The sequence below is a fragment of the Panthera leo genome, chromosome A1 (genome assembly GCF_018350215.1).
Source record: "Panthera leo isolate Ple1 chromosome A1, P.leo_Ple1_pat1.1, whole genome shotgun sequence".
NCBI classification, from domain to species: Eukaryota; Metazoa; Chordata; class Mammalia; order Carnivora; family Felidae; genus Panthera; species Panthera leo.
The window spans coordinates 40,249,520-40,321,608 of record NC_056679.1 but is presented as its reverse complement, the minus strand read 5'-3'; the positions used below and the strand labels follow the sequence as shown (position 1 = coordinate 40,321,608).

The 72,089-nt window shown below is 33.4% G+C and overlaps 1 pseudogene; it reads left to right on the top strand.

Moving 5' to 3' along the window:
- The first annotated feature begins 16,397 nt into the window (after positions 1 to 16,397).
- Positions 16,398 to 69,879, top strand: LOC122229218 (annotated as a pseudogene).
- The last annotated feature ends 2,210 nt before the right edge of the window (positions 69,880 to 72,089 follow it).

Below are 72,089 nucleotides of genomic sequence, written 5' to 3'. Positions count from 1 at the left end.
AGAAAATGTTCTCAATTAACATCCCTATACATATATATGCAAAGTTGTATTCTGTACGTTCCTAATACAGGATCTGGAGCAAGTTTGCCCATATTCAAAATTTGACATTATTGAGCTAGAACAGACACTGTGTCCAGGACCAAACCCCCTCCCTAATCACAAAGCCCACTGCTCTGTGCTTACCACCTTTAAAGGAAAGACTGAGCTATGTTTTTGAGCAGTGTATCTCATTGGAATATGGAAGTAGAATGTCAACCAGAAAGAAGTACTCTGCAGAAGAAGCTGGACTAACCCAGCCTTTGCCAAGATGGATCCCAGAATTAACCATTCACCTACTTTTTCCCCCATTGTAATGCTAAAAATCACATTCAGGCCTGGAGGTTTAATATACAAATAAGACACATGGTGCATGTACAAAGATGCTTTGTGCATGCGCCTTTCCTCCCAACTTCCTGTCTCTCCCCTCCCTTACTTGCTTAGATATCATTCCTTTCACCCCTCAGCCTCTTTAAAAACTTTCCCCCCTCTTTGTTCAGATAGTCAGTGGGGACATTTTCTCTCCTTACTTCCTTCTTCGTGCTGGAACCTAAGACTCCAATAAACAGCTGCCTGAATCTTTTCTTGGCCTCTTGTCAATTTCTATTTTCACTGAGAGCCAATGAACCCTGAGGGTAGTGACATAACCACTTATCATTAGTAGTTGTGTCCTTGGGCAAAAACACTAACAGTGTGCCTTATTCTTCTTTTAATAATATGGAAATAACAATAGTGCTTTCAACATAGGGTTGCCATGAGATTACATGTATAAAAATATTTAAAAATTTCAGCGCAGTGTCCAGCATAGGGTAAGCAACATAGAGTTATTAGCTATTTATGTAATGCATTTATTTGCCTTATTAAATGACCTTATGTATGTTCTTTCTATAAATTTATTAATACTAAAATTAATTAAACATAGTTTTGAATATAAAAACAATTTAATTATGCAACAAATTATGATGGTAAAAATCATAGTTTAGTAATGGTAAAAAGAGCCCTTGCAGACTAACAAGGGAAAGACAAGCAATTCACTGGAAGGTATTAAAGCCATATGAATTAGAAAAAATACAGAAGAGCAAATCAAAATATCAGACCTACATATGAAAAAAATATTTAATGATTATGAAACAAAAAAATATGAATTAAAGTTGCAAACACATCTCACTTTATGCTTCATATATAACTAAAAACCCAAAGAATTCTATAACATCCTTTCTTCTTAGGGATTTAGGAAGAATACTCCTAAATATTATTGATGGACATGTAGTCTTAGAAATTCTCTGGAAATCAAAGGAAATTATATGTACAAATAAAAATGCAAATACTTATCAGAGTCTTCCTGTTTCTAATAATTGCTGTGTAGATTTTATCAGACAAATCCTCTTGCCAATCACAATTAATTTTTCAAAGGCACTCTAAAAGTGTACAAATCAAACTGAAACTAAGGGATATATGACCCTAAAGAAAAGGAAATCCACTGGGTGATATCTTGGTCTGACTTTTCCATAAAGGCACTCCCTTAGTCTGCGTAAGACCCAGAGCATTTTGCTAAGTATAAGTTACCAGTCTTCCTGGGTGGAAATATCACAGGTGGGAGTTCAAAACTACAGAATAGCTTGAAATTGACAGAAAAGAGGAAAGATAGGAGGCAAGCCCCCACTTCTAAAAACCAACTCTCCAATCTTCACTGGCTCATAATTTGGGCATACTTGGGGCAAGCCCATAGGATTTTAAGGCAAAGGAACAGCTGAAAGACTGAATGACCTGAGTTGAAATTTCAGCAGCTGGTTGCTGTAGAGATGAGTCAAGTCCTGTCAATTCAGAACAATTTAGTAAACAACTTGAGCTTTTCATAGAAACCCAGAAAGGTCATACCATAGAAGAAGAGCACCTAAGACCAAGGTGTAAGTCCTTCCCTGGACCCAAGGCCAACTTAACTAAACCTGTACCACTAGCCCACACAGGATCCAGGTCATCTGCTAGTAACTTACCCCTCTGCCTTAATGAAATCATTAATGAAATCCATTTCATTAAAGAACATAAAAGTCCAGATCTATACAACACAACAGTGACAATGGCCACCGTGAATACAAATTATGAGACATGTAATGAAGGAGGAAAAATGTGACCTATAACCTAGAAAAAAAATTAAACACGTTTCTCTGATGTTAAAAATAGTAGACAGTGAAAACAAGAAAAAGAAAGAAAATAGTAGACAGTGATTTAAAGAAAACCACAAGTAAGCACACCGGATTTAAATGACTGATTAAAAAAACAGTGTAAGGACAGGAGGGGATAAATGGAATGATATGGCCAAAAATTTCTTACAATATGTGTTAAATGGAAATATCAATTTCTAAAACAACAGTTTTTTAATAGACAAAGAAGAAATACAAGTAGCAGAGACATAGGGGAAAAACAATAGGAAGGATTACTACTTTTCAGAAAAAACTTGCTGCAACAGCAATCATGCACGTGCAACACTGGATTCAAGGAGTCATGTGGAAAACAGTAACTAGAAGCCTTAATGAACTGAATAGAGGCTTTTGCTGCTGCCTACCACAGAAGAGACAAGGGAGTCTTAATACCGACAAGTTAAAGTGGCTTCATAAACACTTTGGGGCTTCAATATATCCTGCCCTAACAAAGCAATAAATAACTGCACAAATTCAAGGTCATTAGACAGCCATTAAACTGTGTGATAGGATAAAATACGTTTCACATATGCTTAAAGGTAAATTTATAACTTTAAATAATTATACTGGAAGAGAAGGAAACTTTGATCAGCTATCTATTTAAATATTTTTAAATGATTAAGCATACCACATTTTATTCATGTAATTTAATATTTATATTAAATTACTTTCTGTTGGGTTTAATGACCTAGGAATATATGTGTATGTGTGTATGTGTAATAATTTACAGAATTGTATTACAGCATACATACAATTTAGTGAATATAAATATGTCACATACTCACTGTAAGCATAATCAAGTATGAAAAAATTAATAGAAATTATATTGGGAGACAATTGCAGAAATATAATTTGTGCCTAGTGAGTTATGCTATTTTGTTGTTATTTCAAACATTTTTTTTTACTTCCAAATGTTCCACAGCTTTGATTTGTAACTTCAAAATGTAATTGGGTAATAAATCTAAGTCTTCAAACATTTTTTTTTTTTACCCATTTCTCAGCAATACAGCCCCTTCTTTAAATACAGCGTATCTATGTGCTAGTCTTGTGGTTAGGTGCATATTCTCCCATTTCTGACACATGTACAGATGAGCATACCACTCTGGGTAACTGTCTGAAACACAGCTTAAAGTTTATTTTTAAATTTTACTTTGAATGTCTGACTATTGCATAACTGATTTAATAAAATGTGTAAAATTTTAAGGTCATGTAGGAAAGTTGGCATAAGTGTCCCATAATGTCTCTACTGAAATATCCAAAGACAGAGAACTCCAAAGTGACTGTAATGCCATGTTCTTCATATAAAACATTTTAGAATAAGACTTCATAAGAAAGTGGAGCAATATAATGCAAAAAAAAAACACAGCATTTTTGAGTGTAGAAATAAATATACTGAATTTGTTACTGAATATTACCTGTTTGCAAAATGTTAATTTTGAGCAATTAAAGAGAGGTTTCATACATTACAAATGGTCACTTTAGCACAAATACTTAAAAAATGCATTATACATGTTTTCAAAAATCATCCTATTTTGGAGTTGTCCAAAGTTTCATGCAAAAGAAATGTTTTTGATTCATCACATATTTCATTTTAGCCTGAGACTGTAATCTTTGACAGACTTCAGTTTCATAGGCAATATGATTCTATTCTGCAGCTTTTTAATACTACATTTAAGTAATCCTTTGAAAGAATAAATAGCTGCATTTTATGTTGACAATTCTATTAAATGACATTTTTAGGTTTCACTATTCATTTACTAAAATCAGTAGTGACATTTGCTGCAACTTATTTATTTTTCTCTTTAGTTTTCCTGGTTATAGCCAAAAATTACATCTTGATACATAATGTCTTTTAGTCATTTCCTGGGGCATTTTTTTCAAGCTAAATGGGAGAGGAAACCAGATAGAAAAATTTAAAACACCCACACAAATATATGAGAATGTCCTTCATAATTATGTCAGTGTATTTACTTTCTAACATAAGCTATAATTCTGATGTAAAAAGAAAATGATTCATATTGACTAGTAAAAAACGGATGAAATTTATTGTCAAAGTAATTTTAACCAGATACTCATTTTCTTTTTTCTTTCCAAATTTTTATTTAAATTCTAGTTAGTTAACATACATACAGTATAACATTACTTTCATGTGTAGAATTTAGTGATTCATCACTTACATACAATACCCAGTGCTTATCATAACAAGTGCCTTCTGTAATCTCCATCACCAATTTAACCAATAACCCCGCCCACTTCCCATCCAGAAACCCTGTTTGTTCTCTATAGTTGAGAGTCTGTCTCCAGGTTTGCTTTCTCTTTTTTCCTCCTATGTTTATTTGTTTTGTTTCTTAAATTCCACATATGAGTAAAATCATAGAGCATTTGTCTTTCTCTCACTGACTTATTTCGCTTAACCTAACACCCTCCAGTTCCATCCATGTCATTGAAAATGGCAAGATGTCATTCTTTTTTATGGCCAAGTATTATTCCTTTATATATATATATATATATATATATATATATATATATATATACACATATATATATATACACACACACACACACACACATATATATATATACACACAATATATATATACACACAATATATATATACACTCTATATATATACACCATATATATATATATATATATATATATGTATACACACACGCCACCTCTTCTTTATCCATTCATTAGTTGATGGATACTTGTGCTCTTTCCATAATTTGGCTATTGTTGATAATGCTGCTATAAACACTGGGGTGCATGTACCCCTTTGAATCTCTATTTTTGTAACCTTTGGATAAATACCTAGTAGTGCAATTGCTGGGTCATAGGGCATATTTTTAACCTCCTAAGGAACCACTATACTGTTTTCCAGAGTGGCTGCACCTGTTTGCATTCCCACCAAGCGTGTGAGAAGGTTCCCCTTTCCCTGCATCCTCACCAACACTTGTTGTTTCCTATGTTGTTAATTTTAGCCATTCTCTCTGGTGTGAGATGATACCTCATTGTAGTTTTTGTTTGTATGTCCCTGATGATGAGTAATGTTGAGCACCTTTTCATGTGTCTATTAGCCAAACAAATAGTCATTTTCAACTGTGTGGGCTAAACACATCCTACCTTCTTTCTGTCCTCACATCAATTACAGAAGACAGTATAAAATATTATCAAAAATTAAAATTACAAGAATATTTAAATCTAAAACTAAGATAGGCAATTCTTATAGCTCTGAAGGGACTAAGGATTCTAAGTCTAAGTCTGAGAAAGTATCAACACCTACAGAGATTTAGCAAAAAAGATTAAAGATTAATATTCTGGACCTACAGTTGGTGGAAGTTAGGAACAAGAGGAAGAACATCAACAGCAAGCAGGATGATTATTTTGGGCACCACCATAGAAGCAGCAGGTGCTTCAAAGTCTTGTCCTCCTCAGAGAAGCAAAAGCAATCTTGGATTCCACCTCCAGGTGGACCGTGGTAGTTTGAGGATTTGACATGAAGATACATGTCATGGTTGCCATTATGTACTAGGAATGGGAAAGACCCAAACAAGATGGTTATATAAAGGACATACATTAAGAAATTGTAGATTAAAAAATACAGTTATTGATATCAATATTTGGATTGAACAATATCATGAAAAGAAGAGAACAGTAAATTAATAAATGGAAGTTGAAGTACAAATTCTTCCAGAATGCAGCCTAAAAGAAAATTTAAAGAATTGATATAGTTTCATAAATTACAAAACCATCTAACATGTAGCAGAGAGAAAAAAAAAGTGAGCAAAACACAAAGACCCAATAAAGAAATGAGAAGATAGGCAATGTTTGAAGGAAAAGTAATCCAATATTTCCCATAACAAACATTTAAAAAGCATTCTTAGAGTAAAACACTAACAATTGCCAAATAAAATTTTTTAAACATGATACCTAAACAAACAATAGTGAATACTTCAGCATTTTGTTTAAAGACCAGATCTGAAAGATCATAAAAATAATGTCAAATTTACCACAAAGATATAAAAATCAGATTGACACAAGACATTTCCTAGCACTGACAATTTCAGAAAGAAAATTGAGAAATGGTTTTAAAGACAAATATTTCACTGAGACATCTATAGAGCATTACATTCAGAAATTTTCAGACATACAAGAAATCAGAAGTTTTATCAGCTACACATCCTCTTTAAAAGAATAACCAAAGAATGTAGTACAGTGAGGAGAAAATCTTAAAAGATGTAATACAATAATTAAAATAATAGATAATAAAGCCATATATTCATTATGTATGAAAAATTAAGAAAAAATGAGCTAAATGTAAATAAATGTTTGGGAAACAACTGATAACAGTTTATCAAAATATTTAAGAAGAAAGAAATTTATGATCTATTTAATTTATTTTATTATTTTTTAAAGTTTTTATTTAAATTAAATTTTATTTAAATTGGTTAACACAGTGTATTATTGGTTTCAGAAGTAGAATTTAATGATTCATCACTTATTACACATATTACATTATATCACTTACATATTACATTAACAGTGCTTATCACAAGTGCACTTGGGTATCATTAATACCCATCACCTTTTTAGCCCATTGCCCACTCACAACCCCTGTAGCAACCCTCAGTTTATTCTCTACAGTTAAGAGTCTCTTGTGGTTTGCCTCCCTCTCTCTTTTTTTCCCCTTCCTCTATGTTCACCTGCATTATTTCTTAAATTCCACATATGAGTGAAATCATACCGTATTTGTCTTTCTCTGACTTATTTCACCTAGAATAATACACTCTAGTTCTATTCACATTGTTGCAAATGGCAAGATTTCATTCTTTTTGATGGATGAGTAATAATCCATTCTGATCTATTTAATTTAAATAAGTATGATAAGTACAATAAGCTATGCTTTATCAGCTACAGCATATTTTATCTACTCTTCCATCAATGTTCTCATAATATGAGATTTCACTGTATTTGTTTAGATAGCATTTTATCTCAGCACACTGTGTTATAAGTTTAATTAATTCTGATTTTCCACCTTTTGTAAAATGAAAATTAAAATGGTCTTTTATTTTATAATAGGTCAAGGCTAACCTGCTCTTTTGGAGTTTCAGGCATTCCATTCCTGTCTTTAGTTTTAGCTCAATAAGGTATGTTTTGTCTTTACTCCATCTTACAAATTGTTCTCAGATTCAGTGACTCCATATTATTGTGTGTTGGATATTTTAAGTTATTAATTGACATGATACTATATGTCTCTCTGTAGAGTTGCTGTCTCATTTTTAGTTCCTAAACACATTTTGAGGGTGTGTGACAAAATGTGAAAGAAAATGTAACTTAGGTTCTTTTGTTCTGGCACACTGACTCTCAATGATGCTTCTAACTTGTGCTCTTTTCCTCTGATTCATGCCTAAAATATAAACTCCTATTGTAAGAAAAATAAATCAAAGGAAATATACCTCAGGTTTGGAGGGACCTAAATTGAAAGGTCTTGCATCGTGTTCCCAACATGGGAACGTTTCTTGGTTTTTCTCTCTTCTCATTTTTGTGCTTACCGTTAATCAATGTCCTCACTCATAGAGCAATTTAAATATTCACTAGTTAGAAAGCTAGAGGTCACCCCTAGAGTTTCTTCTGATTCCTGAATGAAATAAAGAAGATTGTTAAGCGCCACATATGATGCAGAGGGATACATACATACTAGCTGAGAGACCAACCTGGTATGTTTTCAAATCTTACCAGACAAAATGAAGAAGAATACTTCAAAAGCAAACAGAATACTACATATTTAATATTTGAGGTCTTTCTAAGAACAAAAACAAGAGTAGGATATTTTGCTTACATATTTCTGCATTTTAATATTTAACAATATGTATTTAAATACCTGTTATTTATTTAAGATAACAAAGAAAATACGTCCAAAGTTTTAAATCCAAAAAAAGATTAAAATATAAGACACTAGGTGATAGTTAAAATTTAGTACCCTAGGTTTTGGGGTTGATTGGGGGAACCACCTTGCAAATGTTCAGTCTTCATTGATGAAGTCACTAAACTACTTTTTGCTCATTTTTCTAATCTGTAAAATAGAAAAATTTTTTGTGGCAATTATGATCATGCTTCCTTACTTCCTTCCAACTTCCTCATTTTTATAAAACAAAATCAAAGTAGAAAAATTAAAATGGAAAAAAACTATGTTGCACAGACAGAACCTAGCAGGGGAGGGGTGAAAAGTAGGGAGATTTATGAGGCTTCCTAATCTCCAGGCAGCTGCACTTGAATTCAATCACTGATCCTCAGAGCAAGGAGCCACTGCTGGGGAGTTGCCCATCCCTTCAAGCGGATGAAACCCAGAAGCCAACTGCTCCCTTCATGCTCATTCTGAGCAGTCATTACATCAAACACCAAATGTGTGCAAGTAGGATTTGGAATAAGACAGCGAGACCCTTAGAATTAGAATGGCTTACAAAAGGGCATGAAATTTAAAAAGAAAATGGCTGTGAAATTACTAAGGTGAACAAAGGAAAACCTGGAAATTAGTTACTTATGTTATTTGCCATAAATGGGCAGAGGGCTCCGAAGTAAAATTGCAATAATTATAAATGTAATCATTTGGTTTGGTGAATATATAAAGTTTACACTAATTTCAAATTAGTTAATTCATGCAGCATACATATTTTTTCCTTACTGTATTGATATACTATTGACAACCTATTAGAAAAAAATGAGATCCATTACTAACGTAGAACTGAAATATCATTTTGTTTTCAATCACAAAATATATTCCTTTTAATTACCTGTCATTTGTGTATATGATCATCTAAACTTATTTTAATTATATTACTCCTTAATATAATTTGAATTGCCAATAAGCATTTACTGTAAAAGTATAATCTATGATGTTCTCTCTACTTTTGCTTTTCTCTTTGGATTTCATACTTGTTGATTCAAAACTTTTCTCCATTAATACTATAAACTTCTCTTTGGCTGTGACCCATAAATTTTGACAGGTTATATGTTTATTCCATTCACTTTAATATATTGTCTAATATCCATTTTGTTTTATGCATTGACCCAGAAATTATTTATTCTGAAATACTTGGGGATTTCCAATTATCTTTCGGTTACTGATTTTATTTCTTCTATTTTTTTTTTTCTTTTTTAAGTAGACTTCACGCCCAGCATGGAGCCCAACACAGGCTTGAATTTACAACCCTCAGATCAAGACCTGAGCTGAGATCAAGAGTCAGATGCTTAACGGACTGAGGCACCCCTCAGTTATCAATCTCTAATTTAATTTCTTATTTGGTAAGAAACAATATTTTGTGTAATTTCTATTCCTTTACATTTAGATTTGTTCCAGAATATAATCTGGCATGACAAAGGATCCATGTTCCATGCACTAGAAAAGAATATGGAGTCTGATTTTTTGAGAGAGGAATGTTCTATAAATGTCAATTGGGTCAAGTTTTTGTAGTGTTATTCAAAACTTTCATATCCTGGGACGCCTGGTTGGTTCAGTCGGTTAAACATCTGACTCTTGATTTCAGCTCAGGTCATGATCCCAGGGTTCTGGGATCAAGCTCCATGTCAGGCTCTGTGCTGAGTATTGAGCCTGCTTGAGATTCTCTTTCTGTCTCTCTCTGCCCTCTGCCCTCTGCCCTCTCGCACTCTCTCTCTCTAAATTAAAAAAATAAAAAACAAAAACAAAAACGTTCGTATCTTGATTTTCTATCCACATATTCTAGCAAGTGCTAAGGGAAGGATACTGAAATATCCAATCACAATTTTAATTTCATCAATTTTATATGTATTTATATAACCTTTTCCATCTTGCATTTTGATTCAGTTTTAAAATGTGTACACATTTAGCACTGATACATCTTCTTGATGCCCTTTTAAAAATTCACATTTTTTCATTATAAAATACATTTCTTCATTTCCAATAATGTTCTTTGCCCTAAAACATAATTTGTTTATTACACTTGACTTCCCAACATGGCTTCCCAAGTGTTCTTTTGATTAGTGTTTTCTTGGTATATCTTTTTTCATCCTTTCTAATTTTAAACTCTCTGTCCCTGATATTTAAAAAGTTGTTTTCATACACAGCATATAGTTTGGTCTTGCATTTTTATATATTCTGAGAATACATATATTCAGTACATATATTTAAACCATTTACATTTAAAATGTTGTTTTTATTTTTCCAAAAGTTAGAATAGTGTGGTTCTCTTGTTTTTTTATTTTCCCTCTTTATTCTGTCAATTATTATAAAAGGAAAAAATCTCAAAGTTTTTCAATAATATCAAAAAATAAAGATGAAATCTACTGAAAAATAACACTTTTGTCTACAGCTAATTATATATAAACATTTCCTAAGACATATCAGAGGGAATTAGTATAAATCTGCAGTAATTTCTATTTATTTTTTTAACTTTATTTATTTATTCTGGGTGGGGAGGGAGAGAGAGAGGGAGACACAAACCCAAGAAGACTCCCCGCGGTCAGCATGAAGTACCACACGGGGCTCCATCTCATGAACTGTGAGATCATGACCTGAACTGACGTCAAGAGTTAGAAGCTTAACTGACTGAGCCACCCAGGCATCCCTCTATTTATTTAATGTGTCCTATGTATTAGCTCAAATCTAAGAACTTCTTGAAATTTATATCATTTAATTTACACAATAACTTTATTACCTAAGCTATTATCCCAACTGTGTGAAGGATGTATGCAGAAGAATGACTATAAAAATGAAGTTTGAAATTGAACCTTGTCCTAAATATATATCATTTATGGCACTCATTCTGTTAATTTTAAGTTTAGACAACATCTCAATACAACATGTTGGCTCCATGTGTCTATTTTGTCTATTTATCAGCTTTATCTTCTTCATCAGGCAGAAATGTCGAACATTTAGCTTTCCCTACATGACAACACATATACTAATTATTTCTGCTCAGGTGTCTAACTGACCTTTTTTTATTTTCCTATGAATTTCCAGTTCCCATCTCTCCCATTATTTAGTGGGAATTCTTGGTTCTATTCCAAAGCATGTGATTGTATAAGCTATTCTCCATGTTACTTTCCCCATTACTTTATGAGTCAGAATTCAGTTTCAGGTAACAGAAACTATTCTAGCTAGTTTGAGCAGAACAAAATTTAATGCAGGACAATTTTTCACCCCTAAAAGTGTTGAGAGTACTGCGTAAATAAATGTTAGTGTGGGGGCAGTGTCCAGATATCACTCTGACATATACCAGTGAGTCAATCCAGGAAGTCATCTGCCACCTTCTACCTCAATTTCTCACTCCAAATTAAATGTTTATAACTACGATGTAGGTCCAACTAGCTACCCGTATGATTTTTGGCTACAAGTTGTGTAATACCTGCTATACCTGCTGCTAAAGGATTAAAATAGGTGGTTTGTGCATAACTCCTCCTGTACTTACTCAGGTCCGGATGTAAGAACTCTTGCCTGGACGAATCTAAGCATATACATTTCTTAAGTAAAGGATATTCTTTTTTTTTTTTAACCTTTGCAACCTCTGCACTACAGGAAGGCACACTAGAAAGTGATTGGAATATATATGTGAGTGAGTCAATCTATTGTATCTGCTACAGTGACCTTTCAAAATTCAAATTATCTTCTCCTGATCCTAAGCTTTCTCAACTATAAAATTAGGTGGCTGGACTAAAAAACATCAAAGATTAATGCCAATCGAACCATTCTATGAATATAAGTAGTATGAAAAAGCATAATAAGACATGGTCATAGCTGGGAATATAATAAGTCAAGCACAGTGAGTACCAAAGAAAATACTGAAGACTATAAATACTAAATATATGTAATTATTGACTATAATTTTAACTCGGAATCTTTTAAACATGAGCAAATTGATTTTTTAAAAGAAACTATTAAGAATTTCAATAGAAAATGTGAAAATTATGCTTATGCTAAAGTTACCATTGCTAATCTAAATAAATTCTGCCAAGAATCTCTTGTGTGTTATCAGTTTAAACACACACACACACACACACACACACACACACACACACATTCCTTTTTCTAAGGAATAGGATGAAAATGGCTAAAAATGAGGTAGTGTTATTCAAACCTAAATTATTCTAATATCTGCTGTAGAACTTATAAACAGCTTCATCCAACACTCATAAATACAATTTATGCCTTCTGGCTGTAAATCTAAGTAACAATAACAAAAATATAAGGAAATTTGTATTGCCTTATATAAAGCAAATGATCATGATTGCAATTTGTTTACAAAGGGAAATTCTATTTTCCTGCCGTGCAATTAGTAGCTTAACACAGATAGCATTTGAGAAGTATTGCTAATTAATTGTTAATAACCTGCTGGGAACATAACCAAGACAGACACTAAATTGCAAAACTAGTTATCAAGTGTGTTGGACCAGAAATGATTTAAGGATTTTAATCAGAATCCTTTGCACAAAGTATTTACTTAGCTTGGCTACCTAAATAAATGAGTCATTAAGTAAAGAAAGTAATCTGAATATGGGCACGGCCAAGCTTAATCTACTAAGCATAAAATTATTTATATCTTTTTGGTTATAATCTTTTTGGTTACATCTTTTTGGAATAATTTTCCATTATTTTTCCTTGCCATAATTTGCCATTTTTATAGCTAGCAAAATTATTTGCCATTTTACTTTTTACTTCTGCCACTTTACTATGTTGTCCAACAACCGGGAATCACTAATTAATTTATATGATATTAATGGAGATGTATGAAATTCAAGATTCAGTGGATAATGTAATGAATTCTGTAAGGTCTATTTAAAATGGCTTTGGAGCACCCGGGTGGCAAAGTCAGTTAAGCGTCCAACTTTGGCTCAGGTCATATCAACATTTGTGAGTTTAAGCCCCGAGTTGGGCTCTGTGCTGACAGCTGAGATCAGTTCAGGGTCTGGAGCCTGCTTCAGATTCTGTGTCTCCCTCTCTCTCTACCCATCTCCCACTCATGCTCTATCTCTCTCTCTCTTGCTCTCAAATAAATAAACATTAAAAAATGACCTTGTTTAGGGGTGCCCAGGTGGTTCAGTCAGTTAAGCACCAACTCTTGATTTCAGCTCAAGACATGATCCTAGGGTTGTGAGATCGAGCCCCACATTGGGCTCCAGGATGACAGCATGGAGACTGCTTGGGATTCTCTCCCTCCCTCTCTCTTTCTGGCCCTCCCCCACTGGCACACACTCTCTCTCAAAATACATAAATAAACTTTAATAATAAAAAAATAAAATGACCTTGATTAAACCAATTAAAAACAATAAAGACAAAAATCACAACAAAAGCCCAGCGCTTTCCCTATGTAGTCTCTGTATTCTCTTTGTATCTTTAAGTTATTATGCATTATAATTAGGCAAAGTTTGTATTTACTTTTTTTCTTCTGCACATTTTCTCTCTCTATCTCTATCATTCATTACTTATTTCTCCATTTTTGTTTTCACATTAGAATCTCACTCCTTAATATTTCCTACACTGATGAGCTTTATCAAGTTAAAATTTACAAGACAATCTAACAAGTTCAGTTCTTATTTTGCTATTGATACAAGCCATGACAGCTTATCCATTCATTCATTCAACCCATAATTATTGACATCTGTATACTGCAGGTGCCAATCCAAAAGCTGGGGCTAGAGTGTTGATTTTACAGATTGAGCCAAGTCCTTCTGAAGCTTTTAATTTAGTGAAAAAAGAACATACTTAATGTAATGCCAGGCAGTGATGAGTGTTTTTAAGAAAAAGTAAAATGCATTAATGGTATATAGGATGGGAGAAATTGCACTTTTTTAAAATTTTATTTATTTATTTACTTACTTAAGAAAGAGAGAGAAGGGGAGAGGGGAAGAGGGGGAGAAAGAGACAGAGAGAGAGAGAGACAAAATCTCAAGCAGGCTCCACGTTCTGCATGGAGCCAGATGTGGGGCTCAATCCAACGGCCCTGGCTGGGATCACAACCTGGGCTGAAAGAAAGAGTTAGACTCAGGCTGAGCGACCAAGTCTCCCCAGGAATTGCTGTTTTAAACAGGAAATGGGAAAAACAAAGAGTGATAGAAAATGAAACAAAAAAATTTCAATAACCACAGAATACAAAGTCCTGCAAACAATGATAAGCACTTGAGATATTATTGTAATGCATGGGTAGCTAGCTATTATTGGTGGGTTCTGAGCAGGAGGCTAGACAATTTTTTTTGAAAGGATCATTTTGATTGATGTTTAGATAACTGGAGGCAAAAGAGAAAGCAGAGAATCCTCTTAGGAGGGATTACACAGTTCTAAATAAGAAATCAGAATAGAAGTTGGCATTTTAAGAAGTACTAAGTTAAAAAATAATTAGCAATGTGCTTGAGGAAAAACTTGCGAGCAAAAGGAAAATGAAGAGTTTAAGTAGTCTTTTAAGTAGTTTTTAGTTTGTCATTACAAAAGCATTCATATAGCAAGAGGTTTTAATCAGAATAGTAAGGCTCAGTATAGCTCTTAAAAACATCTAGGTCTACGATCACGGCTGATTTCTCTAGTTTTGTAATTTTTCCTTGATATTTCTATAGTGCTGGTGCTATAGTTCTACAAACTTTATTCCTGCTTTTATTACTTTTATTTACTTTGCAATATCTTTTATAAGTTATTTTATAAGCTTTTTTAAATAATATTTAAAAATAATTTAAAGCCACTTAATTTTCAGAACTTAGGCTTACCTACATTTTTAGAAATTAAGATATGTTTCAATTTCAGGCTAAAAATGGTTCCTAATGTAGGATGGTTTAACTTACGACTTTTTTAACCTCCTAATGCTGTTAAGGTGAAAGGTATTCAGTAGAAACTGCACCTCAAATGTTGAATTTTGATCTTTTCCTGGGCTAGCATACACCACAGCATAACGTGGTGTTATAATATCTCTCATGATGCTGGGCAGTGGCAGCAAGCTTCAGGGTGAGCAACTGATACACTTAGCATCCATTCTGCACCTGCGCAGCCATTCTATTTTTCACTTTCGGTACAGTATTCCATAAATTACGTGAGATATTCAACACTTTATTAGAAAATAGGCTTTTGTGTTAGATGATTTTGTCCAACTGTAAGCTAAAGTAAGTGTTCTGAGCATTTAAGGTAGACAAGGCTAAATGATATTTGGTAGGTTAGGTGTATTAAGTGCATTGTGACTTACAATATTTTCAACTTACAATGCTTTTATTGGGATATAACCCCATCTTAAGTCAAGGAAGGTATGTTTTATTTCAGAGTATTGAGACTAAGCAACTTTATGTTATTTGTTTAGAATACAAAAGCATATCATTATTCTACATTGTTATGCACTCAAGTAATATAAGGAGAAAACCAATATAGAAAGGAGTTGTCTATGAAATGTCAGAATAATGGTTACTTCTGAGAATCAAATTAAACTAGTCTATACTTAAGGGCACGAATATTTAAAGTGCATATTAGAAATCAATGTGACAAACCAATGGGAGATATCCAAAATTATAATCGTTGTCTAAATTAATTTAGGAAAAAATAGGCTTTTTCCACAGTAAGTATAAGTTTAATGCTAGTAACGAATGTGAAATAAATTATAAAGTAAGGTAAAATGAGATAAATAAAATATATTTTTATGTGTAGGCTTTGTGTGCAAAGTGATGAGGTAACAGACATGATTCTTGTCATTTCAGATTTTATCATCTCATTCAGTGAGTCATTTAACAGAAAAACACAATCACAATCATTAATGTTGATCGCAAACTGGGAAAAGTACAGTGAAGTATATGTAAGGGAAACTCATAAACCTAATTTAGATTAGAGACTATTCAAGTCAGGTGTCTTTGATAAAACTCATTTATTGAGAGTTGGAGAATGTGTCAGGAGAATGAATTTGTTAGGGACTAGGTGCCTTCCACCAAAACAGGGAGGTGAATATGAGCTCTAAAATTAAGCCAAGGATGTAGGGACATTTCATAATCATGGGGCAGATAATATAGAATAGACCTAATGAAAAAAAAATAGAATAGGCCTCATAGAAGGGTTTAGTTGAGCAGATACTGGGATACTGACTGCACAGAGGCACAGTATTTTAGCACAGATGAATAACAGAAGGATTTAAAATATAATAGATATGATGGGCCAAGATCATCATGGAAATGAGGCAGGATGGATTAAACACCTGTGAATCAGAAGCAGATGGCCAATTGTGCCTACTGCTTTGGTCCCAAGATTTCAATGGAGATGCACTGAAGTATAAGGCAGTTTCCTCTGGCAGAGCAGTTATTGGAGTGTTGCAACCTGCTTCCTCTGTGGTTGAGTCTACAGAATTCATAGAAGTATTTGTGTGCAGGTGAGCAAGGGCATTTCATTATTTTTGCAGAAGTCTGGATTTTCTAACCAGAGGATCTAAAGCAATCAGCTGGAAAGCGATTAGTTGTAACATGAGAGTTCCTCAAGGGAACAAGATACTATGTCAACAAATGAAAATCAATACATATTCTTTTTCTGCACAGCAGCAATAAGCTATTAAAAGTAATAAAAAAGGTTCCATTCACAATAACAAAAAATACATTTTGAAAATACTTCTAATACACATTAAAACAAAAAGAAGGCAACTTAGTTAAAAGAAAATATAATACATTATTGAAGAAAAATTATATGTATATGAAATATATATGTAAACATACAGAGTTATTGTATGGGGAATCTTAATCTATTTTTTAAAAATACTATAGCTTAATCTATAAATTTAATGCAATATCAGTTAACATCCCAAAAGAATTTTTTATGGAAATTCACAGGTTCCAAAGTTTATCTGAAAGAGAAAATACACCCAAAGAGTTGGTTAATTTTTTTAAAAGGAAGAATAATTAGAAGGGAATTCCCTTGATTGTATAAAATGCACTATATAGTTACAGCTAATAAAACAGTTTTGAATTGCTACTAGAAGAGGAATTTAGATAAAAAAGAAGAGATATTTCAAAGGGAGACAGATGGGTTTTTAATTAATTAATTATTTTTATTTTTATTTTTTAGTAGGCTTCACACCAATTATGGGGCTCAAACTCATGCCCCTGAGATCAAGAGTTGCATGCTCTACCCACTGAGCCAGCCAGATGCCTCAGACAGACTGGTGTTTAGATGGTTATATCAGATAGGAACTGTCTGTTTGCAACAGAAGCCAAGGTACAGGAGTTAACTGCTGGAGTCAGTCCTGGTAGTAATAGAAATGATAAACTGAGAGGCTCAGTGTGGACCAGTATGAGAGATAAGAGCACTGGGAGTCTAATATTGGAGATGGGGTTCCCACACTTCCATGGATTATACCACTGGGAGTCCCAACAAGTTCTCAGGGTCCCCCTGTACTTCCAATAAGGGGAGAAGCAAAGTAAGTTTTGAAGTATGGCCAGAGCATCATGCTCTCCTTAACTACAGACTGGTTTTGAAAGAAACTCTTAGTTTAGCCTAATGAACTGGAGATCCGCCCCCCCCCACCCCACCCAGCCAAATTATCTGATATTGGGGAAGGGAAAAACCCAATTGCGATAACTCTAGTCTTCTTATCTACCCTAAGGTGGGAAAAAGCTGGAAAGCATTTAGAAAAGTCATAGTATCTGGAAAGGTCATAGCTCGGATGCAGGCTCACTAAAAGACTGTGACAACCATACACTCTTAGAACAGTTGCCCTCGCCCAACACCTTATGAGCACATAAGTAGGTGCCTGTATAAATGCACGACAGCTAAAAAGAACAGTAAGACTCAAATTCTATTTAAGAAGGAGTCTCTAGAAAACCCAAAGACAATTGTGGAGACAAAAACTATGACACTGAAAGAAATTCCAGGCATTCACATATAAGGCCACAGCACACAGTAAACAGTCTAACTCCCAGCCAGATAAACATAAAGCCTCATGTAAAAGGCTTATTTACCTCAGTTCCTTTTACCTGTTACATCATAGCTGACTCCAAAGAAAAAATTAAAAGGTATCTAAGTCTATGATTCCACTATAAAAGTATAAAAGTAGGGGCTAGAAATCAGATAATGGTAGTTTTTCTATTTTCATTTGTGTGTGAATTTTTAATATAATGTGAGGAAGTAAAACTTTAATGCAAGTCAAAATGCTTCAGTAAACAAATTTTATCAGTTAAAATATGTAACAATTATAAATAAATTTTGGTAGTTGTTAAATATTTCTGGACAATGCCAGCAAGGACACTGCCAGGATTATTTCACAAGTACATTTATTATTCATGGCACTAAACGGTACTTGTAGCATTGTTGTCATACAGTAAGTTCCATCTAAGGAAAGCTATCTCTCTACTTATGATACTCCTGACACCAAGTATATGGGTTTTCAAAAACAGTAATTTTCCATTTCTCTGCAGATACCAACTGGGATAAAACAATTCACTTCAATTCTGGCACTATCCACATTGACTTAGCATCAGACCACACAGGTTAAGGGCTTAGTCCCACAAGAGAACCCCCACCTTCAGATGCCAATTGCAAGTCTGGGCCTCCAGTCAGCTTTAACCCCACAAGCCCCTCCTCAGGTTCCTTTTTTTTTTTTTTTTAATGGCTTATAGAACTCAGGAAAACACTTTACTTACATTTACTGGATAGAGGAGACAACTCAAGAATGCATGGAAAAGATTCATCTTCCATGCCTTCTCTGGGCATGGCATCATTCTAGCACCTTGATGTATTCACAACCTGAAGGTTAGAGATTTTTATGGAGACTTCCTCACATAGACATGATCAATTATTAATTTAATCTCCAGCTTTCTCCTCTCCCTGAAGAATGAGGGTTACCTGAAAGGAAGTTCTAAGCTTCTAATCATAACTTGGTCATTCTGGTGACTGATCCCCATTCTGAGGCTATTCAGGAAACCACCAAAAGTCTCTTCATTAGAACAAAAGACTTTCTTACTACACCCAGGAAATCATTTAGGTACTTCATTTAAGATACTGTGACAACTCCTATCACTCATAAAATTAAAAAGATTTTAGGACCTCTGTATCGGAAACCAGGGTCAAAGAACAAATATTAGAACCAAAAATGTTTTTAGTATCCCATCACTAACCTCCTATGGGGATTTCTATTAGAAACCAGGGACAGAGACCAAATATTTATTTCCTTTTATGTCACACCATTCATTCACTATACTTTTCAAAGTGAATTGTCCTACATGTACATAAATGTTTTTAATGTTGTCTATATTCTGTGTTGTTCCTTTAAGTTGGCTAATAAAACGAGAAAAAAAGGGGGGGGGGGTGGTCCCTGGGTGGCTCAGTCAGTTGGATGTCCGACTTTGGCTCAGGTCATGGTCTTGTGGTTCAAGTTTGAGCCCTGCATCAGGCTCTGTGCTCTCTCTCTCTCTCAGAAATAAACATTAAAAAAATTAAAAAAAAAAAAAAAGCAAACAGAAAAAAAGATCAGACTAAACTCAAAGCTATTGGAAAGAAGAAAATAAAGTTCCATGAAATAAAAATTGGCTCTTTGAAAAGTTTGACAAAATTGGTAAATATTTAGCTAGCATAACTAGAAAAAATATTCAAATTATTAAAATCAGAAATTAAAGTGGGGACAATTCAACAGAAATAAAAATTATTATAATAGAGTACTATGAACAATGGTATACCAACAAATTGGATAATATAGATGAAGTGGACAAGTTCACAGAAACACAAAACTCAAATAATAAAGAAATAGAAAAATTTGAACAGATTTATAATTAATAAGGATATGAATCAATAATCAAAAACACTTTCCTAAGCAAGAAAAACCCTGGACCAGATGGTTTCACTCTTGAGTTTTACCAAACATTTAAAGAATGAACACCTATTCTTTGATCAATTTTACAAAAATAGAAAAACCCATCCTAAAATTTATATGGAATTTCAAAGGATCCCAAATAGCAAAAAGAATTGTGAAGGATGATCAAGTTGAAGATCTCATACTTCCTGATTTTAAAATGTATTAAAAAGCTATAGTAATCAAAACAGTGTGGAAGTGGCATTAAAACAGACATGTAACAACAGAACAGAATAGACATCCCAGAAGTAAACCCTAGTGTATGTAATCAAATGATTTTCAACAAGAGTGCTAAGACCATTTAATGAAGAAAAGACAGCTCTTTCAAAACTGATGCTGGGAAACCTGGATACCCACAAGTAAAAAAGTGAAGTGGGACCCTTACTTTCACCACATACAAAAATTAACTAAAAATAGATCAAAGACCTAAAAACTTAAGACTTAAACTTTAAAACTCTTAAATGAAAACAGGAAAAATGCCTCAGGACATTTGATTTGGCAGTGATTTCTTAGATAAGACATAAAAACACAGAAATGAAAAGAAAATATAAGTGAATTGTATTTTTTTATTAAAAATTTTTTTGCATCAAATAACACTATTAAGAGAATGAAATGCAATCCACAGAATAGGAGAAAGTATATGAAAAGTATATGTCCAATAAGGTATTAATTGCACATTTATTATATATTACAGAATTCCTATATTCAACAACCACCAAAAAGCAAAGAATCCAATTAAAAAATGGGAAAAGAACTTGAATAGACACTTCTTTAAAAAGATATACAAATAGTCAGAAAGCACATGAAAAGATGCTCCATATCACCCGTCATTTGGAAATGCGAATCAAAACCACAATAGTTATGAAATCAAAATGGTTATTTAAAAAAATAATGCTGATAATTGATGAAAATAAGGAAACAGAAAATGTATTTAAAACATTTAAATATCATTTAAAAATAAATAATAATTTTTTAAAAATAATAAAAAAGAGTGTATTTTTTAAGTGTTGGTGTGGATGTGGGGAATGGCATCCCTCATGCACAGCTCCTGGGAATGTAAAATTGTTCAGCCTCTACAGAACACTGTGGGGACTTCTCAAAAAAAAAAAAATAATAATATTAACATAAAATTATCACATGATCCAGAATTCCACTTGTGAGCATACACCCAAAGAAATTAAAGAGGGAACTGAATGCATATTTGTACAGCAATGTTTATAGGAGCATTATTCACAAAATCCAAAAAGTGGAACAATATCCACAAGGTAGAAAAACTAAATGCCCATCAATAAATGAATGGATAAACAAATTATACTGTATGAATACAACAGACTACCTCGAGAGGGAATCGAGTTCTGTTGCATTCTATAGCATGGATAAACCCTGAAAATATGCTAAGTGAAATAAGACAGACATAAAAGAACAAGTATTGCATGATTCCACTGATATGATTACTTAGAATAGTCAATTGATAAAGTCAGAAAGTAGAATAGTAGTTATCACTGTATTAAGAGTAGGGAGAAGAAGTAATGGGAATTTTTTTTAATGGATACAAATTACAGTTTGAGATAATGAAAAAGTTGTAAGGATGGATAGTAGTGATGGTTGCAAACCAATGTGAATGTACTTACTGTACGAATTACACACTTAGAAGTGGTTAAAATAGTACATTTCATTACACGTATCTTTCCACTGTATTTTCAAAGTGAAGAAAAAGATTTTCTCGGACAAACAAAAATTGAGAGAATTTACTGCCAATGGATCTTTCTGAGAAATGTTAAAAAAAGCTCTTTGGAGAGAAAGAATATGACATAGGTCAGAAATGCGGTCTACTTAAAAATAGGAAGCACATTTGAGAATAAAAGTAAAATAAAACATTTTTTAATTCTCTTATTCTAAATTTCCCTAACAGATAACAGTTTGTTCAATCTAACAATGTGCTTGTTGACTATAGTTTATACATATGTAAAATGAATGACAGCAATGTATAAGGTATAGGAAGGAGAAAGAAGACATTGTTGCAAGGTATTTGCACTACCAGTAAAGTGGTAGTGTTATCTGAAAATAGATTTAGATTCTCTGTAAAAGTATATTGCAGACTAACACAACAAAATTTATAAGAAGAAATTTAAGTGCAATTGATACATAGGAAAGAAAACTGAATCATATAAAATGCTCAATTAAAACTAGAAAAGGCAGGGGTGCCTGAGTGACTCAGTCGGTTAAGTGGCCGACTTCGGCTCAGGTCATGATCTCGCGGTCCGTGGGTTCGAGCCCTGAGTCAGGCTCTGTGCTGACAGCTCAGAGCCTGGAGCCTGCTTTGGATTCTGTGTCTCCCTCTCTCTGACCCTCCCCTGTTCATGCTCTGTCTCTGTCTCAAAAATAAATAAACGTTAAAAAAAATTTTTTTTAACTAGAAAAGGCAGAAAAAGTAGTAAAGGAAAATAAAGAACAAACAAAAACAAAAAAAAAACAAAAGATAGGACGAGGTCAATAAATAGAAAATAATTACAAATATGGTAGATTTTAAACAAATGATACCAATAATCATTTTCAATGTGGTCTAAATGAACCAATTAAAGAGAGGGTCTATACGAGGGAATGGGGGAAAAAGGTTCTACTATTATGTTGTTTATAAGAAACACACTTTAAGTATAAATACACCGATAGATTAGCAGTAAAGAAATGGAGAAAAATATACTATGCAAACACAAATGAAAAGAAAGCTGGCATACTCATTATAATGCCAGACAAATAGAGTTCAGAACAAGGACATAATCAGGGATAAAAAGGAGTATTACATGATAATGAAGGAGTCAATTGTCAAAAAAAATGAAAGACATAACAATCCTTGATATGTATATGCCTAATGACAGATCATCAAAATATTTGAGGCAAAAACTGAAAGAACTTCAAGGAGGAATTGACAAATACTCTATTAAAGCTGGAGACTTGAATACCCTTGTATCTGAAACTGACAGATCCAACAGGCAAAAAATCAGTAAGGATATTGTTGAACTAACAGAACCATCAATCAAATGGTTCTAATTGACATTTACAGAATACTTCTTACAACAGTAGCAGAATACATATCTTCTCAAGCTAACATAGAACATTTATTACAGTAGATAGAGCACATTCTGGGTCATAAAACATATGTTAGCAAATTTAAAAGACTAGAAATAATACAAAGCATCCTCTTAGACCAAAATGAAGTTAAGCTAGAAATCAATAAACAAAAGGATAGCTTTAAAATCCCCAAATACTTGGAAGATTAAACCACACACTCCTAAATAACACATGGGTCAAAGAATAAAAAAGTCTCAAGGGAAATTAAAAACCTAATTTGAACTAAATAAAAACGAAAATACAGCATCAAATTTTGTGGGACTGAGCAAAGCAGTGTTTGGTGGAAATTTATAGCATTGAATATGCATATAGAAAAGATGAAAGATCTAAAATCACTGGTCTAAGCTTTCACCTCTGGAAACTAGAAAATGAATGATTTAAATCCAAAGTAACAGAAGAAAATACATAATAAAAAACCGGAGAAGTAAATGTATTGGAAAAAAAAAAAAACCAGCAAAGAAAAATCAACAAAACCAAAAGCTGTTTCCTTGAAAATAATAATTATATTCATCTAACCCTCTAACCAGGCTAACTAAAACAAGAAAGAAGACATAAGTTACTAATATAAACAAAAGAGAGGTCATTACTACAGACGTCTATGGACATAAATAAAAATAATGGAACATTAGGAACAGTTGTATAACTAGATCTGATCATTTAGATGAAATGTTGATAAATATATTTGAAAGGTATAACCTTCCAAAACTCATGCAAAAAGAATTAAGTAACCTGAATTGACCTACATATATTTAAAAATTAAGTAAAAAATTAATAAACTTCCAAAACAGAAACCTCCAGGCATAGATGGTTTCATTGGTGAATTCTACCAAACATTTACAGGAGAAATTATACCAATTTTCTATACTCTCTCCCCAAAATAGGAGGGAAGTACTTCTGAACTCATATGAGCATCAAGCATAACCTAAAACTAGACACAGATATTATAAGACAGGAAAACTACAGACATATTCTTTGTGAACACAGATGCAAACATTCTCAACAAAATATTAGCAAATTGAATCCAACCATGCATAGAAAGGTTTATATAGCTGGATCAATTCGGATTTATTCCAACTATGAAGGACTGGTTTAACATTTCAAAGTTACTCATAACACAAACAAGCTAAAGAACAATCATATGGTCATATCATTTCACACCGTAATTGCATTTAGCAAAATCTCATTTGTATTCATGACAAAGGCTTCAGAAAAGTAGAAAGAGAGGGACTTTCTCAACTTGATAACATCTACAAAATATTTTAGCTAACATCATGCTCATTTTACACCACTAGTTAGTATCTATGGGAAACCGTAACTAATGCAACAAGAAAATAAAAGATAGGATTGGCAAGCAAGAAATAAAGCCATCTTTGTTCATAGATAACATGATTATTTTTGTAGAAAGTCCCCACAAAATAAAAAACAGTAATAACAGAACTTTCTGGAACTAATAAACTAAGATTTTAGGGTGAAAAGTTAATATCCAAAAGGTGACTGCTTTCCAATATATTAGCACTGAACAACTGGAATTTGAATTAAAAACAATACACCATTGACACTTGTAACCCCCAAAATGATACTCAGGTTTAAATCTAAGAAAATATGTATAAGATTTTTGTGAGAAAAATTACAAAACTCTGATGAAAGAAATCAAAGAATATATAAATAAAGGGAGATATTCCATGTGCACAGATAGAAAACCTCAATATTGTTAAGATGCCGGAGCTTACCAGCTTGACATGTACTCTCAATGCAATCCCAATGAAATTCCCAGCAAACTGTATCAACAAATTCTCAAGTTCACTGGAAAGGCAAAAAAAACAAAAAAACAAAAACAAAAAAACAAAAAACAAAAACAGAAGAGCCAACATAATATTGAGGAACAAAGTTGGAGAACTGAAACCAACCAACTTAAAGACTTAATATAAAGCTACAGTAATCAATACATTATCCTATTGGCTAAAGAACAGGTGAATAGAACAATGAAACAGAATAGAGAGTACAGAAATGGTCTCACAGAAATAGAGCTAACTGGTCTTTGACAAAGCAACAAAGACAACAAGACAAAGAGAGGTCTGCCTTTTCAACAAATGGTGCTGGGACAATTGGAAATCCATATGTAAATATATGTATATACTTCTACCTTATAAAAAATTATAATGAAATTCGGGGATTTATACTTTAAATATTGACTGATGAACACAAGGAAGAATGGCATTGTTGTCTCATTCTTATAGCTTCTTTTAAAACAGTGAAAATTGGCCCCAAGCAGAAATCAACTTGTTCTAAAGTTTAAATATAACCTGATGTTCTATTCAACTGTAGATGTTGACAGCTGAGATCAGCAAAGCTGAAGAGAAAGCAACAGAGACCAAAGTAGCTCAGCGTAAATTGTCCAAAGGCACATATAGAATCTTTGCTTCATTTTTGTCAGTCTTTTGTCCTTTGTTCAGGCAGGATGTGTGAACATGCTAAGTTCACTGATTTTGTTTTCTCGAGTTAGTTCCTACCAATGCTAATTATTTCACAAATTTAAAAACCATGTTGCATTATGGTGTCTTCTTTTCCTAGCCAAATTATTCAGACTTCTCTCTTCCTATAGCAATAAACTCATATCTTAGAAAATATGACCTTTGGAAGGATTTTTAAGACATTAAAAAATGAATTGAAAATATTTAGAGGTCTAATCTCTAATAATTTTTGGTATAATTGGGCTTTTCTTTAGGTTTCTTATTTTAAGAATTCTCCAACCTTACATAACAAAGGGGAAAAAAAAACTGGAATTTGCTATCTTCCCTATACAGTTAGATGATGTTCTTTCCTTTTCCCATTCTGGTGTAAACTTTATGGTTAAATTGGTTAGATATTTAAATTTTTATAGTTAGACCTTAAAATATATCTGAACCCTACTGCCATAGCTCTTCGAGGAATTAATGTTACTAAATTGTTCTTTTTTTTTTTAATTTTTTAATGTTTATTTATTTTTGAGAGAGACACACAGAATATGAGCAGGGGAGGGACAGAGAGAGAGGGAGACACAGAATCCAAAGCAGTATCCAGGCTCTGAACCGTTAGCACAGAGCCTGACATGGGGCTCAAACCCACGATCCTTGAGATCATGACCTGAGCCAAAGTTGGACACTTAACTGACTGAGCCAGCCAGGCACCCCACTAAACTGTTCAACTTGTGTGCTTGGATTTTCATATGAAAGTTGTGGATTCATTCATATAGCCATAAACTTTTGGAACATTTACTAAGTCAGGAATATTGATAGGCTCTGACTACTTAAACAACAACAACAACAACAAAACCCCTGACAACTTTCTTACATTGTGTTTAATTTTATTATACAGATGATTTTATCAGAGATATATGCTTTATAAATATTTCAATTACGTCTTCTCTTTCTGAATATTGAAAACAAAATAAAATAAAAAAGGAACTGTTTCCACTGAACAACTGCTTCTTTTTATTTTATTTGTAATCTGAATCTTGAAATTCAAATTAATTGTAATTGAGTTTTCTTCTTTTGTTTGGCACCCAGAAAGCTCAGTGCCAAGAATAAAGTGAAACTCTTTTAACCCCAATCACATTCCATATATAAATGTATATTTTCACTTGTCCCAGAACTTTGTTTCTCCACAGACATTTTTCCCCTCTGGAATTTTCTCCCCTGGAAAATTATAACTTTAAATTTATTTTGGACTTTTTTTCACTATATATGTTATTTAGATATTTATCTCAAATTCTTTCTTGAATGTGATAGGATATAATTAGTTTTAAAAAATAAAATGAAGCCACTAAAGGAAAAGAGACATGTCTAGAAGTTTTATAGATGTGTGTCAAATTATGCTTATTTTGAAAATTTTGTATTCTGTGATTTGCTTGTGAAGAGAATTACCAAAATTGTTTTGTAAGCCATGTGGTTCTATTTCAGCTTTAATATGAGAGAAGACGTCAGGTGAATAATTAAATATTACTGTTTTATTCCCTTAAATATGGTGTAGGATTTTTTAATGGTCACAGTAACAAATAAATACATTTCAAAAAGTTGTATATGTAAGTCTTTTAAAATGAGCTACTAGTATTGCTACTTTGAAAAATAAGAAGTGGCATTAAAATCAAGCTAACATATTCTTATGTAACTATAGGTTGAAAGCACTTAATACCCATTTTGACTTTTGAAGTTTCAAAAATATTATTATATATGATGCTATCATTTCTGTCTGTTCAGCCTGAAATATTATATTCAGATCTTCAGGTTTTCAGTGTAAAGTCTAATGAAACAAACAAAAGTGGACAAATATTGCTTCTTAAGTGATTTTCAGTCAGTGAATTCTATATTAGTCAGAAACTAGGTAGACAGATAATTAACAAATCAACAAAAAATTTTGTGAGTTCAAGCATTTCAGTTCCATAACAACTAAACCCTGGAGAACTTGATTTGATCAATGCATAATCATTTCCGTTCAGATGAGTCTGCCCAAATAACTAGAATGTTCATTTTGTGGTCCAGTAATTTTGGTTGACTAAATGACATAAGTAGAAAAACTATGAGTAACTATGCAGCATCCAATTAATAGACGTTCAAAGAGTCAATCTAGTCAACTGCATAGTACCAGATACTTTCAAATTATCACACATAATATAGAGGAGTTTATTTCAAGAAATATTTACAGCAGATTTTGTCTGACTTGCAGACATATTTATATGTGAGCTCCTTGAAATCGCCTTTATGTAAAACTAATTTCAGTTACGTAGTGACATATTAATTATGCTTTTTTAGGTATACTGACCCATATTCATATTTGCTGATGAAAACAGCAATGGTATGAAAACTGTATATACTGGTTGATGCACAGGAAGGGATGGATAGTAGAGACTTAAAACTCTATGGAACAAATTTGTATAAGCTGATATTCTCACTGCTATTGACAAACAGTACAGTTTCAGTCAAAACTTTCAAAATTTAAGTAAAATATTTAGGAAGTTATCAAATTTTACTTTAATAACATTATACTTTTAGAGGGAGATGCCTATGAAGAACTCATTACACTAGTCACTGATTACATAAAGCTATATTAAATTACTTCTCTTAAGTAGTTTACAATGTAGTAAACTATAGCACTGACCCGCATTAACATGTGAGAATGGGTAATGAGGTTAGCAATTTTTCACCAAAAGAATGTAAGACCTTAACAAAATGGGACATGAAATGAATATATTTTTACTTTAAGGAGAGAAGTTAAAGACTGATAAAGCTTTTAAGTCCAAACCATAAAGGCAGATTGGGTAGAAAAGCACACTAGGAAACCAGGATACAGCAGGAAATAGTAAATAGGTCTTGATGGAGAAAATGAATCAAAACTTAGATGAAGGAGTAGATTGCTGATTCAGTGGTCAGTTATAACAGAGAAGAAAGTTACCAAAATAACTTAAGGAAATAATGGATGATAATAGCAACAAGTTTTTACCAAGGATAAATCCTGTTCCTATGAAACTATAATATTAGTTATTAAATTATTATTGGGATGGGATATTTTATAATTTTCTTTACATTTACATACTACATTAGTAAGAGATTCTGAAAAACTCACAAAATTTATATTTGTGCTGTTTTGTTTTTGTTAGTAATTTTAAGAGTAATTATATATATAAATATAGAGGTACTATGATGATGTAAAATAATTATACCACTGCAATTATGCTATATCTAAATTTCTTGCATTGAAAATAACAAATAAAATTATTTTATGCAATTTTCAATTCCAAGCTTTATTTCTTCTAAATATAACCATGTGTAAATGTAAAAATGACTTTTATTGGAAAGCACACTTTAAAGCAATTAATTACAGTTGGTGAAACATGACACTGAAAAGTCATTGTTGATATTTTATCAAAATTCAAGACAGCCCACAATTCATAATTCACTATTTTTACTTTAATCTGCTTAAGAAAGAAAGCAGAAGAAAATAGCTTCGACTATGTTGTACAGCTTAGAAATCAATATTAATAAATCAATGTCAATAATATTATATTGCAAACTCTATCATATTACTCAGAATGTGACCTAAACATGTGGTGCGTATTTCATTCTTTGTGGTAGGAAACGTAAGTGAGAGGTTTCTGAGACATCTTTCATTATAAGCCACTGTTTCCAGTCAATCACACCTTTTTTTATAGATATCATTTACGATGAAATTTTTATGCTTAGACTTAGCCTGCAAGTTTATTTTTTTTTACAGTTAAAGAACATTTTTCCAGTTGTTCCTGAGTTATTACAGAGTAAAAGATTACTCTTTTTCATTTATAAACTTTCCAAGATGACAACTCCCATATCCATCTTTCAATCAAAAAGGAAATACCCATCTGCACAATGCATGGACTGGAGCACATTAGAGATATGATGTCTGTCTTCTAGAATTTTAGAGTATAAAACTGACATTAACCTGGACAAATATACCAAGTGCCAAAATATAAACATAATGGCATTATCATTATTTATTCATCAAAGGCAATTGTGTGGGCAATCTCTTTGTGGGTCTAAAATGATGACTGCCCCAAACAGCATATTTTTTCTGCCTCTAATCTTTTCCCATTAGGGAAAACTTAGAAAAAATGAAAAATATTGCAGATTTTGATTAGACATCCAGGGAAGAGATAAATATGAGAAATAAAAGAAAATTCTGGATTGTACATCATATGAGAATGATAAATTTTAAAACTGGAGAAATAAAATAGAAGCAACAATATGAGATAAAAAATCCCCAGCACTGATTTTCTCTTCTATATGTAGCATGCCAACTTTATAATGTCAATTTTTCTTGCTTTCTCTCTCTGTTTCTCTCTTTTGTTGTCTGGAGCCTAGAACATAACCTCAGTAAACAGCTGCTTCATGAATGAATGAAAAGGGAAATGTTATAGGAGACATTTCATATCAGAGGGGACAGAAGTTTAGACAAGTTATATATTTTATTATTTTATAGGCACCTATATAAGAAAAGCAGTAGGTAAAATCAATTTTTAAATTTCTATCACAAATATTTAACTTTGCCTAAAGCTTCTTAACTCCTCTAGCTATCTGCCCCAATGAGTTAGTTGTTTATATAACATTTAATTCATACTCACACTATAGCATTTACACTGTAATCATTTGACAGCTTATCTATGTGACCCACTAGACTGTTTGAAGATTCTTGTCATTTTCATATTAAAAGAAATATATATGTATATATCTATGTTTATATATAGCACTTATATAAACATCTAAAGTGATCTAGAACTACAATAATAATCACTGATTTGATTTACCTGAATTAAACCACAGGGACTCTGCATTGATATTACATCCTGAAGTGTTAGAGGTCCTGAAGTGTTAGAAGGAAGAATCAGAAATGTAGATCTCATATATAAGGGAAAATATAAATAGTTATTATATGAATATATCACAGATACATATGTATTGTCTGAGATTAAGCTGCTATAACAAAATAGACTGGGTGGCTTATAAACAACAGAAATATGTTTTTCACAGTTGTGGAGGCTGGAAATCTGAAATTAGTATGCCAGTATGGTCGGGTGAGGGTCCTCTTCCAGGTCACAGACTTCTCAGTGTATCCTCATGTGGTGGAAAGCTAGGCAGCTCTCTGACCTCTTCTTATAAGAACACTAATCCTACTCATCAGGGCTCCACCCTTATGACCTAATCACCTCCCAAAGGTTCCATCCCCAAAAGCATCATATTAAGGTTTTTACATATGAATTTTGAAAGGATACATTCAGTCCATTATAGGTATATTTTTTATTTGTTTACTCAATGAATTTGACTAAGCAACTAATATTTAACATGTCCTCTGCTATGTACTATGTATAGAGGAATAAACAAAACAGACATGATACTTATAGTCTAGAAGATACAGATATAATTTATTTTAATTCACTAAAACTGATGAGATAATTAAAAATTTTCACAATATTTTTTAAAGGGCATAATAATGTACTAATAGAAAACAACAGGGGTTGACACACTCTGATTATGTCTATCAAATGACTTTCTAAGGTGGTTACCTGAAGAAGGAGTCTGATATATATGGGATACAAGAAAAAGATTTTCAGCAAGAGATAACAAGACAATTAATTCTGTGAAGGTCAAATCTGGTTATATTCTAGGCAGTGACAGACTAGAGTGATTGAAGCATAGTAAGAGGAAATAGCATGAGATTTTGGAGGAAAGCAGGAGCTGTATGATGTGGAAATCCGTTATGGATTTGATTTTAAATTTTAATGAAATAGGAAGGATTTGAAGGGACTCAAGCAGGGTACTACTATTTACTTTGTATTTTTAAAGAATTATTTTGGTCATTCAATAAAATACACCATTAAGAGAGTGAAAAGTAACTGAAGATACAGAACAGAACTACACATATATGTTCTTATAATAATTAGGGTGAGAATGTTAATGGTAACACTACAGGGAATAACCCAAACTGGAGACTACTCAAATGCACATAACAAGTACACTGAAAAATAAATTTTGCTATATGTGCATAATGGAATACCATACAACAGTGAAGAGGAAAAAAACCTGAAACTTCATACAATAACATGGATGAAAGAGGCCAGACACTACTGAGTACATACTGAATGATTCAATTTATATCAAGGGCAAGAGTAACCTACGATGTCAGAAGTAGTGATACTCCTAATAACACTGTGATACTTACTAGGTTATCCTTGGTGGGTGGTAATGGGAAAGGAATACAAAGGGTGATGAAGTGTGCTTCTGAGTATTGAATATTTTCTTTATCTGTGTGAATAATTTGGAAATTATTATTTCTAAATACTATAAAGAAAGCTTATTATATTTGCTACAATACTTGATCCCTGATACAAATACAACAAATGTCCCATTCAAATCAACATCTTTCCAGAGTCACTTCCATGACTTTTCTGAGCAGGGTTAAGGGAAAAACAGATCAATGAGAAATAAGCTTCTGCACAGTATATACAGTGACCAAGTAGCAGTAAGACTTCTGAGGATGCGGTATAATGATGTATCTTTATAGTTGGATTGTGTCCTGAATTCCCATCACATTCCCTGGCCAAAAGCCTTAGCAAGTACTCAGGAAACTCAAGTCAAAGAAGGGTCAATAGTCACTTCTGGCTCCAGGCACCTGCCTCCAGAAGATTGTGATTATAAAAGTCCTTAAGTAAGTCAGCTCTTGGAATCCTTCCTTTTTAACACTGCACAAATTAAGAGGCTTCTTTTGTTTTAGTTTTTTCTTCTCTCCCTCTTTCTCTCTTTCTGTTCTTTCTTTCTTTCTCTTTCTTTCTTTCTTTCTTTCCTTCCTTCTTTTTATTTCCTCTTTCCCTTCCTCCTCTTTTCTTTCTTTCTTTCTTTCTTTCTTTCTTTCTTTCTTTCTTTCTTTCTTTCTTAAAAAGCACCTCATAATTATCACTCAATTTGATTAGTCCACATGGGTAATTTTGTAGCACTGTGCTGAGCTGTCTCTTTCACTCCTTAAATTCTCTAAATTCAATGGCTACCCAGAGGGATTACTCTTAAAATATATTTGATAGATAGAATAAAAAATAAATATTTTTTAAAGTTTATTCATTTATTTTGAAAGAGAGAGAATGCACAAGTAGAGGAGGGACAGAGAGAGAGAGAGAATGCCAAGCAGGTTCTGCACTGTCAGCACAGAGGCCAATGTGGGCTCGAACCCACAAACCGCGAGATCATGACCTGAGTCGAAGTTGATTGTTCAACCAACTGGGCCACCCAGGCACTCCCCACAAATTAAATATTGTGAGGTGTGTATGACAGAAGACAAGTTTCACATTTAAGATATTAAATGGATGGCAGTTAGCGTTACCAGATCAAAAATACATGAACTGAATCAAAGTTTTATAATCTGAGTGATACACATGCAAAATCCAAAGTAAATATAACAATTCTCCTTACCTTTATTATTATTATTTTTTTAATCTTTATTTATTTGGGAGAGAGAGAGAGACAGAGCATGAGCAGGGGAGGAATAGAGAGAGAAGGAGACACAGAATCCGAAGCAGGCTCCAGGCTCTGAGCTGTCAGCACAGAACCCAATGAGGGGCACGAACCCATGAACTAGGAGATCATGACCTGAGCTAAAGTTGGATGCTTAACCGACTGAGCCACCCAGGCGCCCCATTTTCTCCTTACTTTTAATGAGTCACAACTGGAAGTGTGAATACTTAAAATTTGAGTGTTAAGTTTATGTAAGACAGAATTAGAACTTTAATTTTTCCATTAATATTCATTTATAAATAAACACTATCTTCATATTTAAGCAGTATTACTCCAAACCACAAGGCAAAACATATAGAAATAAATTGTCATTACACAAGGCATCTGCTCATCTGCATGTTTAAAATGAATCTGACCCTAATGTGTGAATGGACCTAATCACTTAATACATATAAGCTGAATGAATTAATGATAAAACTATTTGTGTAACTTTACTTAATATGAACCATGAGTTGCAGTTTAATAAATCTCCGTTCAGGTGTTCCAAGACATGCTGTGTGTGTGTGTGTGTGTGTGTGTGTGTCTGTATGCCAAAGAAAATGCAAATGACAAAGCTTTTAAATTAAAATCGGTTCAACAAATATTTACCAAGTATTTATTATGTATAGATATATGCAAAATGAGGCTCAGTTTACACCATACAATGCTGTTATCACTATAATGGCCTTGGACATAGTCAAATCAAAAAATGTACCAAACATATTTAAACATAAAATATAAATGGATTTATTCAAGGTTATTATAATAAGGGAGTGAGCCTGTATCTCAGAACTCAATTCTACTGAAACAAAGACCTAGAGTGTTTTTAAGAGCTGAAGCGTTGGAAATATAGGCTGTTTCTGTTTGTTAATTGGCTTTGTCCAAACAAAAGTAAAGTTTCACATATCTTTATGACGGGGGTAGTTTTACAATTTGAAGTGGGGTTCTTGAAGTTAGGCTTCTACTCTCCCAGAGAAACTGGGAAAGAGTAATACTCTCTTCATCAATAACTCCATTTCAAAGATATGGCTGCCAGCTCTTTGAGAAAGCCATTCCTGGGTTACAAAACTGGCAAGAGGCTTTTTAAAAGATTTACATCTCAAGAGACAGAGTAAGAATTTACAATTACATGTTTTCTGAAGTAAATACTCTAAGAGAGTCAGGGGTCTATAATCAGGATGAAGCCTGTCTAAAGTTTAACCAATTAGAAAAAAAAATTAATGTTTATTTATTTTTGAGAGAGACAGAGACAGAATGCGAGTGGGTTAGGGGCAGAGAGAGAGGGAGACACAGAATCAGAAGCAGGCTCCAGGCTCCGAGCTTTCAGCACAGAGCCTGATGCGGGGCTCGAACTGATGAGCTATGAGATCATGACATGAGCCAAAGTCGGATGCTCAACCGACTGTGCCACCCAGGCACCCCTAAAGTTTAATCAGTTTGAAGGGAACATTAAAGTTATTTTGATCACCGTATGCCACAAAAGCCTTGAGAAGACTGCTCTAAGTCATACCTGCCTTCTATAGCATTCCTTCATAAAGCCTGAGGGAATTACTCTACAAACTACACCTGCTATTTTGAAGAACTGAGAAGAAATGAAAGTCTTCATTGACCCCAGACAAACTTGCATATGAAAGATGAGTCAGTGAAGAATGTGTTATACCCAATGGCTTACCTAACAAAGAGTTCTGAGTATGAAATAAGACTCACAAGAATCAGAGATTTCACAGAGTATCAAACTGTATTGAGAACTCAAATGATTCAAATTGTGAGATTTAGGTGAAGCAAGGAGAAGTCTGAAGCTGCCTTCCCTAGCTCTTTCCTCACAACATTAGGATGGGTTTTGGTCCAGGTTTAACATACGTGGGTTCATGTAATGCTCACAGGGCATCTTTTGCACTAAAAAAGAGTGCACAAGGGTTCACTTATGTCTACATCCTAGCCAACACTTTTCTTTCTTTTTTTTTTTCTTTTATTTTCTCCATCTTTCTCCCCTTCCTTTTGCCCTTCCCTTTGGGAGCCAGCCCAATAGGTATGTGATGGTATCTCATTGTGGTTTTAACATTTCTCTGTTGATTAGTGACGTTGACATGTTTTCATATGCTTCTTGACTCTTCATGCAGAAGCTAGTACTACAATTAGAACAATAAAGAAAACAAGACATTGGGGTGCCTGGTGGCTCAGTTGGTTAAGCGTCCAACTTCGGCTCAGGTCATGATCTTACAGTTCGTGGGTTTCGAGCCCCACGTCAGGCTCTGTGCTGACAGCTCAGAGCCTGGAGCTTACTTCGGATTCTGTCTCCTTCTCTGTCTGCCCCTCCCAGGCTCATGCTCTGTCTCTCTCTCTCGATAATAAATAAAAGGTTTTTTCAAAAATTAAAACAAATTAAATATATATATATATATATATATATATATATATATATATATATATATATATATAAGAAAACAAGGGGCGCCTGGGTGGCTTGGTTGGTTAATCGTCCCACTTCGGCTCAGGTCATGATCTCACAGTCTGTGAGTTCGGGCCCCGCTTCGGGTTCTGTGCTGACCGCTCAGAGCCCGGAGCCTGTTTCAGATTCTGTGTCTCCCTCTCTCTCTGCCCCTCCCCTGTTCATGCTCTGTCTCAAAAATAAATAAATGTTTAAAAAAAAAAAAAGAAAACAAGACATTGGAAGATTTTGTTTTGCAAATTTCATAATGTATGGCCTCTGAAATTTGCTAAAACAAAATACATGAGAAACTGCTTATTGTAAAAAAATATTTTAAAAGATAGTAAAGTGGACAGTACTAAGAAATTTTATAGATTTTAAAGTAAATGTGATTAGATTTTTTTTCTCAAGAGTAAAAAGATATTCAAAGAAATTAATCACTTGAAATCAGAATTAAAAGTCCAATAAAAAAATTTTAAGCAGTTTGCACATGTTTAATTATAAGGTGAGCTTGAATCCTTAAACACACATATTTTCAGTTGGAGACATAGCAAATTCTTATTTCAGTAACTTAAACTTTGATAGAAATTTACAAGAAATATAATAAGAATGATATTTTATAAAGGATAAAAGTTCTTGAATTGTCACCAATTGCTCATAAAATACAAGACCTTTCTGATAACATCAAAATCCTGTTAATTTAAAATTTGAAAAAATTCAATATATTTCTTTAGTTTTAGATGAGTCATGTGATTTGAGACACTAAGCAATTAATAATTGGTGTGGGGTTTTTTGGTGTCAAAAGACCTCCAAATTTATGAAGAAACTGGTTTTTGTAGCCTAAAAAATCAAACTAATCACACAGTTTTTGTTATTGTTTGTAATCTACATTTGTCAAAAAGGAACTTCAGTCTGAAACATTAAAAAATTGGTCTCTATTCTGATGGATTTGGTGAGTCAAAGCATCCATATTTATTAGCATTTTAATCTCAATAATCTAGTCTTTGTTGGTAGCCCAAAATGCTTAATCTCTAACATCTTGTTTTCCACATTCTGCCATGAGAATATGCTCCTAATTCCAATCTTTCATATCGTATACTTTCGTGCACCACTACTAAACATCTTCTCAAGCACTGTAATCCAATGCTCCTACAACTGTTGCAGACACAGGGCAGGTCTTTATCCTTCCTATCCAGCATGCACACGGAATGGTTTATTTGTAACATTTCACTCTCAAATGACCAAAACTCATGTACCTCCCTTCTTTCCCTTCTCTACCCTCCATCTGTGTCTCTCTTCTCCTCTCCCCTTTCCTATCAGTTCCATCCCTGCCCCACATCCCGGTGCTTTCCATTTGTCTTGCTTGTGAAATCTTCAATGCCGTTCAGCCGATCTGCACACACCTGCTTCATGTGTTGTTAAAGGCATAAACTAACTGACAATTCTACTGTGACAACATTTCCTAGAATGCCCAATAGGCTTTTTTTTTCCTGAAATGACAACTTCACACCATGTCTTTTTTCACATATATATTTTTTTAAAAATCATCAGTTGCAAGTGGTATATCAATATATTCACACTCATATATCTATATATTCACACTCACACAAAAAAGATTTCACCAATCTGGGACCCGTTCTACTCAAAACCAAGGATACAATTACAGCAATGTTTCCATTTAACTTGCAAAGTGCATGCTTTATTTTTGCCTTAAACAACATTTTGTCTCTTCTATAGGAGGATGCCACTCCCTTGGTTATCTCTTCGGTTTCACACATCACAGAGTCCCTTTTCCCTACTACTTAAAAGACATATCTACACAAACTGCCTCTGTCTTCACAACTCTTACCCCTCAACACACTATATAAATTTACTTATTTTTCTAACATGCTTCACTATCCTAGGCCACCACTCCCCCTCTATAAGAAATTCATGATGGAATTTTTGTTATGTTAATTAGCTCTACTCTCTTAGTTCATTAATATCACACTCTACTGTTTCTCCTCTTTTCTCTCTCATAATAATTTAAATTCTATCTCTTCTTCTGCATAACAAGAAACCTCAGACCTCTTCATGGGTTAGACCTGAGAACTCTTTTTGTTTTAACCACTCTTCCTAAGAGGCATTGTTATTTTTACTATTTTTTGTATCATCTCCGCCTTGAAAATTCTGACTTTTTTTCCTCCAGCTCCAATACTTGATTTGAGTTCAGAATCATATTTTCAACTACATTATTGGAATATCCTCTTGGATGCCTCATAGATATATTTTAAAAAAATACATTAAGGTCGTCTAGATTTCCTACCCTTCATGTGTACATTTGCAAACATGCACAAACACACGCACATTTCCAGGCATTGCAATTTAATGAGTAGTACCAGTGTATACAAGTTATTGAGTCCAGAAACTAAACACATATTGACCTTACCCGCAAAATTAGCTCAAATCTGTCAGTTTACCTGGAAATTAATACCCTCCATCTAAATGCAAGCCTCCATCTTTTCTTGACTACATTATCGTTTCATTTCCCTAATTAGAGTATCTGATTGCTCTCTTGCCCCTATTCTAGTATTTTCTCAAACTGGTAGCCAGACTGAATTTAAACAAGCAAAAAGAAAAAAATACTTGTATTTTTAGAAAATTCCTTTTTTACTTTGGGGTTGGGGGAGCATGCCCAAAAGGCCCAGTATAAACAGAGTAATGTATACCAAAAATTCTCATCTCAGCATACTCCACTTCATGACTTGTCCAGTATATTAAAAATAACTTTACATATTTTTTCTTCAATCTGTTGACACAGATACTTGAAAATGTATTGAATCAATTCCCTGGATCTTATTAAGGTAGTATCTACTAAAGACAAGAAAAAACTTAGTTTAATATTTTAAAGATATTTCTAACAACAATGCTTGCCAAAATTGATACAACGAATCATGATGCTATGTGGAATCGCATCACTGAAGCAGCAAAGCCAAATATATTTTCAAAGATGCCCAGGCCTTTATCTGTCAATAGAGTTGCAGAAATGTTATAATGAAATCATTACTTGACAAATATCTTCCCCAAGTTTAAATGTCAAAATGTTTAGGGTTTCCAGAAGTGGCTAAAAACATATGGATGAGTTTCAGGACAAAAAATCCACACACAAAACTGAAAACCAGAAACTCAATGTGGAAATACATAGCAGATTTTTATGCTACGTCATATGGATGTAAATCACTACAAATATATCTTCCAACATTACTTGTAATACAATACTAATTGAATGTTACTAATTTTATGTTGTATGTCATTTAGCAAAGAATCTACTTCAAGTTTTTTTCTTCCACAATAAGTCATATATAAGCTCAGATAGTTTTAGCACAGATGGTTTCTCTCATATTCCTCCATTATGGTTCAAGCATATAAGTAATTCAAACTTTATTTTCAAATACAATTTATAAGGTGTAGGCCAAATAATGGGTGGTCAGTAAATATTCCTTAAAATAACTGATTGATCATCTATGATGTCTTCATGTTATTATTAATAATATGATACCAGGGCACCTGGGTGGCTCAGTTGGTTAAGCGTCTGACTTTGGCTCAGGTCATGATCTCACGGTTCGTGAGTTCGAGCCCCGCATAGGGCTCTGTGCTGGCAGCTCAGATTATGGAGCCTGCTTTGGATTCTGTGCCTCCCTCTCTCTGCCCCTCTCTTGCTTGCTCTCTGTCTGTCTCTGTCTCAAAAATAAATATTAAAAAAATGTTTTAAATAATAATATGATGCCACAAATGATAGCCTCATTCATATTTCCCAGTTAAGTAAAGTAAATGATACCTGCAATCCCAATTATACACATATAACTAGTTAATATCAATAAATTATTATTGGCAAAAGAGAAAAAAAACAGCTATACATATCCCAACAAAATTTTAAGTAGTGTTCTATGCCTCCTAAATACTTATGTGTCTTCATGGATGAAGACACATATTTTCCCTATAATTTTTCTGCCTGCTTATTTGCAATGACATCATTTCTATACAATATTGAAAAAATAATATGTCATAAGTCTATGGGCAAGATGAAATCATCAATAAGTCTTCATTTTATAATAATGTTTTCAGTTGTTCATTTCCTAAAAATTATACTTTACATAACATTTAAAGAAATGTAAATTCCACAATGAGGAAAATATCCTATGTAATGACTTATATCAAAATAATATATATAGTACCAAAAATTATTATAATCACAGGAAAGTTCTTTTTTGGTACCTTTTCATAATACATTCCTCTTATAGAAACTAGCTCACAGAAATTTTACTCGGCTATCTGTCTACTTCAATATCCCACATTTTATGTCATCTGCTTTGCCTCAGTGATGATAAATTTTATCTCATAGTTCACTGCACTGAGTAAAATTTTCATAAAAATTCATATGATCACTCATGTCTTGGTCTTGTTTCATGGAGCTTAGAGGTGGCTATTGGTATCTATTCAAAGTTCAAAGCAAGATACATATTTAATAACAACCTACAAAGTGGAGAAGCAAAGTCTTCTGGATTTTTCAAATTGTTAATAAATTAAGGAAGCAGTAATAGAAAGCTTTTGAGGCCTACTTCTTAAAGGGAGATGCTAGTGGAGCCTGTATTATAGCATATAACTGACATAAAAGAAATTAAAACAATATAACTTACTGTAAGATATGAAAAATTATTCTTAAAAGTGGGGAGACCTAGTGGAGAAGCAATCCTCATGAAAGAACAGAGTAAGTCAACAACATCAAACTAAAACAATTATCTTTTTTTTTAATTTTTTAATGTTTTTATTTATTTTTGAGACAGAGAGAGACAGAGCATGAGCAGGGGAGGGCAGAGCGAGAGGGAGACACAGAATCTGAAGCAGGCTCCAGGCTCTGAGCTGTCAGCACAGAGCTCGACGTGGGGTTCGAACTCACAGACTGTGAGATCACGACCTGAACTGAAGTCGGACGCTCAACCAACTGAGCCACCCAGGCGCCCCAACAATTATCTTTTTAAAATTTAAATTTAAACACCACAGTCACCATCTTTATGAGAAAAGCTGAAAGCATGACAGATAAAAATCAAGATAAGATTCCAACTTATTAGAAGACAATCAAGTAGAAGAAAAAGAGGATTAAAATATCTTTTGCAGAGAGATTTTGGAAGCAATTCTATAGAAACACACAAGAAATAAGAAAAGGAAATAGGAGAAGAAGTGGGTGGAGGAGGAAAAACATATTTATTAGAATTAAAAACTGTGATTCCTACAATGTTACAAAAGGGCTACAGAAGGGCTAAAATAAAAACCTCAATTAATTTTTCAGAAGATGAAGTAAGTATACTGTGGAAGAATACACAACATAGAATGAATGGAAGGGGAACAATATTCAAATAGAGGTCCTAGAAAGATCTAACAAAAAGAAAAAAAGAAAAAAAAGTGAAGGTATGGGTAGGAGCAAAACTATCACAGAAGTAATAAAGCTGAAGAAAATAAGGTTTTAGAATAAAAGAAACTATATAGTGTGCTGATCAGGGTAATGGTAGATACCAACGTAGACACTGCTAATAAATTATCAGTTTGGAGAGAAAAAAACAAAAAAAAAACAAAAACAAAAAACACTACTAGGGAATCTAGAAGGGAAGTGGAATTCATTTGTCACCAGCCTATTGATGGAAATCCTTGTGTGATATGGAAGACAATAGAAAAATCTTTACGGTACACAATTTAGGCATCATTAATCTGACAAAATATAAGGGTAAACTAAAGACAATGTCAGGTATGCAGGAACCACAAAAGGTTAACCCAGTCTTTTCTGAGGAAACTTGGGGATGTACTTCCAAAAAAAAAAAAGTTGCAGAAAATCAAGAGTCAGAATTGAAAGCCACTATAAGTGGACTTAAAACAATAGTGTTATAAGTTGTATAAGTTATAAGTTGTATAATAAAGCATTCTCTTTTGGAAAAGGCTATCTGGGATAAATAGAGTAAAATAACATATAGGATCCATGAGAAGGTGTAATTATGTAGGAAAATCATTACCTGATAGAAAAGGCAAGCAAATAATATACACAAAAATTCTAAGTTGTTTCATAATCTATATGATTAAAACATGAAATTGGATTCAAACATCATATGGGTTCTAATTATTAATAGAGAATAGAAAAAAAGTTCATCAGCCTTTGACATTGGCTATATTCTCACAAATGGCATAGGAAACATGACATTTACACTGACTTGACAAATCCTACATCATCAGTACCCTGTAAAGCCTCCCTTGATTGCAACATATAGGATCCACCAGTAGGTAGTATTAAATTAAATAAATATTTGAATAAGATTACAGTGCAAAATGTAAAATTAAATTAATAGATGACAAGTTTGGGATGCGGGACTGGGGAAAGCCATGTGCGAAGAAAGGCAAGGGCAAAATATTCTCTTCTCACATAATAATAGATACTGTCAAATATTTATAGGACTCCACATAGTGGCTAATAATAATATTGTAAGACAGAAATGTAACCAATAGAAAAAAAATGCTATTTGTTTTAAAATACTGAAATGGGCGGAGAAGAAATAAAGTAGAGACTAGCATAACAACACCGAATACTCATTTTTCTTACTGGGGAAAAACAGACATGATATAAAGTTGATAGATACTACACTGAAGTATAAACATGCAACTTAGAGTCATATCAAGGATTAGCTTCTCAAAATGACAACTTGGTAAAGAAAATATGCCTTACTTTATCCTTGCTACAGAATTATATAGTCAGGGGATTAAAAGAAAACAACATTTTATGATCATAAATTTAAACTCCATATGTTTCTCTTTATATAAAATCTGATTTTTTTGTGTGTTTATTACTTTGAGTTCTTGAACTACGAATCGTCTTTCCTTTAAGGCACTAAAAGTACACCTTTATTTCTCACTAACTTCACTCACAAAGCTAGCTTCAGTTGAGGTCTGTATTTTCCACACTTCTGCAATCAAGACGTTGGTCCATATTTACCATGTGCATTACTTGGGAATTGACCTACCATATTTATTGTTAACTGTGCAGGGTTCACACTCAACTCATGCTTATTTCATGAAGAGGGGGCATTACCATGTCCTGTTTTCAGAGTCACCATCTGTTTCTCCTCTCTCCCAAATGCCATTTGCTCTTCTGCCAGGAGGAGACACTTCCACCCTCCTCTGAGGCATCTTTTCACTAAGCAATTCTGATACTCTCTTTCCTATGACATTTACTCCCACAGCATTGGCATGTATGTGCAGTCCAGAATAGAAGGCATCAATTAGAAAAAAAAGCACCACTCCCTGGACTAAAGAATGGGAAAGAAAAAACATGTATAAGAGAGAAATTTTGAAGCCAAGATGATATATTATTCTACAGGGTGATAATCTCCGTAAATTAAGTAGAAGGGAAAATAGAGGCCTTAGGAATGCAGGATTTAATGACTATACTTCAGACTACCTTATAGATTCAGAGCGAAAATTGCTAAGCAAAGTTATCTGGGTTTAACCATAAGAAACTAAAAATAAAGGGTCTACTGTGAAGGAATTAAATAAAATAATGGTGGGTATCTAAAATAAAATACGGTGCAGACTACTAATGAAATGTTTGAATTATCACATTGATACGTTATAGTTGATCTGGAAGATCATATTTAAAACCTCTGAAGGTTTAAGTGTAAGAGACATACAAGATAGCAAAGAGCATATAAATAACAAAACATGAAAATTGAATCTAAAGTAATTTTGGCCACTGACTTTTCTTTAATTTTTTTTATTGAGGTAAAATTGACATACAACATTATATTAGTTTTCAGGTATATAACATAATGACTTTGATATTTGTATGTATTGTGAAATGATCACCACAATAAGTCTAGTTAACATCTGTCACCGTTCACAATTACAGAATTTCTTTTTCTTGTGATGAGAACTATTTAAGATTTAATCTCTTAGCCACTGTCAAATACACAATACAGTATTACTAACTATAGTTGCCATGCTGTACATTACATCTCCAAGAGGTTTTTTTTTTTAATGTTTATTTATTTCTGAGAGAGAGAGACAGAGCATGAGTGGGGGAGGGGAAGACAGAGAGGGAAACACAAAATCCGAAGCAGGCTCCGAGCTGTCAGCCCAAGAGTCTGATGTGGAGCTTGAACTCACGGACAGTGAGATCTTGACCTGAGCTGAAGTCGGACACTTAACCGACTAAGCCACCCAGGTGCCCCTCCAGGAGTTTTTTTAATAGCGGGCCCTGACATCTTTAGTTAAGAAGAATCACAATGCACCAAGATATGGTTTTGACAGAACGAGCCTACTAAAGGATGAGTACAATTCTGAATAAAGAAATATGAAACTTAGAGCAATGAAAGCATATCCCATAAACGTATGTAACTCCCATTTTACATTCACCTCAAAAAGGATGGCTTATTTACTGTTTTAAAATCTTCTGAAAGTACAACTGTCAAATCTGAGTAGAAGATATGTCATATTTACCCACACAGACCAACATGTATAGTTATAAAAGTGACATTAGAGTTGTGTCATCATCACATGTGATCATATATTCCCTGTGTTTTCCTACTAGGTTAGAGTTGAAATACCTTCACTGTAAAATGATACCATATTCGAAATAATATCTGGTTATATAGTTTTTAGGAAAACTATTCATCATTTCTTTTCAACAACAGCCACAAAATTACCTTGCTTTTTAATACTCTAGCTTTACACAAACATTGAAAGAAAACCTTCCACTGTATATTACCTTAATGCATTTTTGACAAAGGAAGCTTCAGGGGCAGCCTGTTTATGCTTGCTTTTACATTATAAAGGGGGCATCACTAAGGATCTGAAAAGATCAACGGAAATGTCTAGAATATACAATTTGGCAGATGTGTGCTTCTTATGCTGAATAATTTTGTTGTTTAAAAAACCAGGATGAATGGATACTATTTGTCTAAAAGTCAAAGGGCATGGTACAGTGGAAATGTACACATGAAAAAATAGTCAATAGTTAACACACACTCATGCACGTACTTACCAGATGAACCTAACATGTTCCAAAAAGAAAACTTCTTATATCAGAACTTTCTTTCATTTGTGACATTTATAATTAAATCAATGTGAGTGCCTCAGAATCAGTACCATGCTGGAGAAATTTTTAAAACTGGCTCTCTTCAAAGAATTATGATATAGATTTTTTTTTCTTATGTAAACAATAGGCAGCCACAATTTCCATATGATAATAAAATGCAATAGTTTATATTATAAATTCCATTTTGTTAATCATCTCTCATAGAAGGCTCTGATTAATTTTTGCCAAATGCTTGCATCCTTAAACAAAGTGTGGTTGTGATTTATGAATGATTGGTACAACATGAATGTTGGCTTGTAAGTTCTTTGACATTAAAGACAAAAGTTCCATAGAATGCCATTATATAATATTTCCACCCTCCACACACATGGATGCAAATAACATCAAGATCACAGAAAATGGTCAAATTAGTTAAATAATTAGAAATTGGTGTATTATCACTGTAATATTTTGTAATATTTAATTTTAAGTCACATAATTTACTACATAATAATGGCTATGTTTAATAACTGAGTCATGAAATTCCTGAACACTTAATGATTGGCCCTTTTAGGGTTAGAATCAGTGGCAGCACACCACAGGTCTGAGTACATGTGATTATTATTATTATTTTTGTGTGTGTGTGGAGAATTCAGGGCTTTCTCCTGATAGGTATCTGGAAAAGAGGGAAATGATAAGTGAACTCTGTATATATGTCCATCTTTTCCAAATGTCAATATGTTACATTGTATGACAAAGAGGAACCAGAGTTGCAGCTGGAATCAATGTTGCTTATCACCTCCTTAAAACATGGAGATTAACATTAAAATTTTTTTTAATGTATACTTATTTTTGAGAGAGAGAGAGAGAGAGCAGGGGAGGGGCAGAGAGAGAGGGAGACACAGAATCTGAAGCAAGCTCCAGGCTCTGAGCTGTCAGCACAGAAGCCCACATGGGGCTCCAACCCACGAACCGTGAGTTCATGACCTGAGCTGAAGTCAGGCGCTTAAGGAACTAAGTAACCCAGGTGCCTCTGGAGATTAATATTTTAGGGATCCAATATAATCACACGAATTCTTAAAAAATGGAAGATAAAGTCAGAGTGAATTGAATTCTGGCAATAACTCAAGTGGTCACGAAACAAATTTTCCCCTAAAACCTCTAGAAAAGATCACAGATACACCTACACTTTGATTTTAATATGGGGTAACACTTAAGGAATGTCTGACCCAACAGAGCTAGAAAATAATAAATTTAGTGGCTTAAAATTTTTCAAATTTGTTAAGGAAACAAGAGATAGCTATTTCAGTTAAGGAGAATTTTAGCCCCAGTGCTATTTAAATGTTTTGAAGTAATGCATGTAAGTTTTATAAGCAGTGTTTAGATATTTTACAGTGTATTTGGTTACCATTTGTTCTTTCATCTCACTATCTCCCTCTGTTTACATTTTCGTATTGGTGAAGTAAAGCTTTTAACATTTCTTTTACGAAGTCTGTGGGTTGTAAGCTATCAGATAAAATGTCACACACTCTCACTCATACTACAGTTTTGCTGGTTTTCCTCCAGCAACATAAGCTACTATTTCATTGTCTGTCTGTATCTACTGCATACGATTACTAATCTATTGTCAATGTAAGACTTTTTCTCTTTTAATCTTTCTCTTCAGAAGCTTTCTTTTCTTTTTAATTTTTGATGGCTTGAATTTCAGTAGATATGCCTAAATGTGGATTTAATTTTATGTTACTTGCTTTTTACTTAGTGTGCACTTTAAGGTTAAGAACTCATGATTATAAAACAGCAAAAGGCTCAGCTACTCTCTGCTTAAATATAAAGTGTTTATCATTTCCTGTATTCTTTTATTTATTTATTTATTTATTCATTCATTCATTCATTCATTCATTTATTCATTCTTGAGAGAGAGAGCGTGCACATGTGCAAGCAGAGAAGGGGCAGAGAGAGGGGGGAGAGAATCTTATGCAGAATCCCTACACTCAGCATGGAGCCTGACCTGGGGCTCCATCCCACAACACTGAAATGATGACATGAGCTGAAATCAATAGTCAGACACTTCACTGACTAAACCATATATGCACCCCATTTGTATTACGAGTATTCTCTTAAAATACATACTGGATGTTAAGGTTATACTCAGGTGCCTCAAAGGTATCAAGAATGTTTCATATTTTAAATCTGTTTATTGCTCAATGTGCCCATTTAGTCTTTCTTTGAAGGTTTAACACATTTCGAGTGATGGTAGTATTCACTTACGGTATTTTTGGTCATTATTTCTTCACATAAACTGTTTTGTGCTATTTTCCCTATTTGTACTTTATTATCACTTTATTCTTTAAAAGATACTAAGAACTGCTATTGTCTGAGATGCCTAAATTTATTTTACAGTTGGTCTTATTTTTTTTATTTTTAATTTTTTTAAGTTTATTTTCAGAGAGAGAGAGAATCCTAAACAGACTCCGAGCAGTCAGCACACAGCCCTTCACAGGGTTCGATCTCACAAACCATGAGATCATGACCCGAGCTGAAATTTAAAATCAGACATGTAACCAACTGAGCCACTCAGGTGCCCATATTTTTATTTTAAATAAATATTTACCTGGAGACCTGGCTAATCAGAATAATGACTGTATGTCTTAGCTTCACAAATAAAGAAGTATGGTTAGGGGACTATATTAGACAGGGCTCTCTACAGAAATGGAATAGATAGGGGCGCCTGGGTGACTCAGTCAGTTAAGCTTCCAACTTTGGCTTAGGTCATGATCTCACAGTTTGTTAGTTTGAGCCTCACATCAGGCTTGTGCTGACAGCTCAGAGCCTGGAGGCTGCTTCAGATTCTCTGCCCCTCACCTGCTCTCAAAAATAAATAAACATTAAAAACATTAAAAAATGGAATAGATAATATATATTTATATAGATACTAAATATTTTATAGATTATATATAGATTACATGTATTATATTATAAAAATTATATTATCTATATTATATAAAATATTATATTATCTATATTATATAAAATATATTATCTATATTATATAAAATATTATGTTATATTATACTATATTATATTATATTATATTATATTATACTATATTATAAATATATTTTTTTAAGAGAGAGGTTTATTATGAGGTTGGCTTAGGTGATTATGGAGGCTGAGAAGTCCCATGATTGTCTGTCTGTGAGCTGGAGACCATGAACACCTAGTGACGTTATTTATTCCAAGTCTGATGTCCTGAGAACCAGCAGAGTTGATGGTGTAAGTCCCAGTCCAAGGACAGCAGAGATGAGCTGAGATGGCTCAGTTCAAGCAGTAAGGCAGGTGGAAAAAAAAAGCATTAATTCCTCATTCCTCCACATTTTTTCTATTCAGGTTCAAGAGTAAATGATCCCCACCCACACTGGGGACGGCAATCTACTTTACTGAGTTCACAGCTTCAAATGCAAATTCCACCCAAAAGTATCTTCACAGGCACATCCAGAAATGATTAGTCTGGGCACCTTATGTCTAGTTAACATAAACTTTACCATCACCGTGATTAAGTGATTCATTGTTTTCTTCTTCATTATTCTGTTTTCTGTTCTATAGACCAAGGAATTCATAGAATAGAATTACTTCCCTAATAGCGGATGCCAAAAATATTTTAGGTTAAAAAGAAATATATATATATTTTAATATTTCAAGCTTTTATTTAAATTTCAGTTAGTTAACATATAATGTAATATTTGCTTCAGGAGTAGAATTTAGTGATTCATCACGTAAATATAACACTCAGTGCTCATCCCAAAAAGTGCCCTCCTTAATGCCCATCACCCATTTAGCCCATCATCCCACTTACTGCCCCTCCAGGAACCCTCAGTTTGTTCTCTATAGTTAAGAGTTCTTATGGTTTGCCTCCCTCTCCTTTTTCCCCCTTTTCCCTATATTCATCTATTTTGTTGTTTAAATTTCAAATATGAGTGAACGAATATGCCTTTCTCTGACTGACTTATTTCATTTAGCATAATACACTGTAGCTCCATCCACGTTGTTGCAAATGGCAAGATTTCATTCTTTTTGATGGCTGAGTAATATTCCATTGTGTGTGTGTGTGTGTGTGTGTGTGTGTGTGTGTGTGTGTGTGCGTGTATACCACATCTTCTTTAGCCATTCATCAGTCAATGGGCTTTTGGGCTCTTTCCACAGTTTGACTACTGTTGACATTGCTGATATCATCAGGGTGCATGTGGCCCTTTGAATCAGTATTTTGAAATATCTTGCTTGATCCATGATTATTCCAAACTTCCCTAACTTGTATTTAAATGATGCATTGTATACATTCATATTTATGTAACAATTATAGCTATATTTTATTTATTTTAATTATTAATTTGCAGTTATTACTTCATGAATTACATTAGGAATGTTTATATAATAAGAGTTGGGACAATAAAAGGTTTGGAATACAATGTTTAAATTTAGAGTTAGAAATGGATCTGAATGTTTCAGAGAGATACCATAAAGTCTATGAGAGAAGTGAAATAAACATATAAATGTCATTGTATCAAAGGGCCAAAAGAAATGATGTGCTATATATACCTTCACTGGAGACACCACACATGATGGCAGACTTATGTCCAAAGAAAACAGAAGAAGAACAAGAAAGAGTGGGGGGCGGGGGCGGGAGAAAAAGAAGGGAAAGAAAAGGGAAGAGGAGGGAAAGAAAAGGAAAAAGGAAAAGAAAAAGAAAAAGAGAAAGAAAGATCAGTAATCAATTAACACCAAGAATATGTGATAGGAATTTTCTTAGATGGTAAATAAAGTGTTATTTTGTTAGTGATCCAATGGTGGAATCACCTAATAGAAGACATTTCAAATAAGGGGATTATTTTCATTTGTTATTAAGAAAAATAACTTGATAGGGGTGCGTGGGTGGCTCAGTTAAGTGTCTGACTCTTGATTTTGGTTCAGGTCATTATCTCATGGTTCGTTGTTTCGAGTCCCACATCAGGCTCTGCACTGACAGTTCGAAGCCTCCTTGGGATTCTCTCTCTCTCTCTCTCTCTCTGTCTCTGTCTCTCTCTCTCTTTCTCTGTCTCTCTCCCCCTCCCCTGCTTATAGCACTCTCTCTCTCTCAAAATAAATGAATAAACTTAAAAGAAAGAAAGAAAGAAAGAAAGAAAGAAAGAAAGAAAGAAAGAGAAAGAAAGATAGATAACTGGATATAGAAAGAAGAGATACAAGACAATCCTTCAAAATGTTGGCATATATATATTTATATTTACAGAGTAGAAAACTCATTAGTCCCAAGACTTCTAAGGTTGAGGGGATTACAGTGTACTCAGGAAAAAGAATTAGTAATTATAAAGAAAAAAAAAAAGTAAAATGAATTCTGGGAAATTTGAAGTAATGACTGAAAAGCATTTGGGGATTTTAAGTTCAGATACCTTCATTACAAACATTATGTATTATCACATTTTACATGTAAGGAAGTGTCATTAAATATGGATTTCTGGTTGTAAGAAACCAGATTTTATTATATATTTTTAAATGTTTATTTTCAAGAAAGAGCATTAGCGGGAGAGGGGCAGAGAGAGAGGGAAACACAAAATCCCAAGCAGGCTTCAGGCTCTGAGCTGTCAGCACAGAGCCCGATGCGGGGCTCAAACTCATGAACTGGAAGATCATGACCTAAGCCCAAGTCGGACGCTTAACTGACTGAGCCACCCAGGCGCTCCAAGATTTTATTATATTATAACTTTTACTCATGTTTTTTCCTTTCCATTATTTCATTTCTTCTTTGTTCTCATCCTTAACCCTCTTCCACTTCTTCCTTCTCTCCTTTTGCTTCTCCTCAGGACACTGATGTCCTGCTTTTACTTGAAATCACAACTTATTTGTTCTTTCTTATTGGTACTATCTTAATTATTGTGTTTTGTTTCATTCTGTTTTGTTTTATGGTATGAAGGGCCTTTATTGTTTGCAACAGGAAGTAAAAGAGGAGGGGACAGACAGCTCTGGCTCCAGGGATGGCTCCAAGGACTTACTCTGTTGCTGTCCCCCAAAAGATTTAATTATTTTACATTATATTTATATCTTTAAACTTCTGATGTAAAATGATACATAAATATCTTTAACTGAAATAGTTACCTTTATACAGAAATAGTGAAAACAACTGGCAGCAGCATGTCTTAGTGGAACAAAACATGAGCTTTAGAATTCATTTATTGCAGGTCATTAACTTACTCTTACTAGTCAGTGTTAATTGCTCTTTTAATCCAATCTTCCAAACCCCAATGAATACTTTGTAAAGAAAAGATGTTTTGCATGCTGGTGGGAAGACTGAAAATAATACACATAAAGCATATATAGCATTATGCCTATGCTAAATAAATAACTCGTATGCTAAAATTAATGTTACCCTATTATATCACATATCAAAATAAGGTTAGGATATTCCAAAAGTATTACTAAACAACAAAGGCAAAAGTCATTTCAAAATACAATTAAGTAGTGAGCTACTTAAGGAAACATGCTACGCTTTTAAAGATCTGAGAATTGCTTTAAAAAAATCAAATTTTAAGTGAATAAATTATTTCAGTATATTCATTATATACGCAATTAAATAGTCTCAACAAGTTATAAATTTGTGGTTAATTGTAACTTGATTCTAAACTCTTCAATAGCTTTTAATCTAATTCAGCCAATTATGCTGGTCATGTACTGTAAAATAATGCCAAGGGCTTTCCAATTATATATTGTATTACTTTGGGGACATAAATATATTACTTAGCAGAGATGAGTATCATCCTTTGCTGCACTTAATAAAATTCTTTTACTTAAATAAAAACAAAGTAAACTAATTGCCACGAAGTATATGCTATAATGTGTCAGTAACTTCTAAAATTAATTTACTTTTAAAACAGACTTTCGAAATGGGAAAAACTCTTTTAAAATTGTGCAACTTCTCCAAGTATTAAAAATTGACAAGGATAGATAAACATCTGGGAAAATGTCCAATGCTTCTTACATTTCTACTTAGGCTGCACATCAGGTGGATTCCTAAGATGTGAGTAAAATGTTTATGCTGGGATTTCAAACCACTATGGCACTTAATAATTAATTGTTGTTGACAAAATGGGTGTCAGAAAAACAAAAAACAGAACAAATATCTTTTGTTCGAATCCCAGTCCCATTAAATCTTTCAGACAGAACTTCCTTTGTGGAAAATTTATAAATCCCATGTTCTCCTTTAAAACAGTAGGTGTCCCTTATATGGGCTATAAGTCTTGCATAATTGGGTGTTCTAGGATTCTTTCCAAATTTTCTATACCAGGCATAATTTTTCAAGAACACATCTGCCATAAGTAAAAAAAAAATCCTCAACAATTATCCATAAAAACTAAATCATGTGATTTATGCAGTGAAAATAATTTGACTATGGAACCCTTGCTTCATGGTGTGTGTGTGTGTGTGTGTGTGTGTGAGTGTGTGTGGTAGTGTAGCAGGGGTCCCACTTTGCATTTCATCTATCTTTGAAAATAATGGGCATAAGGTAATTTCTATGAATTCTTTACTCATTTATTTATTGTAATTTATTCATGATGGTATAGGGAGTTCTGAGTGTAAACTCTCAACAACATAAAGTCACTATTCTTGATGTAGTATAAAATAACCACTCTTCAAAACTGTAATTACACATAAAGCTGTAATGCAATCCACACAATTTCTATGACAACTAGCATATACTTCATGATTACTGCGTCATTCACTGCTTACTATCATTCTGCCATCACTAGGATGTTATTAGTCATTTTTTTGTGGGCCTGTATTTTCCCACAAATGCATGGTTCCGGGGGGTGGGGGGGGAACCTTATTCTCAATTTCTTTTACTATTTGTTTTCCTGACTTGATATTTTTTCTGCCTCTTACTTGGTAACTTAGCAACCAAGGCCATTTAATCCATAGTCAAATACATATAAGTGTGTATGTATATTAGAGCTTCGACAATGGTTTGAAAATTTCTTAAAAGTGCCAGTATTTTTCAAAGCAAGAAGTTAATCTTGTGCTAGCTCTGGAAATAATATAACTTCATATAATAATTTCATATATTATACATATTTATGTAGGTATATATGCTTTATTTGCCATTCAAGAATAGGAATTATTTTGAACTTAAGACGCCTGGTTATTTTGACATGGAGAAACATAAACCTATCATTTGGTATGTTTGGAAAATATTTTCTATTGACAAAGAAGAAGAAATGTATAAGACTCTCACTAAGTTAATACCTATGTGGGATTTTATAGCTTTTACTCTATTTGAGGTTTTTTATAATACTCATCTAATTTTAGCGCGGTTCCAGTCAATGGCTGAAGTTTAAAGTTTGCTAACACCATGTTACTGCCAAACAGAACTTTTCCTCCCTTATTAACAAGGGTAATTTGAATATATTTTGGTAAGACTTCTCTATTTGTTTTTCTTTCCCTAAAAGGAGAAATTAAAAAAAACAAACAAACAAAAAACCAAGATGTATACTTGGAACTCTTCTGGTTTTTTGAGGTGTCAGGAATCTCAAATCTACAAAGAGTCCACACACTAAGACTGTTATAATCAAAAGGACAACTAATAACAAAAATTGTCAAGGATGTAAAAAAATTGAAATTCTCACATGCTGCTGATAGAAATGTAAAAGAGTTAGACACTTTGGATTACAGTCTGGTAGCTCCTCAAATGGTTAAACACAGAGTTGCCTTAAGATATAACAACTGTACTCCTACTTAAATTCCCAGAAGAAATGAACCATATGACCATGAAAAAAACTTGTACATTAATGTTCATAGCAGCCTTATTCATAATAACCAAATGTAGAAACAATTCAAACTGACTAATGCATAAATAAAATGTGTTACATTGATACAATAAATATTTGGCAATAAAAAGGAATGCTACAACATAGATGACCCTTGAAAACATTATGCTACGTGAAAGAAGCCAATCACAAAGGTCTACATATTTTATAATTCCATTAACTGAAATGTCCAGAACTGGCAGATCTACAGATACAGAAAGTAGATTAGTGATTACCTATGACTGGAAGGATAGGGGACTGAGGGTAAGAGCTAAGGGATATGGGGTTTCTTCTCTGGGATAATTAAAATGTTCTAAAATTGATTATGGTAATGGATGTATAACTCTAAGAATACACTAGAAGACATTAGCTTTTAGACCATAAATGGATGAATTGTATGGTGTATTGATTATTTCTCAATAAAGCTATTAAAAAAAGAAACTTGGGTCAGGCAAAAAGCAATCTCTTCTATTCCACCTGTATTCTCATTCCAATAGACATATAGTTTCATTTGAATATTTGTTACATTAGTAATTAAAGGTCTTGTTGACAAGTTTTAGAAAACAATTTTCATTTTTAGAAAATCCCATTAATTCCCTTTCCTTTAACAAGAAACCACCTGAATTATGTAACCCTAATGGTATGTACATTTGACAAATGTTTATGATTGATTTATTTCCAGAAGCATTTAAAGAGCTGTACACAGAGATGAAAGGACCATGTTTATAAATGTGGCATTATAAATGCTAATTTATTTTCCTTTAGAACAACATAGAAAGGCTTTTTTCCCATACACACACACACACACACACACACACACACACACACACAAAGAGAAAAAAGAGAAAATACCAGAAGACAAATGGAGTATTATATCAATTTTCAAAATAATTATCTCTGAAATTTATATGAGCAAATTCCCAACACCATTGCTGACAATGGCTAACAGTTCAACTAAACTATTGTCTTGTGACCCAATAGGCTGGTAATGGGTAACTCAATTCCAGGAATTCTCAAGACAAAAAGACAAAAGTGACAAATATATAAAACCACATACTGAGTTGATTGGCTCTTTACAGAAAATTTGTTCTCTGTCCTATTTTACCTGACAGAGGCCAGATGGTCAGATAATCAAAACTAACTTAACTATCCTTGCTGCCACCAATGGGACAATAAATGTTAGCTTTATATAAAGCAGACATGATTTAACCAGATTTAGCACGTGAAAGCCCAAGTCCTTTATTGCCACACAGACCCAACAGGAGGGCCAAGGGAAGACATCTTGTGGCACTAGTGTGGAGGAAGTGTACCATTTTTGTAACTCCAATGGAGAGAAACTCATGAGAGCAGAGTCTCCAGTGAAACCTCCAGAAACAACTAACACAGATATAATAGGGTAGGAAACAATGCAGTTGATATTTACTTGCTTATGAATGAGAATTATCATATGTGGTTTGACTGTCACCTAATAGAAGCAAAAGGGAAGGAAAAGTTTATACAAGAAAACAAAAATATAGGCTGTGGGCAGATGAATTTTTGTTTTTAATGAGTGTTTTGGGTATTTATGGTTTTCTAAGAAACCTTGTGATTTGAACTGTAGGGGCACTGGGTAGGTGTGATACCTAAGAAATGGCTGCTAATACTCTTCTATTGGCATCTTCATATCAGCTAATCCAGTGGTTATCATTATTTGTTTTAATTCTAATTGTAATTATTTAGCAGCTATAAATATAAACTTTATCCTCACTCCAAACCACCAACATACATATGATTCAAATTTTGTTATTCTCATAGTGAAATATATTGCTTAAACTCATATAGATAGCAATTTTTAGACTAGGGATTAAGCACTGGATATTTTACTTCTTAAACTGTATTATTTCTATTAAAATAATACTTATCCTGATTTCTTGATTTTCTATCACCAACTGCCTCATCTTCATTGTCATCACTGGCTTTATTTATATAAATAAGCCATGTCAATAATGATAAAAATATACTAATTAAATATCTAAAACATCTTTCAATGAAACATTAGAAACTTCATAAATCTTCCCTAGGAAAAAGTAGCATATCTAGTGATGTGGGAAACAAAGGCAAAAGAAAAAAAAATTAAGTTTCCTTACAACTTACAGCTCATTGACTTGAGACAGAGAGTGTGACCTTCCTCTAGAAACTCAGCTGCCTCGATGATGACATTTTGCTAAGGGCAAAAGGCAATTTTGCTTAACATTTTCCTGACCTCCAGGATCCTGTAAGTCCACTTTAACATATAAAAGTTCCTTTGGAAATTTCCGTTCTCTCCACTCCCCAAATGTATGTTAACCATCATTCTCCAAGCATATAGCCCACTGGTATGTACCTAAAGGGTCTCATGACTGAGGTTTTACTAAACAGTAATAAATGACCTTTTCCTAACAATGGCTAGCCCCCTCTGGATCCTGGAAACCTTGCTTCCAAAATTCCTTGGAGCCTTGTGCTACCCCAAACCCCCCTCTCCACTTGAAAGTATATAATCTGGCCTTTCTTCACAGCTCCGGTGTAGCTCTTTTTGCCCTGGGTCTTATCATCATGCTTTAATAAAACCACATTTTGGCACTGAGGATGTCTCAAGAATTCTTTCTTGGCCCTCAGCTCTGAACCCCCACATTTTCCACATCATATAGGACTGTAACTGTCTTATATATTCAGTCGTAAAACAAAGGGTTTTTACCCTTTATTTTACCTGGAAAGAATTGTGTTGTTTTCTGTTTATTCAGAGATTTGAAAGGATGGTATATATCTTTTATGAAAGTTGAGGTCTCTATTACAGAGCCCCACTTGCAAAGATATCCATGAATTCACCATGAATAATTCTTCAGACTTAAGAACTGATCACTAAGGTTTTACACCTCTATACATTTAGATCTCTTTCTTGTTGAGCTGAGTTTTTCTTTTAAAATATCAGTACAGCAAGCATTTTTAAAATGTCATGCATTAAGCTTTTTATTTAATGTGCAAAGTGGAGTAAGAAATATCTTGGTTGCTGATCATAGTCTCATGGCCAGGGTGCAATGTGTGTGTGAGAGATGGGCGAATGAGTGTAGATGGTAACTAAAATAATTTCAACAAATAAAGTGTCACTGTAGGCATCACTGTGCACACACAGGCACATGCACACACACATATGTAACTGAAAGTGACCGGAGGAGCTTTCCTAAATTAGTATCTCAGATACAGTTGGCATTAACTTAAAAAGAAAAAACCTGTTCTGGTTTCTAAGATTTTGTCTTCATTTATAGCGACACGGCTATGAAAATAATGATAATGCTCTACAATATAATCTGAAACACATTTATTTTAACAATGATACCTGAGTCAACCCTTCCTTTTTTTAATCAACTGAGATGAATCAATAAATATCAATACCTTTATACATTATTATATAATTATTTATAGTTCTAGTATTTAAAAATTCTAAAATACACAATTCTGAATTAATATTAGTAATTTAAACATTGTTGGGGTGCCTAGGTGGCTCAGTCAGTTAAGCATCTGCCTCTTGATTTCAGCTTAAGTCATGATCTCACAGTTCATGAGATCAAGCCCCAAGTTGGGTTCCTTGCTGACATCACAGATCCTTCATGGAAATCTCTCTCTCCCTCTGTCTGCCTGCCCTTCCCCTACTCATGCATGTACACTTGCTCACTGTCTCTCTCTCTCTAAAATAAATAAATAAGCTTTAAAAAAAGTTAGAAAGTGGGGTGCCTAGGTGGCTCAGTTGGTTAAGCGTTCAACGTCAGCCTAGGTCATGATCTCTCTGGTCCAGAGTTTTAGCCCTCTGCTGGGCTCTGTGCTGACAGCTCAGAGCCTGGAGCCTATTTCAAATTCTGTGTTTCCCTCTCTCTCTACCCCTCCCCCACTCAGGATTGCTCACATGCGTGTGCTCTCTTTCTCTCTCTCAAAAATAAACATTAAAAGAAAGCAAGAAAGCAAGAAAGCAAGAAAGAAAAAGAAAGAAAGAAAGAAAGAAAGAAAGAAAGAAAGAAAGAAAGAAAGAAAAAGAAAGAAAGAAAGAAAAAGACAGAAAGTTAGAGAGAAAAAAAGAAACATCATTTATTCCACAGTGTGGTAGTGAGGTTGTATCAGAATTATAGTAGGCAAAGAAATCATGTTATTATATTTAGAGGTAGAATATGAAGTTATCAAAAACAGCCATTGATGTTACTATTATTTCTCATTTTAAAACAAAATCTATAATTAAAAAATATAATCAATGAAATGACTATTGTAATAAATCTAAGAAATCTTGTATCTGCTAAAAAAAACTTTGAAAATGATGTAAAAGGTCACTTTGCAATGAGGCACATGAATTCTGCCAAATAATTAACAGATGTCAGAGTTAATTCCTTTTACATTTTCTGACACATTATTATAATACTATTAGCGTATATTTAAATCTGCATAGTCTGGAAATAACAGAATAACAAAGAACTGAATTCCATACTATGGAAGATTTGAAGAATTAATTTTTTTTAAATGTATCATGGACACTGGAAAATGCTCAAGCTAATGATGCCATACACATTTTTTTTAAATATTACCTTTTGATGTGTTACATGAGCACATTTACATACTATAATCAATAAAAGGCTTATCCATAAATGAGCTATTATATGCTTAAGGAAAATATTCCCCTTATTCATCATCAAATATAATAATAACAACACAAGAAAAAATTTTCTGAGAACAATTTTCCCTCTCCAGGATTAATATAAAGCAGAAAGTAGGACTGTTTGATATTTCTACATTTTTATTATAGTTTAAGTTCCCTATGAAGATTTTAAAATTTTGGAAAGGTTAGGACTGAAGGATTAATATTGCTTTTTAAAGAATGTAAAAACACAGTATAATTTACAATAAGAAAAAGCGATTTATAAAAATCATCTGTAAAAAGGGTTCTAATAGAAAAACTATACATTTTTAGTGTTATTTTACAAGTCTTTAGATGAGATTGCACAACACTACTCCTCTGATCAATTTTGACCATTCCACAATTCTGTCACATGTATTCTGAGTGTTGTTTTAAAGGAAAAAGCTACTTCATTGTCACCTCTTCACTTTAAAGTGTGTAATTTTTCATGAACAAACATCAAGAAAATCACTGAGAAAATCAATAAAGCATAAACAATTTCAATTTTTAAATAATTTTCCAAACCAGTCGCTTCATGGCTTCCAAGTAAGTGAATGAATCAGGATTCAAAACCATTATTCTTTCTTGGACAATTAGGAGAAATATACTAAAAATTAATTAATTAGTTAATTAATTAATTAAACATCACAAATTCAAGAGTACAGACTGAATGCTTATATTTTTAATTTAAAAATTTCATGCCTTGTTGGTTGTGTGTGTGTGCATGTGTATGTGCATATGTTTCAAAAATACAGTGAATCTTTCAAGAGCAAAGCATTTCATGGAATACAGAAGAATTCTTCCCATGTTACAAGTATTTTCCAAATCAACATTTTCTAAGCCTGGAATTGTATGGAAACAACTTCAAGAGTGGTAACTTGCAATCTGTCAGTAAGTAAAATAGTGTAAGTGTCAAGAGCATGGACTCTGGAATTAGCCTAGTAGGGTTTCTTCCTGCTGATACTTTTTAGCTATGTGAATATCTACAAGTTATGTTAACATTTCTGTGTCTCATTTTTCTCATCTATAAAATCAGGATTAAATAACAGTACCTACACCTCATTGGTTTTTGTGAGAATTACATGAGTTTCATGTATAAAATACTTAGCCAGGAGCTTAATATTTGGTATTTTTATCTAAACAATATTTAAAATAATTATAAGATAAAAATACAAAAATAGAATTTTAAGTTTTAGATCCAGTGAAGTTTCATTAATCACATATTTTCATTAAACATCTGAAAATATTTCAATTTTTCATCTTTTTTCAATATTAAATAACATTTAAAAAAATCATGAATATTTTTATAAAGTATATATATGTTTAAAAATTTTTTATATTGAATAGATTTAATAACACAATGATCTTTAATACATTTGCTACTAAAAAACACTGAAAAATTATAATTACCTTAAATTTGAGGTCTTAAATATTCTTATGTTCAGGTTTTCATATTTCTCAAGGGAACACAATTTTATTAAAGAATATTTTATGAAATGGTTTGCAAACTAAATTAATGCACTTATTTTTGCCAAGTAAAAATAAAATTGTATTTTTTGCTCTTGTAATCTCATCCAATAAATTCACTGAAGTAAAACAATAGGTCACTTTAATCCCTGAAGTTGCTATACACAAAAACTAAAAGGATGATGTGCATATTACTCAGTATTTAAAAAGAAGGCATATATACAAAAAAGGATATTTGAAAGTGCATATCAATAAAAGAAGATTATTATTTTCTAAATTAAATTATATTATTTAATGCATCTTTTTTCCTATCATATTTAAACTTATGTTTTCTGCTAAGCAAATATCAAATACTGTAGTGAGATTAGATAAAATTGCTAGGTTCTTCTTTCACTGAAGCATCATTCCAGAAAAAAATTATAAATCCAAATGTATTGATACTTGTAATTATCTTTATAAATCCCTACACATCAGTCTCACAATGAAGACAGGTCACATTATTTCAAGACATGTGGGAAATGATTAATACTGTAGGGTTAGTGTACTTGAATTTTGTTTATCTCATCCATAATTTTCATCTTCTGAACTTTGAAGCCTTTCTGAATTCAGAGAAACTTCAATACAAAAATTAATTACTGCTAGGACAATAAGGACTTGGCCACAGTAACTTTGGTGTTCAAATTAAAGATAAAATGATGGATTTTTCTTATTTGAAGTGAAAACTATTCACATGTAATTGATCAGAAAAGCAAGATCAGTTAGTTATTGGTGTAATGACTTCATTTTTATCTCACTCTTTTTCTATAGGAAGCTATGTTTATGTCTTTCTATGATCCACCTATCTTTTTCCCATCTATATATCCACGTTAACTTCTGCAGTAATATTAACACATACCAAAAAATGTTTACACAATCCTGAATTATTCTTTGCAGTACCTTAAAATAATAGACATTATAATGCCCATTTCATCCATGAAGAGAGCTTGAATGTTTAATATACTCAGATTTCATAAAGTCTATAAAGGCAGGTATATAATTCAAACTCAGTTATTTAAATTTCAGAGCTGAGTCTTTCAACTATATCTATGGGTACTATAAAATTAAACAATATATAGAAATTCAACAAAAATGAATACATTTCATGTTTTTCTCAGTTCTTTTATGAGGTGTCCAGTTCAGCCAATCTTTCAAATACATCCAAATATTTAATGTGAATATTCCGTAATCTGAAAAACCCATGAGAATGTCAATGAGAGCAAGTGATGGCATGAGTACCTGCTGGGACTGAAAAGGACAGTCAGTTCATGGCAGTGCGTGCCAAGGCCATTTCGCTGCCTTTAATTCTCTTCCTTTGTCAAATAGTATTAGTCCACCAAAATGGGATACTACGACATAAGGATTTTGTAATCTCTATTTTCACATTAATTCCAATACTTCATCATATCACAGCATGTAAATTTATCATTATAAATTTAACCAATGCCATGAGTCATTGTTCCCAGGAAACAGATTTGCATGAAGGAGGTATATTTTTTTTGGAAATCCCTTTGCTCACGTCCATGTCTACCTTCTGTCAGTTTTACCAAAAAATTTGTCAATGCATAACATGGGTCACTATTTTCCTATCATTAAATACCAGTTTTCTTACTCTTTCTTCAAGCTTTCATAATATTTTGTCCCACACTTTCCATCTTTATACGATAATATCCTCTTCATCTGCTGCATGTTCCTACCCACCCCTCTTATCTACAAATTGTGTGTTTTGCTGCCACAGCATTCAATCCCTGGTAGCAATATCTATATCATAATTATGCTGCATATGGCAAACAAGACTGCATCAATATAAACTACACTTATTTAGCTTATAAGTGTGGTGGTCATCAATTCTGGCAGAACTCCATCGAGTAGATTTTTATCACCTAAGCTAAACTGATTTGTATGATTAGTGAGGCTCACTACTGACTGGTTTTGGTTGGCTTTAGCTGGGAGAAATTTGGCTAGTTTGTCTCCCCATGTCCCTCATCCTCCAGCAGCCTAGCTCAGGCATGGTCCTTTGGTGATTTCAGACACATAAGAATTCAAATAAAAACACGAAATGCTTTTTCAAGTTTTTACTTTGCTACATCTTTTAAGAACAAAGGAATTTATGGCTGGGCCCAATGCCAGACTGGCAGGTTAAATGACAAAGGTCATGGATAAAGGGAGAAGCAAAGAATTGGGGACAGTTAAACAACAACTCTACCAAATCCAAATGTGGATTAAATACACACACACACACACACACACACACACACACACACATTATGAACTCTCTTATTTTTCAAAACCTTAATGTAAATGTTTCCAGATGAACTACAAAATCCTTTAGTCAAGTTATACACTCACACAAAACCTGGCTGAGTATAGCTTAGGTTACATTCATTTTATACACTGATTCATATCTTCATATTATTATTTTTCATTCAAGACTATAATTGGAATGCCTATTTATTTAAGATATCTTTCTTGCCTCTCTATAGTTTTATGATTTCTCCAAAGAGTTACAACACATTTTAAGTTCCTGGCTATCTCTCTCTTTCTCTCCCTTTCTCTCCCTCTCGCTCTTGCTCTCTCTCTCTCTCTCTCTCTCGTCATTGTTGTTGCTACTAAAACTGTACTATTTCCCCCACTATATGTTCATTTTATTATTTTGTTTGATAAGGCCTTATTTAATTTTATAAATGATTTAAATTTTATAAGTATCATTTCTTAACATTAAGCTTAACATTGATAGCTTACATTAAGCTATCAAAGTATTGGAATGACCAATGTGGGAAGCTGTGAGTAGTTTGGAAGGTGTCTGGGTAATGGATCAGGAAGATAAGGATAATAGTCCCTGTGCTGTACAAGATAAAGTTTAGCTTGATTCAAGACAAAACCCATGATAGAAAATCCAGGATAACAGACTAGAGCATCCCAGTAGATCATGTAAGGAAATAGAAGAGACTTAATACAAAATTTGGCATATGATGGATTATGAACTCAGACATAGATTTCAGATGGCAGGAAAAATAATAAAATAAATAATGTTCATTAGGTATGTGCTACATTAAAAGTATTCTTATACATATCTATTAATTTAATTTTCATAATATACCCCATGAACTACTATTGTTACAGTGACTTCCCAAATGAGGAGGCCATAGCCCAGAGAATTTAAAAGAGTTAGCCAAGATCGCATTGTTACTAAGAATGCACCTTTCAATATTGGTTTTTTGTTCCTTAAGAAAAACAACCCTTTTCAAAGGGTGTACAACTACATATTCTCATGTTTGTGGAAGACAGCAAGTGATAACAAGGAAACTGAGTTAAACATCCAAGTGTCTCCCACAGGACATTTGATATTAAATTATAATTTTTTTTTTTTTATCTTTCCAGCTGGTGAGGCTCTGGCTTCTGATCATGTCTACATTAAGTTCAAATTTATGCCATCTTTTCCATTGGCAATTGCTAATCCTCTCATGCAGGGAGGGATATATGCATGAAAACTGAGCTTCTCTAAAAACACCATAAAGTCTCACAACTCCTACCCTTTATTACTTGCCTTTCCAACTTTCTGGAATGTTGTATCAATACACTTTTTTACTTTTTCTTAAAAACCTCTGAATCATTACTAAGACTCAGGTGAAACAGAACTTCCTCACTAAAATCTTCCCTGACTTATCAAGGAAAAATAAGCTGTTCATCTATGATTCTGTAACAATCAAACAGTATCTTTTTCTTACTATGTTATGTAATTTCTGTTTGCAGCCATCCTCTCTAGCAGTTCCTTTATTTTCCAAGCTCTGTATCAGTCTTGCCTAGTACAAGTCCCTTTAACTTGGGGCCATGATGGTATTTGAGTTTGTATCCCCAGGACTTAGAATAGTTTCTGGTAAATATAAAACACTGAACAAACACATATAGAGTGAATTAATAAGGGAATCTAAAGGGTTTTCATTTATTTTTTTTTTATTTTTTAATATATGAAATTTACTGTCAAATTGGTTTCCATACAACACCCAGTGCTCATCCCAAAAGGTGCCCTCCTCAATACCCATCACCCACCCTGTCAAAATGTCAATACTACCCAAAGCTATCTACACATTCAATGCAATCCCAATCAAAATTGCACCAGCATTCTTCTCGAAACTAGAACAAGCAATCCTAAAATTCATCTGGAACCACAAAAGGCCCCGAATAGCCAAAGTAATTTTGAAGAAGAAGACCAAAGCAGGAGGCATCACAATCCCAGACTTTAGCCTCTACTACAAAGCTGTAATCATCAAGACAGCATGGTATTGGCACAAAAACAGACACATAGACCAATGGAATAGAATAGAAACCCCAGAACTAGACCCACAAACGTATGGCCAACTCATCTTTGACAAAGCAGGAAAGAACATCCAATGGAAAAAAGACAGTCTCTTTAACAAATGGTGCTGGGAGAACTGGACAGCAACATGCAGAAGGTTGAAACTAGACCACTTTCTCACACCATTCACAAAAATAAACTCAAAATGGATAAAGGACCTGAATGTGAGACAGGAAACCATCAAAACCCTAGAGGAGAAAGCAGGAAAAGACCTCTCTGACCTCAGCCGTAGCAATCTCTTACTCGGCACATCCCCAAAGGCAAGGGAATTAAAAGCAAAAGTGAATTACTGGGACCTTATGAAGATAAAAAACTTCTGCACAGCAAAGGAAACAACCAACAAAACTAAAAGGCAACCAACGGAATGGGAAAAGATATTTGCAAATGACACATCGGACAAAGGGCTAGTATCCATTTAATTTTTTTTTAACTCAGCAAGAGTTAACTAGCATAAAAAAGGGAGAAGACATTGTAATAAATTAACTTTTACTTTGTACACCCTCTTATTCATCATTATGGCAGAAATTAGTGAATTACATTACTTATAATTACCCAGAAAGAAAAATCGTCCTGCCTTATAACTGCTGTTGATTATGAATTCTGTATTCTAAAGACTCGTTATTCAAATATGGTATTTTTGGAAAACACAAAAATATGCTTTAGTATTACCTCACATCACAGGAAAGTTTTTCTACTCAAGTCATCAATAGCTTTGCCAGAAGAAATAGCAGATTCTCAACAGTACCTTCTGCTTGGTACTTCTCAATTAATTAACTTCGGAATGAGTGAAGAATAAATTCTCAAACAATATCAATGACTGTAAAATATTTTTTCCATTGAACATATAATACGTTTATTCATCTTGCACATTTAGGCCGTTCCAGGCATTTGCAGAAACAGATGTTCCTGAGAGTATATCAGCGTACAGACATCAATGTTATGCTTATCTCATATATGGAGCCTTAGTTTCTAAGCTAGTACTTAAATCAACATCACAGAATGTTTCAGTGATTTATACAGTCCTTCATTTCAGTAAAGTAGAAAACAGTCCTCAAAAGCAGCCAGCCATATAACAGACCTAGAGGTACAGAAAAACCACCAACAGATTTGCCAAAGAACCAGATGCTGTCTTTGGAAGAAAATTTCCCAGCTTGGCATCAGGAGCTTACAATGTCATCCAAATGATTCCTCCACACTTTGGAAGACAATATTTTCAAACAACCTAAGCACACAAAAACCCATTGGAATAGCACTAAAGCTAAAGCATAAGTAGTCTTTGGAGACTAGAGTAAGGTATACAAAATGCAACTTAATATGTTTTTTTTTTAATGTAGATTAGAAAAATAACAAAAGAATATTTTAAATGCACCTTATTTTTATTTTTTTTAAATTTTATTTAAATCCAAGTTATTTAACATATAATGTAATAATGATTTCAGGAGTAGAACTTAGTGGTCCATAACCTACCTATAACACCCAGTGGTTATCCCAACAAGTGCCCTCCCTAATGCCCATCACCCATCCAGACCATTCTGCCATCCAAAACCCCTCCATCAACCCTCAGATTGTTCTCTGCATTTACATGCACTTTAAGTGAAATTATGGTAGGGATGTGTGTTCAGAAGAACCAAGTGCATGTTAATACCAATCTTTATCTTTAACATATATAAAATTATTTCCAAAGTCTGTTACATCTGTGGGGTATAACAAAAACAAAATCAGAGTTATATCCTTAGTGGGAAATTGATCCAGATAACAGATAAGCTTCTGTGAGTGTGTTTGTGTGTGTGTGTGTATTGTTTTATCTTTATATCATTTTTGTTTTATGATCATTATTCCAAAATCCTAACAAAATCTGTAAAACTCAGTTTACTATTTTAAAGAAGGAAGTAGAAAATACAAAAGCACACAAGAAACATTAAGTGAAGTTTTTATTTGTTTTGAATACAAAACCAGGTAGCAGTTAAACATTTAAGAATAAATTATTTCTCCAGAAATATTTCTCCGGAAAAGATAAGATCTTTTGATAAATACTGTTATATTGCACATAATTTAGAAATACAAAATTTTTAAGAAATATTCATGTTTTTAAGAAATATTTGTTTTTCATTATAATATTTACATTCTAGTAAAATATGTATAGAAATTGCATATTTATCTATTTTTATAAATGCATGTAAACGTACTTTTTTTTTTACTATAATGAGAATCACTTGGCTTTTATATGATCTAATTAGGTGAACTGAATCAATGTTTGGGATTTGTTGAAAATTTGGGAATATACTTCCTGTATCTCCCAAAGTGATATGTATGATTTTCTAATAATAGTGAAAATAAATCCCTTCAGAACATAGTTGCCTGAATTTTATTTCTCAAGGAATTAAAAATTAATTTCCTAGTACTGAAAATATTGGTTTATACATTTTATTTTTGAAGCAATGTGAAAAGGATCATCCAAAGACATATAAAATTGATTCAGGACTATCTTATTTAAGAGTAATTTATGTCCTTCCTTTATCTCTACATGAAATTTGTGGATGATTTTATTTAAGATGCTTTTCATTAAACGGGGTCAAATTCCTGTGAGCACAAGTCACTTAGGGGAACAAAACTGACAAGTTCCCACGATCAGGACTTTTCAACTAGTTTATCAATAGTTGATTTCCTCAGCAGGTCATTAGAGCCTGCTGCACAGATATGAGCACATTTAGCAATGAAGTCAACAGACCTAAGAGCCCCATCCAAGCATCAAATGAAGAAAGCAGCCAAGAGCTTTGCACAGACACAGATGTTAATGCTAAAAAATGTATTCCAGACCTTAGCATCTGTGTACTTTATCTGTCAGACATTCCCTTTGTATGGCTCAGCTGCTGGCTCTGTAGTGGGACATAAAGGAGAGGGAGTATAGGAAAAGACTATGAGTTGCATTAACTCTTTTCTATAAAAATACTGCCACAGTTTAATAATTCTATACTCTATTGTGTTAAATAATGGGTGCAGAGGTATTTCATGATTTATATTATGGAGAAATTAAGGACTTCTATATTGAAAGCAATATTCTGAGATTTACATAAAACATATAAACAAATCAGTTCAAAGGTATACTTTTCTGACATCATCAAAATATAATCAGATATTATATTAATTACATCCAGCATCTCAAGGCCAAGAAATGAGGGAAAAAAGACCATCACATTTAAAAACTTGAACTTCAAAGAGTGTCTTTTCTAAAATTGGTTATAATTTTGAAGTACAAATGATTTGAGTATATTTACATCACACAACAATTTAACATAGTAATTTCAATACCATGCACGTACATTTTTGACTAACAAATGTTGCCTTACTTGGTATTCAATAATTTTTTAAACCTCACTATATCTTCTAATGTCATGTCTCTTGGACTCAGGGCGCCCTATTCACTGCCAAAGCCATCAGGCCAGTCCTCTCCTGGATACCAGTAAATAAACAGTGGATAAGTAAGTCCACATTAATAATCCTTTCCCATGTTAAAAATTACACAGGAACAGCTCATTCCAAATTACTGCAATTTATAACTATAAGGATCTAAAGTGGACAACATTGCTAACAGGAACCAAAAGGACTTGATGGGTCCTTTCCTCTCCTAGCAATGATCATCTGCAAAGATGTAAATTGTCATGAGTGATGTAAAAGGTGACATTTTCCGCAGTTAAAAGGTATGAATATTAACTGTTAGATAATTAGTGGTCTATTCCCTCTATTTCTTACACTGCGTGTATGTACACATGTGTTACTCTAATAGAAAAACAAGGCAGTTTGACTAAATGTGAGAAAAGGTGGTTGTATGAGTAAAATAAATAAATTATATTCAGATCTTACTGTGTGACAGACCCTAACTTAAACATATTACATATATTTCTTACTGAATCCTTGAAAAAGCCAAAATGTTAAGTATGGTATATTCCTCTTTTCCTGTTAAGGAAATGACAACTTTGATCTAGCAAAGGCAACCCCACTCCCAAGTGGTGAAACTTGGACCCAAAGCTGTGGTGTGTGATTCCAAATTCTATGCTTGATCACAGTTTGATCTGTTGTGGACAAGTAAATGTTTAAGAAACTTCTCAAGGAGCAATGGGGAGAGCCCTGATTTCTAGCATGATCAAATTTTGTGTAAGTCCCTCCACCTCAGTTGATGTTAAGCTATCAAACAGTCATTAGTGAATATGACATTGGGAAGAAATGTACAATTGCTCTGGGAAGCCAGTGCAAGCAGGGTCTAGAATACAAGTGCAACTTATGGTAATTTAGTCCTTTCTGAAGCCTATCAACTGGATAGAACAAATATCTACTGTGAATTCTATTTTTTAAAAGGCCTTAACTGCATAAATAGTTGCTGCAGCCCATCAGTGATGAATTTCTTAGTCCCTAAACTTAGTGTAAATGATTTTTTAAATGTTTAAAATTAAGCAGCATTTAAAATGAATTTTTCATGTAAGTCTAGCGGTAATATTTAATGAAGTCTTCATACTTATCCTATTAATTCACTAAAACTGACACTTATCTTTGAAACTGTACTAACATTTGGCCAAAAAGTAAACTGTTTTGTTCACATTTTTCAACAATATACTTTGATATTTTCAACAATATACTTTGGGACTTACCAAACGGTCTATACCATCCTTCAAACATGTTTGACAGCTATTTGTTTTATGCATTATAATTCAATAAATGCATATTAATGATAACAGTAGTTTTAAATAGTTTCATAATCAAACATTTTTTATCTGATATATGCATATAAAAGTGAAACATTTTGGTTACTTTGTGATGGAAAGGTATTTTCGATAAACTATAACTCTAAACTTTATAAAACTTATAGACATCTCAATAACAATATATTCCCTGATTTTTACCATGTGCCTATACATCCCAGTCACATTCCTAAAGTCATTATGAATTAAGAATATTCATATGAATGTTCAAAAAATTTCACACATCTGCCAACACATTAAATCTTTTCCAAAATGGAATCTAATTGTATACACTTGAAACCTTATATCATGGCTTAATAATATAACTTGGGGAAACTGTCACATAAGCCCTTTGGGGTCATCTATTGAATAGACTACAAATTAGGTAACCAGTTCCTCACTGATGAATTTAAATCATTAAGATGCTAATAGCAAGAAAAACTGTCTAAAATCATAAAACTTCTAAGAGAAAACATAGAAAAGAAACCTCATTGACACCGACCTTGACAATGATATTTTTTTGGGTATGATCCCAAAAGCACAAGTAACAAAGCAAAAAATAAACAAGTGGGACTACATCAAAATGAAAAGCTTTTGCATAGGCTCGGCCGTCATCATGAATGACACATAAGTATCCAGACCAGTAAGTTCATGAATAACTGACTACCTCAGCGGAAACAGACGGTCATTGATGTTCTTTACCCCAGAAAGCAACAGTACCTAAGACAGAAATTCGGGAAAAATTAGCCAAAATGTACAAGACCACACACCATAAAGATGTCATCTTTATATTTGGATTCAGAACCCATTTTGGTGGTGGCAAGACAACTGGCTCTGCCATGATTTATGATTCCTGGGACTATGCAAAGAAAAACACAAACACAGACTTGCAAGACATGGCCTGTATGAGAAGAAAAAGTTGTCAGAAAAACAGCAAAAGGAATCCAAGAACAGAATGAAGAAAGGCAGGGGGACTGCAAAAGCCAATGTTGATGCCGACAAAAAGGAGTAAAGATTCTTGGGGCGCCTGGGTGGCTCAGTCGGCTAAGCATCCAACTTCGGCTCAGGTCATGATCTCGCGGTCCGTGAGTTCGAGCCCCACATCGGACTCTATGCTGACCACTCAGAGCCTGGAGGCTGTTTCAGATTCTGTGTCTCCCTCTCTCTCTGACCCTCCCCCATTCATGCTCTGTTTCTCTCTATCTCAAAAATAAATAAACCTTAAAAAAAATTTAAAAAGAAAAGATTCTGCAGTGACTATCTGTGGTGATTGTGCAGATTTTTCAGGAGAGGATTAATAACCTAAAAACAAAAAAATAAAAAATAAAATAAAAAGCTACTACATAGCAAAAGAAATAATTAAAAAAACAAACAAAGGCAGGCAACCTACACAATGAAAGAAAATATTTGCAAACTATATATATATTTTTAATGTTTTTAATGTTTATTTATTTTTGACAGAGAGAGAGAGAGAGAGAGCGGTGGGGTGGGGGGGCAGAAAGTGAGGGAGACACAGAATCTGAAGCAGGTTCCAGGCTCTGAGCTGTCAGCACAGAGCCCAATGCGGGACCTGAACCCACGAACCACGAGATCATGACGGGAGCCCAAGTCAGATGCTTAATCAACTGAGCCACCAAGGTGCCCCGCAAACTATGTATCTAATAAGATGGTAATATCCAATATATATGAAGAACTCATACAACTCAGTAACAAACAAAAAAAAAGCAATCTAATTAAAAAATGGGCAGAAGAAGTGAATAGACACTTTTTCCAAATAAAACATGCAAATGGCCAACAAGCACATGAAAAGACGTTCAACATCACTAATCATTGGGGAAATTCAAATCAAAAGTACAGTGAGGCATCACTTCACACCTGTTAAAATGGCTAACATCAAAAAAACAAGAGATAGGGCACCTGGGAGGCTCAGTCAGATAAGGATCTGACTCTTGATTCAGCTCAGGTCATGATCTCATGATCCTGAGACCAAGCTCCATGTCTAGCTCTGTCCTGATAGCATGGAGCCTGCTTGGAATTCTCTCTCTCTGTCTCTCTATGCTCCTATCCCGCTCCCTCTCTCTCTCTCTCTCTCTCTCTCAAAATAAAGATAAGTAAACATTTTAAAAAAAAAAAAAAAGACAAGAGATAAATTTTGGCAAGAATGTGGAGAAAAGGAAACTCTTATGCCCTTTGGTGGGAACATAAATGGATACATCCTATGGAAAACAGTAGGGGGATCCTCAAGAAATTAAAAATGGAACTACAATATGATCTAGCAATCTCTCCCCTGGGCATATATCTGAAGTGAGTGAAAACAGGATATTGAAAAGATATCTGCATGCCTACATTTATTACAGCATCATTCACAATAGCCAAAATACCAGAACAAAGTAAGTGCCCGCCACTGGATGAACAGATAAAAAGATGTGGTATATTACAAACAATGGAAGATTATTCAGCCATGAGAAAGAATGATATCCTTCCATCTGCAATAACATGGACAGAACTTGAAGGCACATGCTAAGTGAGATAATCCAGAGAAAGATAAATAGAGTATGATTTTCTCTCTCTGTCTCTCTATGCTCCTCTGGGCATTTGTTAATTTTGTGTAAGGGGCAAAAATTGTGAAGACTTAGGTAAAGTGTCACAGACAGAAGAGCAATCTCATAGTGCATACAAACTAGATAAACTTTGGGTGGTCTCACAGGGCTAAAATGATAGATGATAAATAGGTAATAGGTAGATAGATAGGCAAGTAGGTAGGTAGGTAAACAGATAACAAGAATGTCACATTCCTGGTGAGAAAAAGGAGATAAAGGGTCAGAGGAAACCAGTACTGCCAATCTCCCCACTAATACATTTCCCAAATTCTGAAGGTGTTAGGGCAGAAGACTGAAAATCAAAGCTCAAAAATTCTACTTGGTTTTCAAATGTTGAGAAGAACACACAAAAGTTGTCATGTCAGTTATAAATCTTAAAGAACTGAAGTCTGGGAGACTTGGCAAACTGTGGTATCTGAACTGTCAAAACACTAATCACTTCACAGTCTGATTGGATTAAGGTGTTTATCTGCCACTCTACCTAGAAAAAACAATAAACCAACTGCAGAAAAGTGTGTGAAATCAAGAGCCTCTTAAGTTTTTTGAGTACATAATACAATAAAAAATTAGTAGGAATATGAAAAATCATGATTAAATACTTGAAAATCAAGCATTTAATTGA